The 72,089-nt window shown below is 41.5% G+C and overlaps 1 protein-coding gene across 1 annotated transcript; it reads right to left on the reverse strand.

The window, feature by feature from the left end:
- Window positions 1-13,226: 13,226 nt before the first annotated feature.
- On the reverse strand, window positions 13,227-50,190 carry SP3 (Sp3 transcription factor; the record flags this gene model as incomplete). Its single annotated transcript, XM_082001561.1, has 7 exons — window positions 13,227-14,247; window positions 16,530-16,726; window positions 24,815-25,007; window positions 37,358-38,720; window positions 49,046-49,162; window positions 49,341-49,500; window positions 50,117-50,190. The coding sequence occupies 7 exons, from the start codon at window positions 50,188-50,190 to the stop codon at window positions 13,931-13,933; spliced, it is 2,421 nt and encodes an 806-aa protein (XP_081857687.1). The 3' UTR covers window positions 13,227-13,930.
- Between the last annotated feature and the right edge of the window lie 21,899 nt (window positions 50,191-72,089).

Below are 72,089 nucleotides of genomic sequence, written 5' to 3' on the forward strand. Positions count from 1 at the left end.
TTATGAGACTTTCATACGTGTCTTTTTGTCATCCATGTCCGTTCCCAGACACTGTGGTTTATACTGATAATCAGATACAGCACACAGAATGCGTACTTATTCTTCAGCTCCATCCATGGTTCCCACCTATTAGGGGGAGAGTAAATAAGTTCATGCTGCCATTAATTCTTCAAGAAGATTGCTTTACTTTGGTGCTTTTCAATATACATTTTCACATCCTCAGGCACTGCGTGTGGCCAGCCATCGTAACTGTTTCAGTTGGAAAGAACATCAAGTAGAATCTGTCAATAACTCAAACGCAGGGAAATAATTGAGGTTCTAAAATGTGAATCTGGGAGATGCTGGGGGGAGAATACTTACACTTCTGAAAGAAACCTCTCAGCTACAAGAGGTTTACAATGACTGTACAGAGACCAAGATAACATGGTAGCATACATTTAAACCCCTGCTCGCATTCCAGCTGTTCATATATGAAGAGTCCATTTATATTCTGTATGTTCTGTCTGTTTTGTGACAAGACACACACAGTTCATATTACAAAGTCATTAGCTGATATACCTTATTGCAGGACTAATGTACTCTGTCAAATTCCTACCCAGTGAAGCACTTGGCACTGAGAGTAAAATATCCATGAGTGATAACATTGATTTGCACCTTACTGGTGGTATTTACATATGGTAAGCCAGCTGTTAAAAGGAGAAATCTGATTCAGTGTTCTCTATAAAGACATAAGAGAGTTTGAGAAACAGCCTCAGTTATTAGGAACAACAAGGTTTTGGTGATCATCAAACATATGAACAAGAGGCTAAAGCACACCCGGGCCTACATCTGAACTTTCATGTAGCTGAGGGTCCTTATCAATGCAGGAAAAAAGATTGGAATAGCATTTTTTACTGTAGAGAAATAGACCAACAAATTAAATTCATCCCAATTTTTAAGGTTTTACTTGTATACAGTGACATGTATCTACATACTCAATCTTTAAAAATAGTCTTTAAATTATGTATTACTTCTAAGGGCATCAGGAACTGTACAGCATGGAAAGTAATTAGAGCATTGCAAATCCACAGAAAGTACTTCAACAGATAGATGTAGAAAAACAGGGATAAGATGGATTACTCTAACGCATGCAGGAATTGGTTCAGAGATGTTTCAAAATTTTGCAGTTGAATTCTGATAGAAACAATGAGCACATATGGGAAATCCTGTGCAAACCATACAAAAAATCCTGTGAATGAGGACTTACCTTCTCTACTGAGCTCATATCCAGAGGCTTTTCCTTACCCCTAAGGAAGCTAATCAATGAGATATGGAATCTAATTTGGATATTTATTCCTAGATCAAGTATAAACTATTCCTTGGTTCATTTTACTTTTTGTAATTTGAGGGGTTTAGATCCTGCCTCTTAAGCTTTCTTCTCTTTCTACAGTCGGAGTCTATTTGAAACTTTTCATTATGATCTGAGTACATTGTGAAAGAAGAGAGCCGGTAGGGTCTACCAACCTAGAATACAACTGACTGTCAAAACAGTGAAGATGGCAGTCACATGGGTTTTGGTATATGCTTCATTTAAAGATGCTAAAATTATATGTCTGAAAAGTGGTAATTTGAGAAGAAATATTGATTTTAACCCTGAGTTACAAATCTCTCCAATTTATTTTTCTATTTTTAGGAAGATTTATAGGGGAAGCTGAAAACACAAATTTCCTGCTCAGACAACTTCTTTTCATGGAAATTGGTATGCTAGTAAAATAGCCTTCAATTGCCACGCTCTTAAAATGGCTGCAGAAAGTACAAGGTATGGGGACACAGGTCAAGAGGTATAACTCTGTCTGTCTTCTCTTTACCATTTTGAACAACTGGTGCCCTTACTATAAGCTAGGTTTATGGTTGTGATTATATCCTTCTAATATACTGTACAACAATGAAGCTTAACAGAGATGCTTTAGCAAGCTCTTGCAAAGCAATATATCAACTTCCAAAAGCAAAAGCTGACCAGTCTTTAAAATCATAGTGATTGCTATGCAAGTTGCTAAGTAAGGTGTTTAGAAGTATTTGAGTGACCTGATTTCTGGGCTAGCTGGCATTTTTCTGAAGACATTTTCTAATTTTTTTCTTACTCAGATGGCTTCAAATGGTGATTTGGGCAGCTGGAACCTGGGGGCATATTTGCTTCATTACATACGTTATTTTGTCAGCTGGAGCTGATTTTTTGCTAATATACAGATGGACACAGAAAACCTTCAAAGACCTTACAAATATATTTTGTTTTAAATGTAAATACCATCCTGGTATCATTAATAGCCAAGCTAGCTTGTTTCTCTTAGCATTCTATGCTTTATATGCCAATAATTTTAGGGCTTTATTTTGCCTGATATAAATTTTCATTAAGCCTGAGGAGGGCTCTTTCTGTCTTTTCCTGACTGATTCAGGTTTAATTGGCCTCTAAGGATAGTAAGCTGCTTGCGGGTTCTTTCAGAATCTGTGTTCCTCTGCTTCTTTGCCAAATATTTTTTTTATTTCATCTAGCAATTTGTTTCTATCAGCTTCTTCTCCCTATTTTCCTTGTCAGAGACAAAGCTGCTACATTTTTTCTCTCATTACATTTTATAAGCATTCCCCCCCCATCAGCATTCTCAGAAGAAATACTGTTTTTCAGGTAGCACCACCTTTTCTTTCAAAGTCTATTATGAGATGTCCTAAAAAAAGGATTAGTCAGAAGATTTTTGCTATTTGTCTCCACCCCAGTCTAACTGAATCTCCATATAATGGATGTGTGGGCTGACCATGCCATTTAACCTCTTTGCAGCAAGGCGAAACCAAGTGTAAGGAAGTCGGAACATAATTGAATCTAAGATAGAGACGGTGGGGGAAAAAAAAGAAACCCAAAAAACCCTCTTACATAAGGAATTCAAATTTATACAGAAAAAGTACTTTCCTTTCAACTTTATTTCTCTTTCTTAATAACGATATAGAATTCTTGGAGCTTTTTTTCCTTCTTTCTATCAGGGAAGAGTAGAATTCTTATACAATTTCCTTTAAACTGAATTAAGAATTTTGCTATCATTGTGAGGATTCCTGATTTTTCATTCTCTTCTGTGTGGGTACAGAAGCCTCCATTTCAGCAATATATTATCTCCATAAGCAGTACTGAATCTATTATTTGCTTGCTATACCTCTAATTGTGCTTTCAGGGTTTCAGAAATTCTGCAACAGTAATTAGCAGATTTAGAAGCTGGTAGCTCACAGTTTACTTTTTGGGGCTGCCTTTGTAGCCAGTACTCCTATGTTCCTCTATGCAGCTTTATTTATTTAACAAACTTCCAATCATAAAGTTTGAGGCAGTCAAAGCCATTTCTCTTTCATAGATGATCACAACATCCAAATTAATGGCTGTTTCATACGGCTGAGTACTTGGAGAGTCAAGTTTAGTCTGAGATGGATTCTGATCTCTCCCAGGTGATATATAGGTTTTCAGTAGTGTAAACTACAAATTTTGAGCCATGACATTCTCAAATATGCTCTCATATTCATGTCATATTCTGACGTTCAAGAGTCTTTAAAAATGGAAGAGACAACTATTCCAGAATTGGGTGAAGTTCTGGATAATAACAGCAGAAATTGTATCAAGAGGAGTCTAGAAAAAGTCAGTAAGTTAACGTACAACATTTTTTATGTCTAAGAACTAAAAATTTCACAGAAAGGCTAAAAATGTATACATTGTACTTTCCATAACAGGGAGAGAGGACAGAGGAAAGACTCAGGAGGGATAAAAAGAATGGAAGAGAAATAATAGGGAGGGAATAGAGAAGTAAAATGTTAAGACAGAGAGATAACTGACAGAAGCAGCCTGCTTCTGACACAAATGTGGCAGATGCTTCCCATTAAAGCAGCTGTCTCAAATTAACACCTTGAATGAAATTCTGCATCCACTGAACATCAAGGGGCACAAGACTCCATCACAATCTTTGAGATAAAACCAAATAACTGGATAGATGTTTATGACTGCCATTAGAATGCTTTTGGTAGTCTTTCTTGAAATGAAAACAATGAGAGAGAAGCAGCATGGAAGTACATAGTTAAACAGTTTCGTGCAAGTATTTGTGCTTACCTGGCTGAAGAGAAGCAGGAAAGCATGTTCTCCTAGCTCAGATGCTTGCTTGTAATGATTCTTGGACTCTTTCACTACCTTTGTCTTCCTCAGAACGTGCAAAAATTTCATGCTCCAAGAAATAATAATCTAAGATAACAAGCAATGATATTTCTTTGCCTTAATAAGTTTATGTATACAAAGGATATATATCAATGGATACAAGATCTCTTTTAGAAACAGTGAGGCCCCACAGCACCCGATAAGCAACAAATACTGTACCTGTATTTCAGCCTGGTTTTGAAGTCTTGGGATCGCAGGACCACATTTCACTTGTCTGCTATGAACAAATCTGCACACACAAAACTGACAGATCACAAACTGTGCTGCCAAACATAGAAAGTGAACAAGAAAAATTGTAGAAAACTTTTGGCCTCTGTGGTCTTTTCCAACTATTGCTACTTCAAGTGTTCCTTAGGTTAAGCACAGGTTAAAATATACTCAAAGATAAATGAAATTTTAAATTTCAGGGATCACTAATACGTACTGAACAGTGCACTTGAAAAACAAATCACATTTTGCATGCGCACACCAGTCTTTAAATGTTCAGGTTGTAAACTGCTTATATTTGATATGTCAAATGGGAGGGGGGTGGTTTTTTTTTTTAACTTACATAATTTGTTGTTGTTGTTGTTGTTGTAAACTTTTACAGCTGTTTACATGCTCTGGTACTGAAATCTGCAATCTTTTTACTGTACCTGGTGCTGAATTTCAAAACTAGCCTGTTTCAAAGTATGAAAAAATTCATGAATATTGGGAGAAAATTTACTCAAAACAATAAAAGTGTTTCACTTGACTAATTTTTTGTAGCGTAACACCGAACCGAGCTTTACTGTGGCAATCCCTCACTTTTATCATAAAAGTAGATGTGAGCCTTACCAAAACAAAAGTATAAAACTTGTATGTAAGCAATAAATTATTTATTAATTTGTATATTTAATTACATTTTAAAATAAAAGAGGGGTTTTTTCCTAATTGTATAGGCTTTGCTGTATGAAATTATATCTGTAGGATAACGCAATCTTGCATGGATTTTAAAACCTATGCGATGACTGGACAAGAGACATTCACAAACAGCTCTTTTACCTTATTTAACATTCACAGATGTAAAGGTCCACTGCAGTGACATCAGGCCACAGTTCGCTCTTTGCCCCATTTTATGTGTTCTACGTTCAAGAGCAGGGTCCTCAGTTTGTTTTTTCACATTGTCTCTCTCATAAGCAGGACAGAACAAGGTTTTGACCGTTTCTATCCCAAAGCTTTCTACCTCCCACAAATAAACAGACGGGAAACATCTGTTGCTCTTGCTCAAAGAGGCAGGAGGAGCAAAGGGGCTTCTAAGAAATTTGGAGAGCTGCGGAAGAGGTGTGTGTTAAGTGGGGCTGAAAACGAAGGCAGTGAGAGGATTAACGCTGGGAGGTGACAGTTCACCTCCCTCACTCTGCTCCTCAAGTCAGAGCTCATCCACAATTGCTCTGTATTCCCTTTCACTAGTGTTTGGTATCGTACACATACTGAGAGGGGAAACTGTAAAATATGCCAGATCCTCCATTCCTCCCACATTTGAAATATTTCTCACAGCTATTCCTTCCTTTGAGGACTGTTAAGATGTCCAGGAAAGCTAGAAAACACCTCCTGCTCCAAATCTCAGATGAGCAAATACGTAATGGACATATAAAAAAGCTAATTAGCACAACTGAAAACGGTACTATTTTAATTCTTCAGGTAAATACTGATGGGGGGGTCTTTTTTTTTTTAAGGAAGTGTAAGAGAAGTCCCAAAATGACATTAAGTGTTGATATAATTTTAAAAGGTGTGTTATTTACAGAAGAATTGAATAGCTCTTTGGAAGCATTTCAAGCTGCTTAATAATTATGTATTTGGGACACATTTAGTAAAAACATCTACAAATGTACATGGAAAAATTACGACTGAGTCCTGTTAACTCAGACAGCAGCTTTGGCACAAATAACCCCAAATGGAATTACGGATTTAAGTCAAGAACATAAGGCACTGGCCTGCGTATGACACCCCCTCACAGCTGCAGGGACCCTCCTTACTTCTCGCTAGCATGGCAGCACATTGACCAAATGTCACTTAAAAACGAAACCCAGCGCTGACCAAATGTCGCTTAAAAATGAAGCCCAACGCCACATGCTCGCACCCTCGGCCCACACCCCCTGCTCGCCCTTTCCCTCCTCAGCCCCACACGCCCCTTGTGCTGCCTGGTAATGGCGGGGGGGGGAGCTGGGGCCTGTAGTGCTCGCCTTACCGCTAGGCCACCGATCCCCTGCTGCAGGCAGGACCCGGGCCAGCCCTTTGGACTGGTCTCCAAAATAAATAATGTTACTTGAATTGTGCTCTCTGCGTGTGCACACCTGCGGGCAACAGAGTCGCGGCCGGGGAGTCGCAGGGCTGCCTGTCGATCCCTGGCTCCTCCGCCCGGCACGAGTGTCTCCGCGGGGCCTGGGTCTACGCCAGCCTCACGGGCCGGCTGCAGCCTTCTTATACGGCACGAGAGCGGCGTAGACCAGCTCTAACCACAGCAGGCAAACAGAATAACCGTTTGTTCAGACAGTAAATAAAGCCAACATGCGACGGAGCTGGGGAGGCACAGAGGCAACGAAGCTTGATTTTGCCACAGGACCAAGCCCCACTCTCATATTTAATTTCCAATCCAGCTCCTAAACCACGGTACCCCTGTGTTTAAAACGAAAGGATAGCATTCAGCCAGGATGCCGCTCAAGCAGCAGTTCAATCTTTAATGCATCTGTCTACGTTTCTCCATCGCAAATCGCCTTCAATAGTGCATATTGCCAGATACCAACTTCAGCAGCCCTCAAGCAATAAAGCCTACCCAGGGCAAACCTCAGCCTAGCAGGTGCTCTCTTGCTGGGTTTAGGGCACCTGCTGACCTGGGAGGGGAATTGCGACAGGAAAAAGAGATGCACAAAGCAGTAACGGAACCAAAAGGCAGCAGGGACTACTATGAAAGCATCATGAATGCTGGAAAGCTTTATGCAGCACTCAAATTTTGCCCTCCAGCCCCTTTTCCTCACTTTGTTGCATCTCGTCTGATTCATCTACAGCTGCATTCATACCTGTCTGGAACCTGGACCCCAGAAGTTTTTATGGGGGACACACCAGGGATTAGGACCCATAAATTGCATCAACTCTTACTGTTACGTGTCTCCACAGCCTTCTACAGCCCTGCTCCAAGTCACTTGTCCAACCCGTCTGCTCCTACCTCTTTCCCACCATCCTCACTTCGTTCTCTCATTCACAAATCTTCCTACCAGCCCGTAAGCTGTGCCACAAGAGCACTTTTTTTATTAACTACTTGTTCAGTGTCTGGTACTAACAAGCTGCTTGTTACGAGCTCATTCACCTCAGCTCTTCTTACCCATTCCCCAGTGCTGCCATACAGCACTTTACCTGCTCCGTCCACACTTGAACATTAAATGTTTCTTTATGTAAAGCTGTAGCAGAGGTGCCAACAGGGATCCAAGGCTTGCACAGTAAGGGACACAGCTGTGCTCAGATTAGCTTGTGCTCAGCACCTCTGAAACAGGCAAAAGAGTGTGACCAGAAATAGGCAGGAGCTCAGAGAAGTGGAAGGCTGGTGGAAGGTCCCAGAGTAGGTCACAGCCAAGCTAACAATACAAGACTTGTCTTCTGACCTTTCAGGAGCCATCATTTTCACCAATAAACCTTCCAGCAGTACCATCTGTAGTACTAGACCCAGACTCTAGTGCCAGGGAAAAGAATAGCTCACAGAAGTAAAAAAAAGTGTCTCTAAATCCCACAGTGAGTGGAAGCAATAAAGTATTTTTATATTCTGTATACGTATATTTTGTATACTTACTGTTAATGACTCTTGCAGTGACCTGGACAGAGAGGATAGAAAACAGGAATCAATTTAACCAGTAAATGTAGATCAGTCCCATCAGAAAAATCATGATGGTGTCTTTTCTTAACACGGCAGCAATGGTTGCTTGCAACATAATGGGGTAAACTCTTAATTCTCCTAAGTGTTTGTCTGTCAAATCAAAACAACCTGATAGAGAAAAAAAAAAAAACCCAGTCAGGAAGCATCTGTGATGAAGTAGCCATTTGCGGCTTTTCTGCAAAAATTATAAAATTATGAATAAAATTCTGTGAATACCTTGCATAGGGGAATAAGTTCTATAGAAACAGAAGAGAGAACTTAAGAACATGGGTGGGTGGGTGGCCCAGCATATGTGAAAGTCAGGGACTACTTCGGATAACATAAGGTTTCAGTGGTATTTTGTCCATGCCTGGAACACAGCTCAACCATCACTCTGATGGTTCTTTTCCTCTCAGGGGCCAAGAGGTCCTTACTTGAAAGACCTTTCTGGAGAAAGGTGTGTTGCCTTATATGATGCCACTTATCAACTAATCATTGGTGTTTGAAAATTACTTGCTATGGTGATCTAGCAGCCTATCATCCTTGCAAAGGTATTGCTTTTCAAGTAGTTTTGTGATGCAAATACATTTTCAGATACATAGAGAAGTAAACCTTGTTCCATCTGTAGGCATGCCACTGGCATGCCCAAGACTCGAGCTTTCAGAGGGAACAGGAAAGCTGTGCACAAACAGCAAACAGTTCCAAGTCTTGCTTTGGAACATTTTCCTGGTGGTGTCCATCTCATGTTGAGTTCAAAATCCATGCAATTGGGCTTTTTTGATGAAAGAGAAAGCAGAGCAGAGGAGGGAATGTTATTTCCTTGCAGATAATTCTCAGAGCATTCTTCTGCCAAGTCAGCAATGATAGGGCTTGAGAAGGTGTACCAACTTGTCTGGACCGGGTCAGACAGGATGTGTCAGGTCAGTGTCAGGATGTGAAAGTGAGCTCTGGAGTAACATAGAGACTCTGGTTTGAGTCAGAAATGGCTTTTCTTTTCTAACTTTCAAGGTTAAAGAAGGAAATATATGTAGAACGCCTCATATAAGATGTTTCCTTCTGGTACTATCTTTCAGAAACTGAAGCACAGAACAACCTGATGCAAACCACCAGTATGCCACTACTGTGGAAAAAGGATACAATTCCTGTTTAGTAGAAACACTAAGGGTAGCAGAGAGTCTTTCTCTGCTGGGTGATCAGAGAAGAGCTGTGTATTATTGCTTTGCAGACTTTGCTTTATGTTTTCCCTAATTTCAAAACATGCAAACCTTGAACTTTCTTTATATGGGCAATTTTAGGTCCCAATGACAACCAAACTGTGGGATTTACTATACATAGTTTGTAGTTAGCTATGACTGTCAGAGATAGCAGAGACATACCACTGAAGTGAAGGATAGGTTTTCACTGGCAGGAACATTTCTGGCTTCTGTGTGAAAATGAAGAGTCTTCAAATAGCATATTACCTCCCCATACACACGTATACAGAAAAATGTATGTAAATCTTATATACAATACAGTACATCATATATTGTGTACCTAAAAATTAAGTTATGTACACATTTTATAAATAGTTATTTTCCAAGCACAAAGGCTGAGACACTTTGCAAAAAAGGCATGCGGCACAATTCTAAGCAAAGGCACAGTTTGAATCTTTGGACTGCTGCAAAACCCCAAAATTACACTCAAGAGCTTTTTACTTTTACCTCCTTTTTTTTTTTTTTTTTTTTTTTTTTTGTTGGCTGTGGCCTCTTGGATATCTCAGGAATTGCAAAGGACTGACATATCTGGACGAGACCACTGTTTCACTGCCAGGAAGAAGTGTGGTCACAGGTTCTTGTGATAAATTACTGATCCCGTTTGGATCAATACTGCACCTACACATCTAAGATTCTAGTAGATGTCCTACAGACATAGGAAAGATGTACCAGAATACACTGAAGTAGTAATGAATGTAAATTCTGGAGCATCAAATGAAGGTGGTCTTTTTATAGAAAATATCATCTGCCAGACAAGATCTGAATTGCTCATCAGCTGCTGCTGCCCTCTCCTACAGTGCATGCTCTGCACTTCTGGTGGTAATGGTGGTAGTAAAAAGCTGGAGGAAAGACAGCCAGCTGCTCATTAGTTCTTAACTTAAAGGGACTAAGAACCACTTGACAGGTGACTATTAGCTCCATTCCTTCACTCCCTGACACCCAAAACCAACTTGTTACAGAACATATCAGAGCTTTCCCAAAGCCGTTGGGAAGGCTTATCTTACAGATTCCAGCATTTCAAAACACCTCAAACCAAAGCCTGATATTTCTTGTTCAGACAAGCTGAAAGAAGAGCTCTGTGAAGTCCCTTCCCAGAGTGAAATATGAATCTTCAAACCAGAAATCCCGCTCCTCACAAGTCTTTCAATGATTATATCATTCACCTTAGTCATATTGCCCCTTGACCTGGTAAGTAGCAATGATTAAAAACTCTTGTTCTCTGCACGAATCAGTAGTTGGTTGTAACTTGCAAGGATCAAACCATTAGTTCATTCAGGAATGAGCCCAAGAATACTTAGATTATAGCAAGTGTATGTATAGGCCTTGTACTTACGGAAAATAAGTACTCTGACTGTTGAAATTGATAACATGAGCTGCTCTTAAGCTCATGCTCTCTTGCAGAACCAGTTTTAAGGTCCTCTTAAGTAGTGATTACATCAGACTCCAACAGATACAAACCATCCAAGGATCTAAAGGCTACCGTACCAAGAAATCATACAAGCGAGGAACCTTGACATGAAAATAAATATGGAAAATCCTACAAACTGTACCAATAAGAAGCAGGAAGCACACCAAGCAACCATCATCAGGAACTCAAGAACTGATTCACAGATAAAAGCCTTCTACAGAGTGCACAATTTTGTCTTGGTATCATGAGTTGCTGGAGTCTCCACGAAAGCAACCCATGAGGTAGCAACAATCTTAGCTATAGCAAAGATCTTATACTTGAGCTCATGAACTTTTGCCCTGGGGTGAGCAGAGATCTTCCAACAATCGCTATCACGCAACATGTGAATACATGCAGCAGTGTTCTCAAATAACACAGACACTATGGCTGTGAGCCATTAGGCTCTTCGGCCGCAGGCTTTCCATCAGACTTTTTCCCTGCATGTTTCCAGAGTTACTTTCTTGCAAAACTTCTGCCTCCTGAAGCTTCTTAAAAACAAAATATCCTTTTAAAAATGCGCTGACTAAATGTTAATTAAAGTAACCACTTGATGGTTACTCAGTAACCACTGAGCATTAAAGTTCTGAGAAATAAAGCAATCTCATCTTCAGCAATGAGGCATCAAAACCCACAGCACCAAAACACCTGCATCCACAGATGCACATCAGTTAAAGTGTCATTCCACAAAACTTTTGAAAAGCAGTTTGATTAAGAAAGTAGCCCTCTTCTCTCCCTCTTAAAATAATGCCCTACTATTGCTACAAACGGCTAGAAAGATGAGAAACAGAACCTAAGTATTAGAAATGGAAGTAATTTATACTAACATGCTCTGTGACCTAATACAGCTTTTGGAAACCAAGCCCATTCACCTCTCTAAAGGAGGTGGATTCAGAGTATGTTAAAATATTGACAACATCCATGGAACATTGCAAGTCTAAGCAGAACTGTCTTCTCTCCCAAGCTGTTGCTCTTGTGACTTCCCAACCAATCTGTCTCTTTATTAATTAGAAGATTAAGCTGATAATGAATTAACTCCTTTTTCTCTGTACCTGTCAATTCCTGTTGCTCTGAATCTGAAAAGATTTCCATTATTATTTTTTTCCATTAAACTGCAAATGCAGAAGATCTTCCCTTCATGACTTTTCCCAGTTCTCTCTTTTCTAGGCTGAGCTCTATCTAGTTTATCCTAAATTATCCTGGTCTGTCCTCTGACCGCTTCATACTCCAAGACTTGAGACTTCACAAATAAGAGCTTTCCACTTTCATTATAGCATCATATACAGCCATCACTCTTTAATCTCACAGTTCTCACTGGCCTTTCTTACTCCATCTAAAACATCCCTTTTAGCCAGAGTTCCCTATCAAGACTGTCTGTATTGTGGCATAGAATGCCCGGGGACTTAAATGCAACTTTATTTTCATATTCTATAGGATAGGGCCTATGTTTCCTTCGTGCCCTACTCAACGTAAGGTCAAAAAAGTTACCACTACACCAACACAGTATATAGCACATGCATGTCTGTGCACATACAGATGGGGGTTTCTTTGAGAGCAAGGAGGTGGTGTATTACCATCTCCTTGCCTGTAAGGAAAGGAAAAAACATTTCTACTTTCCATCATCTAGCACAAAATAATAAAACATCTCAGGCTATCAAGATGTATTATGAAACCACACCTTGTTAGTTAACAAGAAGTACAGTAAACTCAAGTCAAAAGAAAAAAAAATAGTGTTTTATTAACTACCACACTGTTATAATACACTTTAAACGTACAATAAGGTAGCCTTTAAATTTGAGGTGGTTTTAAGAATAACAAATGAACAGATTTCCAAATGTTTGTAAATAGGTGAACTGCAGTAATTATTGTTGTACATTTTTTGAAAATGGTATAGCACTTACAGACTGGCTATATAACTTCATTTTGTACATTTTTCTATAATTGAAAATATAAACAGTAATTAAAAATAAAAAGAAAATTCAGCATAATAAAAAACATATATGTTTATCAGTTAAATGTACTGGATACATACAATTTTTAAGGGAAGAAGCAAAAAAGGAAAGATGGCTGATATTTAAATGCAGATTGACTAACCAAAAACTAAACAACAAACAAATAAAAACCTCATAAAACCCCTAGCTCACTATGACTATATCCATATGTTTGGGAGTACTGTCAATATGGAAGTGATTTTTCTGTTGCATTTGCATATGTTATATTTTACTGGTAATTTACATGATGGCTTTTAAGGCCCTGGCAGACAGATGTTTTTTGGAAAAAGATTTGATAAAAATCACTGCTGAGACGCAATACACCTTATTTTTGGTCCTCCAATGTTCAAAAGAAGGGATATACTTCACTATAACATTTGCCTTACCACCCAAATGCCTCAACCTATACACATTTTTTTTTAACATTTTAAGCTTTTTAAACATTGGTTATATTGCCCACCTTGGTTATTGAAAGAATATTAACAAGACATCATTTTGGCAAATTAAATCTTAAACATGGCTTTTCAATAGGATTTAAAAGGTGACTATCCCTAGAGTTCCATGTTAAAATGTAGTTTTCAAAATCTTACAAGAGTAATGCTTAAAATATTGTACATAGTTAACCTAATTAAAATAATTAGCTTCAAAATGACAAGTTGATGAGCTAAGTAAAGCCTACACTATGTAACATTTGCTTGGAAACTTGATTTGTCAGTTATGCATAATAAAAATTCCAGTCATCAAGAAAATTACAAAATTTCTTTATCATAACATGATTTCTTTTCACCCATCAACTTCTTTTATCTTACAATAGATAAATACCAACATGTTCTCATTTTTTTTACACTAAACCACACAGGATTGATGCATTTGGTTAGACTACCATTTCCATCGTTAAATTCTTTTTTTTTTTTTTAATATAACTTGGTAAAATTTCATCTCTTCTAGATTCCAAAAGTACCTACAAAACCCATGCAATTTTACCATTTTAATATACTATGGAATATCATACAAAGTAAGGCATTTCAGTGTCATGTATAACCAAGTTACTGTCAATCCAAAAATTTTTGCACATCAATAAAAAGATATCTAAGAACTTAGGAACAATATTCTTCTCACTACTGTATAAAAATAACCACAATTAATAGGTATCTTGTGTAATATTTACTCCATTGTCTCGTTTCCCGAAACTGTGACAAGCTGTAAAGGTATTTCAGTGTTGGTAAGAATATCCTGATTGCTGGTGCCAGATGTATTAACAGTTCCTATTCCTGAAACAGAACCTTGTTGAATATTTGCAAGGATAAGCGTTGTTCCTCCTGCAGTAATCAAAGTATCATCAGGTGTTGCTTCTACTGATGCCAGCACTGTACTGCTAGAGTGAATACCTTTTTTATTCTGATGTGTTTTAATGTGTTTGGCAAGGTGGTCACTTCTCATAAAGCGTTTTGAACATTCTGGACAGACAAATTTCTTCTCACCTGTCACAGAAGAAAAGAAGAAAAGAAAAAAAAATGTTTTCAAAAACTTTAAAAATATCACATGTACACCAAAACCTGAGATAACTTACTGCCTTTAAGAGTCAGAATTCTAACAATATCTATACTGAAGAAAAAAGTGATCCAACATGGTAAACTTGCGTGTTAAATTTTCAGGCACCCATAAAATCCTTTAAAAGAATTTATTTATTTTTGTGTCTCACTGAATCTGGGGAGATCTTTCAGGCAAGCTAAAGAATACTGCCATCTCATATCCTCAGGCTACTAAGTTTCACTGCAATTATTACCAATAAATAACTTTTAAAAGGAGAACAAAACCTGCCGAATGATGGACAGAGAAGACCATAGGAGCTCCTGCAGAATCACTCTTGAGACTGACAGACAAGATCATAGGGTCGTTCAGGTTTGAAGGCACCTCTGGAGGTCTCTAGTCTGAACCCTCTCTAAGCAGGGTCAGCTATGAGGTCAGACCTGGTTGCTCAGGAATTTGGTCTTGAAAACCTTTAAGGATGGAGGCTGCAGAAGCTCTCCGGGCAGCCTGTTCCAGTGCTTAGCTGTCCTCACAATGAAAAAGCTTTTACTTATATCTGGTCTGAAGCTCTCCAGTTTCAACTTTGTCTGCTGTCTCTCATCCTCCTACCAATGCACCACTATGAAAAGTCTGTCTTTGCCTTCTTAATGGTAGCCCTGCAGGTACTAAAAGGTTGTTATTAAGCTCCCCCCTGTCCTTACTCTTCTCTTTGTACAGCTGAATAAGCCCAGTCCCTACAGACTCTCCTCATTAGGCAAATGCTCCAGCTTCCTGATCCTCTTGGTCATTCTTTAGAGAACTTCATCATGTTGATCAATGTCTTTCTTACATATATTGGGGGCTGAAAACTAGATGCAATATCCTAGATGCAGTCTAATCAGTGCTGAGAAGGGCACAATCACTTCCCCAGAACTAGTGTCTCTGCTTCTGTTGATACAGCCCCAGCCATCTTTGCTCCTGGCTTTCGCTCATGCTCTTGTTGTCTGTAAAGACTCCCAGACACTTTTCAGCAGAGCTGTTTCCCAACTAGTCAGTGCTTAGCTTGCATTGCTGCAAGGGTTAATTCCATCCCAGGTGCAGCATTTATCCTTGCTGCATTTCATCAGGTTCCTGTCAGCTCGTTCCTTCAGCCTGTCAGCCCGAGTCCCTCTGAAGAGCAGCCTTGCCGTCAAACACATTGACCAGTTGCCCAAGTTTGGCATCATTCGCAAATGTAAGAAGCGTGTGCCCTGTTGCCTCCTCTAGTTCAGTGATAAAGATGTTAAGTCAGGTCAAAGGATAGATCCCTGCAGTTCTCTACTTTTTATTGATATGCAGGTACACTAGGAGCCATTAACCATACCCTGTGATCTGGATCATTCAACTGGCCTCTTTTTTTTAAACCCATCTGGCTATCCAGACAGACAGACCATAACCTCCCAGCTTGTGTTTGAACGTACAACATGTCTAACAAAAGCACCCTGTTAGGTACAAAACATGAAATATTTTTCATAGACTTTGCAAAGACAGTTTTCTAAGCAATGTAAATGCTGATAAGCACATAAATTATTTAACTATTGTCATTAGGTTTTTCAAATAGTCTAATTTTAAAAGGTAAGCATCCTGTAGTTTGAACATTCTAGAATGTAATTATGGGTTCAATTTGTAGGAAAATAGGTAATACAGACAACAGATTTGAAACAAAGTGCTCCTTGAAAAGGTGGAAGATCTAGACTAATTTCTTTTCCCTGTATTAAACAAAAGGAGAAATGTGAACCTGGATTCCCTAATGGGTGGTCTAACCATGAAACTAGAAGATGTAGAATGATGCACTATCACATGCTCTTCCTTAATTTCATGAATGTCATCAAATCTCTTTGACATCTAGCCCTCTATTTTTATTTTTTAAATTGAGAGAAAATTATTAAAATTTTAAGCTGGAACAGCAGTTCTAATCTGATTCAAAGAAATTAAATGCATTGTTGAACCTGAATCAAAGTATTCTGATTGAGTTATATAACATATCAGCTTAAATGTCAGTTCTGAATCAAAAAAGGGATCTGTTTTTCCTCCTCAGACCTACTAAAGAAACCAAAGTGTATACATAGCTCTAAGTATCACCTGATTTTAGAAAAGTCACCCTACATTAAAATTAATCCAACACAAAGATCTGTCCTCCTCTTAAAAGCTATTTATCCAAGCCCTCTCCATGACACTCCTTTAGCTAAATGCACCAGAATCGAAGACTGAAAACCTGTGTGCGTTCTTCGGTGTCGCTGAAGCTCATCACTGCGGGTGAACCTTTTGCCACAGAACATCCAAGTACAAACAAATGGACGCTCGCCAGAATGCCAGCGGAGATGAGCTCTCAAATGTGAAGTTTTCCCATATACTTTGCCACACCCTGGTATGTGACAAATGTGTTGCTTCTTTTTTCCCAAGTTGGAGCCTCTGTGAAGGAGGGGAAAAAAAAAAAAAAAGTTATTCACTCCTAAATACTGATATATATATGTAAGTGGGGTTACATATACCAGCTGATTTGCAAACAAACCTGAGCTGCTTCCCCTTCTTGTTTCAAATACAATCAGAGCCCAGTACACTCCGTTAAGAAGCTGGAACTAAATTCTATAGTGCTATCCTGATTCTGCAACAAACTATTAAATTTCACATGCTGTTGAATTTAATGATAGAAGTGTAATCTTTAGCAAGTATACGAAGTTGGAAATACAGTCATTACAGCAGTTTGTACTACTTTGATGCCGAAGTGCCTGTATTTTAAATTTCTCCCAATTTCAGTTTTTACCATACCAGTAAAATACAGTTTTGGCAAAGAAAACCCAAAATTACTGCAATTGCCAAAACGGAAACTAGAGATTTTTGGCAACTGGGAAGAGAACAGATGGGACTTCTGGCATCTTGGGGAAACCTGAGCAGCAGTTTGGGGCTGGAGGAAGATGCATACTAACCTGAATATTTCCACTAAAAGGAGTGGCTGATCTTGCTGACATTTAAATTAATTCCTTGGTATTTCAGAAAAAAAAAAAAAATTCCATCAAAATGAACATGTAATTCACAGATAGTATAATCCAGACTATAGAGCTTGTTGCCTCTTTAAACATGCTGCCTCACTGAAATGAGGTGATTGATTCATGGAAGTACCTAATACAAAAGCCTAACTTTTTTTTTTTTAATAAAATCACAAGAGAGAGGTAAGAGCCTCTGAAGAACCAGAGAAAGAGATCAGTCTGGCCAGTGCAGGGCATCATGATTGATTTTATCCAATTTAAGTGTTTGCTGCTGCTGAAAGGGGTACTCCACGGAATAGATCTGGCTGACAATGCAGCTGTATGAATGGTAAATGCTGGTACAAGGGAGGAGATCGGAAAATGCAGCCAAGCATCAGGCCACCTTATTCATCAGCAATGTTAACTGAGAACAGCTTAAGTGGATTCTGAAATCACAGTCTTGGGCACTCCATCCTCCATAACTGATTATACAATTTTCAGTTGCCTTCCCAGGGCAATTTTTTCCCTTAAATTGGGTGCTCAACTTCTGCTTAACAGTCCAGTGGATGAAGGATTTACCAAGCAACTACTAGACCTGGATTCTCATCCCTACATTCAGAACAGTTCTGTTTTACATCTAATGAGGGTTCAGGGCAAAATGCATATATACTTTAAGGAGCTAGCACTTGGAGCAAGCATTTCTGAACAGGCACAGAAATTAACTCACTCTAAAAGCTCACAGCATCTAAAGGGAATTCCAACCTAAGCACATACGTACCTAAAGCATTCCGAACAGTCCAGAAAAGTAAGGAGATAAAATCCAATTAAGGCCTAGAAAACGTTTCTAAGAAATCTCAGTAATAGAGCGATCTTCATAGTGCTTCATTAGTCATTTTGTCTCAGAAGGAGAAACTTTTACATACTAATTATTTGTCATGACAATGTAGGTTTTGACTTGAGAACAAATTCAATGACAGTACAAGTAGAGAGTCCAGAAGGCTTTTGGCCCTGTTGTGGTAGAGGTAGACTCATATGAGCCTATGGATATGATAACAGAAGAGATTCTGCTTATCTATCTTTTTTTTTTTTGTTTTATTGCCACCCCTCAATCCTTAGCTTCACAGAAAGTTCACCTGCCTGTTTTATCCAGCTTGTTTATAAATTTCATGCAAAAAATTCTCTGGCATCTGACCTGACATCTTAAGCTCTTCCATCATTATTAGTCTTGGCAAGAATACTTTTGTCTTAATTTTCCTTTTTCAAATGTCCCAAAAGAAAATCACTTCTTTGGACCAGGACAAACATTGCCTTTTTTACATCTCTTACCTCAGCTGAAACCATAGAATAGACTCATAGAATAGTCTGGGTTGGAAGGGACCTTTAAAGGTCATCTTGTTCAACCCCCCCTGCAGCAAGCAGGGACATCTTCAACTGGAGCAGGTTGCTCAGAGCCCCGTCCAACCTGACCTTGAATGCTTCCAGGGATGGGGCATCTACCACCTCTCTGGGCAACCTGTGCCAGGGTTTCACCATCCTCACTGTGAAAAATTTCTTCCTTATATCTACTCTAGATCTACCCTCTTTCAGTTTAAAACCATTACCCCAGGTCCTGCTAAAGAGTCTGTCCCCATTTTTCTTATGAGCCCCCTTTAAGTACTGGAAGGCTGCAATAAGGTCTCCCCAGAGCCTTCTCTTCTCCAGGATGAACAACTCCAACTCTCTCAGCCTTTCTTCATAGAAGAGGTTGTTCCATCCCTCTGATCATTGTTATGGCCCTCCTCTGGACCCGGTCCAATAGGTCTATGTCTTTCCTGTGCTGAGGGCTTCAGAGCTGGACACAGGACTCCCAGTGGGGTCTCACCAGAGCAGAGTAGAGGGGCAGAATCACCTCCCTCGACCTGCTGGCCACGCTGCTTTGGATGCAACCCAGGATATGGTTGACCTTCTAGGCTGCGAGCACACATTGTCTGCTCACGTCCAGCTTTTCATCCACCGGTACCCCCAAGTCCTTGCTCTCTATCCCTTCCTCCCCCAGCCTGTACTGATACTGGGGGTTACTCTGACCCAGGTGCAGGACCCTGCACTTGCCCTTGTTGAACCTCATGAGGTTCACACGGGCCCATTCCTCAAGCTTGCCCAGGTCCCTCTGGATGGCATCGTGTCCCTCAGGCATGTCAACCACACCACTCATCTGCAAACTTGCTGAGGGTGCACTCGATCCCACTGTCTCTGTCATTGATCAAGATGTTAAGCAGTACTGGTCCCAGTACAGACCCCTGAGGGACACCGCTCATCACCAATCTCCATCTGAACATTGAGCTATTGACCTCTGCCCTCAAGATGCAATCATCCAACCAATTCCTCATCCACTCAACAGTCCACCCATGAAATCCATATCTCTCCAATTTAGAGAGAGGATGCTGTGGGGGACCCTATCAAAGGCCTTACAGAAGTCCAGATAGATGACATTTGTAGCTCTTCCCTTGTCCACTGATGTAGTCACTGCATCGTAGAAGGCCACTAGGTTGGTCAGGCAGGATTTGCCCTTGATGAAGCCATGCTGGGTGTCTCGAATCACCTCTCTGCCCTCCATGTGCCTTAGCATAGCTTCTAGGACGAGCTAGCTACCAAAAATATCCATTTTTGGTAATCTTTGCTACATCTAAACTGTCAGGTGCACACTCTTCCATGGCCTTCCCTCAAGCCAAGATTAAAAAGCAAAATTAACTGTAATGTCAGGCATTTAACTTTGTACTATGCCACCTACACAAAAGCTCAAGTTTCAATTGTGAAACAATATTCACAAGTTTTGAACATTCAGCCAATTCCAAAGGCATTTAGCAAAATGTCTTTAGATTGCCCCCTTTCTCTTCTAGTTACTCAGCCTCTGCAGATGGCCAGGCCACCACACAAAACTCACTCTACCTGTAACAATTCCAGTGGCATACATCTATCGGCCCAAACACCCAGCTACCCAGACTCCAAGGAGAAATTTTCTGTATTGTTCCTTTTGCCTTACTGCAACCAGTTCCACAGTTCTCAGGCTCCGTGTCCACCTCCATCTAATGATTCAGTTCTAGACAGCGCTTCTTCAGGTCCTCTTGTTTGGTGGCTCCAGGCACCCAGCAATTGCAGTGCAAGGCAAAGGAACTGGCTCTCCTCCAATATACAGTCTTGGTAACTGAAAGAATTCTCCACAGGATCCTGCTATCCAACGGAATAATTGCCTGTACAATTCCATGTAACCCTAAGAAGTGCTCCGTCTGTGCTTATTATAACAAAATGTATTTCTGCATTTCAGAGTATATTTCTGTGTATAGAACTTTTTTTTTGTATTTGGTCTTTCATTCTCACCCCTCTAAATATACTATAGTTTTCCCCTCCACAATAATCAGTACGAATATTTCATAACTTTGCATGATACAGTACACAAATGTGACACAAATGACATGAAATCACATCAAAATTCCCTTTGAATAATTTTAAGATTCCTAAGTTAATCATTTGAAGTTGCTTAATAGCACCTTTAGTCTAGACTGAAGGAAACCAAGGTTCGACATGGTCAGCTTACTGTGCGGAGGTGGTGTAGCATACGTAATTCTAATCACCTCATCTAATTGGTGACGGAATTCCTTAGTGGGCGCCAAAGTTCAAAGTGAGGGGAAAGTTAGGAATTCACAGAATGAAATCCACAAGACTACTGTGAATAGGTAACTAAGCACATTTATTCTACACAGCTTCATATAGGCATCTGCATGTTTGCTCTAGACTGACTGGATTTGAGACAAATGCTATCTGGACACTTTGCAGCTGTGACAGTCTGGCACTATGCCCTAACACGTCATGCTAAGAGGCCTTTCTTGCTGCACTGGCCAATAACCATCACCACTGAGTAAAAGAATAGTACTCAGGCCTACTTCTTGACTGAACTCTTCAAATCAATTAATATTTAAGTATTTTCATAGTACATTTTAGCTTTATAAAGATGGGAAATGTTTCTCAGTAACCATGCAGAATATAACAGTTTCAGCAGGAGACACCTTCATCCAACTGAGAAACTGGACTTTCAGTCCAGCAGTTACTTCCAGGAGGAACATCACATATTTCAAGGGTAAAATATACACTTATCAATTATTTTAAGAACGTGTATTTTAGAGTTACGTACCTGAAGCGGTACTCAGAAGCACTGTTCCTCTATAGATCCAGACAGTAGTACTAGTAGTTACATCTCAATGTAATTCCAGATGTACTTGAGAGGAGGGTGAAATCTCCAAATGTGACTGACAGGAGGGTGAACTTTCCACCCAATTTCAGACATCCTAACTGGAAGCCTAATAAAGTCTGTTTGGGATCAGAGTCATCCTTTGAGGAACATCTCTCTCCCTTCCCTCCCCCTCCCCCCTTGCTTATCCCCAATTTAATATATAAGCCTGAGGCTATAAGGCTATATAAATTTACACATCTAATACACCATCCTCTTCCTTAATACACCATCCTCTTCCTTTCCTACCTTCCCCCTCCTGCCAAATAAGGTAAAGATAATAGTTGCTTCCTACTTCATAAGACTGGTACAAATAGAAATCCTTTGAAGACTGTAATGTAGCGTAATTCTGTATCGACAGTCAAAAACACACCAACAAAAGCCAACAACAAAAACCAGAAAGAACTCCCCTTTGCATACAGAAAACAGAAAAGACAAGAAATGCCAAAACTAAGGCTACATAAAAGATGAAATTATGATGAAGTCTGCATATGTGAAGCCATGTACTAACTTTTCCTACCCCTTTCAGTGCACAGGAGGGATAGTATTCATTGAGTGAAATGCTATTCAGCTTTTTCATACTGATTTAATGCGCTTTTCTTGTCCTACTATTTACATATTATTTAAGTACTATCTTAAATACAGAATTATTCAACTCCCCAGTGCTTTTTTTCCTTATTATGGGCACTCACAACACTCAGTGTCTAAGCAATTCACAAACATTAATGAATTTATCATCTTGCAACACTCCTGTGTAGTGAACTAGAACTAGTACAATCATTTCATACATCCAAATATAAGACAGAAAGAGATTAAGGCCAAAATTGTCAAACACCCACCAGTTTGAGGTGTCAAGTTCAATATAGCAGAAGCGTATTTTCTTAGACTACTGTAGATGTTCACAATTCAGCTCAATCGACTTCTTTACAGGAATGAACTCGGTACTTCTGCAGTGGAAAAGGTGGGGTGGATAGACAAACACCTCCAAAACTTCAAAACCCTGTTGCTGCAGTCCCATATCTCATTCCCTAAAAGCCTCCCAACTTCTGCAAGAAGTGAAGCAGGTGCCAATAATTACACGGCCCTGATACACTCCCTGTGCATCATCCATCCCATCCCCTGAATGGCACTGGGGTCGTATGAAAAAAAATAGCATGCACTCATATAACTAGAAACCAAATGATAACGCATGTGCACAGGGATTAAATTAAAGTTGCCCAGGATATCTTAACTTCAGCATTTGCCAACTTCCAAGTTTTCAATTTTGCAACCTTCACATCATTTTAAGAATTGTGAATGCTATCTGAAGAAATTCTAAAAGCAAATGTCCTATTATCTGAAACTCCACGAGTCATCAGCAGACTTGAAAGATAAATCAATACTCAGAATTACAGCACTAGAGATAAAGAAGTAACTGTAGCAGCTATGGAACATGATCAACATGTGTCAGAGGGAGAAGGAAAATACTCCTCCAAGTGCACTTACTCCTTTTTGATAAACGCTGAAGGCATTCTACATTCCAGTGGGAAAGTTGCTCTAGCAACTGTAGGCACTTTCACTCTTTTTCTGTGTCCCCACCATTGTCTCCTTCATTACCCTGTTTCTATTCCAGTGCTAATTCTTCTTGCATCCTGACTTCCTGTCCTACTTTTCCCACTTACTTTGTACATTTGATGCGTCCAGTCCTTCCTTTACAGCAGATTTTGGATTCTCCCCTATCTAAACTCTGTCCTAGCTCTTACCTCAATTCAATCCCAAATTCCCATATCTGAGTTTCAGTCAGACACCCTTCTCCAGACTTCATCAAAACCATCTCTCAAAAAGATTCTCTCTTTGGGCTTCGACTTCAGAATTTGATGTCATAGCAACTCCACTGAGGAGGAAGAGAATTTTAAAGTAAAGATGTCTCTAAACTAAAGCCACTGTAGTTTGGAATAGAGCGCAAGGAAGATGGAACGTGTGACATCTCTGTTTCCTAAGCATACAGCCAGAGCAAATCACATTTTCAGAGTTTTCTCCCAGACTGAAGCAAATCTCAACCCAGCAGGGTGTACTTTGGGCAGATCTTCATGGCAGAGCCAAGATTCACCAAGAGCTAAGGAATGTCTGTGCCAGGTTTCAGTGAACTACACACAGGAATTTAACAAGAGGAAGCTGACGGACAAAGATGCTCTATAACCTTAACTGCAGATATTACCACTGGCTTAGTTTGTGATGTAAATGTATTAAAGTGTTTTTGTCTTAAATTCTTAATATTTACTTGGCATGGCTGCCTAAGATATTATCACTCTGTGCTTGCAAAGAAGGAATCTAGAATACATAGCAAAAACCCACAGGAGTCTTGACAATAGACATAGTCAGTGCTATTAGATCTCTTCGAGCCATAGAACACTCAGTAATTTACACTATAGTTCTCATGTAAATAAGAGTTCCATTTTAGAGAAGAAGCTACTATCAAAATGGACAAATTTTAGTGCACTGAAAAGAAGTCCCTGCACAATTATATCAAGCACAAATACATCAAAATATTTTCACTTGTAAAAGGCAGTCTATTATCCCCACTTCCTCTCTTATATTCATAATCAAGATGTTTAAAAGGAAGTGTTTTGGAATAGAATAAAATCTTTATAATAACAAAAAGTTGAAGAATACTTTAATGAGATCTAGAATAATAAAATAGCAGCCCTAAAGTTTTATATGAATTGGAACTTAGTACTTCTTTGTTAGCCAAATCTCCACTAACTTTGACTGAAAACAATCAGTCAATGCAAAATTTGGTATTTAAGAGTTATTATACAAACCTTGTTTTTCTTAGGAAACCAGTGAATAAGAAAACCAGGATAACTGTATTTTTATAACACTCTAAAGCAATCAAACTGTGGAAAAAAATGCTCAATCAGTGAGGAAATGCAGGAACACAGGATTTAATCAAGTCCTTGACATATGATAGGAAGCCAATCACAGATGTGCATATTCCAAAATATTTTATTTTCATATTATTTAGGGCAATGTTCTATCCCCCTCACTTGTACTAGGCAGCATCTAACTCCAGATTTTTTCCAATTATCTCAATGGAGTAACTCAGAGAGGATAGAATAATCTGCCCGTCCATGTGCAAAGCCAGAAATAAAAGGTGGCAGTCCTTTATTGTATAAGCTCTTTTGCATAAGCTTCTAGTTTTTTCTCACGGCAGAGAACTGTAGGCTCCTTTTTTCCTCACTCAATATTTGTTTTCATCATTACATGCCTTACATGACACTGAACGTTACATACCTTCCACCACCTTCTTTGCAGTTGGGACATGTGCAAGCTACTCGTCGCAGTCTTTTTCCCTCTTGATGCGGTTGGTCCCCTTCCTCATCTACCACCTGTACTCTCAAATGTGTTAGATCATTGGTATTCAGTGTAGAATCACCACTGAGCTGCCACTCTTCTGGATCAGGCTCCTCTTCTTTAATCCTAATATCTGAGGAAAAGAACAAACACAGATCCATAAGTAGCCCATTAAACAGAGAGAAGGAAACCATAATGATCAAATCTTTCTACTGTTGAGAGCACCATGTCAGTCAAAAGTCAACATCCTTTAGTGCATACTGACAGTGCTTCTGTGCCCTTGTAACCTGTAACGTATTTTAAAAGTTTATCTTACTATACATTTCAAAGTTGAAGACAAGCTATAACTAAGTATTAAAGTTAAATTTGAACTGTTCTTGGTAGGGAATGCTGTCACCAGGAGGATTTTGCTTGCTTGAAACTTGGGAAAAACTGAGGAACAAGAGGTTGGACAGAGGCTGAAAAAAATGTAAATGTATGTTTAAAATGATTCTGTGCAGCCATTTATGTTTCCACAGGATTTCTCAATTAGTGTGACATGTAGTAGAAACAGTCTTTCTCAATGATCTTCAGAAGTTTTCAGTATGCACAGTGATAAATAAAGTAATACCAGAAATCAATTAAAGAAAAGGTTTTGACCTAAGACCAAGATATCCAAGGAAAAAAAAAAATTAATGCTTTTGTTCCATTTTCCCCTTCTCCCCTCAAATTTATGCCTCTTCCACTATACATAGAGAAGAAAACATTTACAAAAGAATGCTATTCAGCATTAGAGAGAGGTAAGCAACACATGAATGATTTTAATGTTTTGATGAGATAGTAGTCAAAATAAGTCTTTGCAGTTTCATGGATGCAAAAAAGCCTCTTAAGTTACCCTCACAGGAGGGACATTTGCAAGTATGTGTACCCTCTCCCTACAGAGCATTAATCTAATCCAAGAACTAACTACAGCACCATAGTACACTGTGACACAACAACTATTTTAACAAATTTACATTTTAATATGAACATATTTCCCCTCAGACACTATTCTAGATTCCCAATGAGCTGAAAGTCTGTAAGTCTGGATTTCAAAAAAAGACAGTTTCTATACATCATTTTAGAAAGCTGAACCCCAGCCTCTTTCTTCCACAGAGTATTTTACTTTGTATTTTTTTTCAGTGAAAATGATTAGCCACTAGCACAAACTAATAAGCAAACCATCAAGTTTTTTATTTTAGTTTTTTTCTTTTGTTGAAGCTTCAAATTAAAAGCTGTGTGTCTTTCTGGATGCATTTAAGAGACTGCTTTGTCTGCAGAACAAACTCAGTTATCATGTAGATTTGTATCCTTAACTCAAACCTCACTCAAACACTGAAATCTTAACTGAGCACTGTAGCCACTCTAAATTCTTTTTGAGTCAGTGCATCAGCCATCATCTGTATAATGAAGACAAAGCTTCACAGATTGCATGATAAAATATGAGAAAAACGGTGCTGGATCAGATCATAAACAGCATCCCATCCCAGCAGAGATCAGGAAAGAAATTAATGATAAAACATGTAAAAAGTAATAGTTACCTGGTCTACCTTCCAAGTCATCTCCAGCATTCATCCGTTTAGAGACAAAGGATGTAGCTACACACAAAAATTTGCTTGGTGCTAATAAAGTCTCAGTACAGTCTTTCCCAACAACCACAGTTTGCCTTCCCTTTACTTGCACATGTATAACCATTTGTGGGACTGTGCCGTAAACTACATCACTGATGCAAGTAAAGTTAAAATAATTCTCTAGAAAACCACTGCACTGGGAAGAGAATTCCAGCTCAGAAACAGGAAAGTCTAGAATATTTATCTGGTTTGGCTGCAAAAGTCAATGCTAGAAATTAAGTTTGCATGAATATGACAGGCTCTGAGCTGTGGGAATCCAGGAGCTAGCACACTCACTTTTGCTGACTCTTTATGCATGTGGAAACATCCAGCAGAACTACTGTGGTAAGCTTGTCCAAAGTCACCTGCACACTGAGCTTCACTGTTACCATAAGAAGCTCACAATTTCAGACAGCAACATAACAACTACCTTTCATGTGAGGACCTAGAAAATCTCTGTGGTGACTTCTAGTCTCCTGCATTAGCCACCAAAATAAGTAATTTTCTGACACTCACCTACAAAATTATTTTATGCAATATTTTGTATACACATGTTATATACAAAATTCATTTTACATAAGCAAAAAAAGCCTGATTTATGCAACTGGGCACATAATAGGAATTTAAATACAGCAAAGTGGCAATGCTGCCACCACAGGCCAATTCAAGCCTCCAAGCAGCTCTTTAGGACTGGATATGCTACACATCATACTCAAAAGTCTTTCACCAATCAAATGTTCCACAAAACGCACATTGTATAAATTCTGGGTTTATTTAAAACAAGAATTAAAGTAACATTAATAAAATAAAACACTGTATTAAGATAATTTCATTATGATCTTACTAACATTAGACACTGGCATGTAGTCAGTTTGTAAAGTCAGTGGCTGAATCCAGTTAGCACTGCATACACATACTTCAAAAGAGATATCAGCAAGTCCTAGCAAAGATGCATGGATCAAATTAGGGTATGGATCTATGCTCCCAAGACCCAACTCCACTACTGCAGTCAAACAGTCCATATAACATAGGATTTCTGCTGCTATACTGACACCCCAAAGTCACACTCTAATAACAGAGATACACCTACCAACAGAAACATGTCCAGAATGTCTATTACTGCACGGTAGTATCCATAGCTTTCTACCTTCAACTCATGCTATGTTTGTTCCATTTCACAAACCTTCATCATGAGTTCGTTCCACTTTTTTCATCAGTATCTCTCTATGCCCAGTCCCTCCCAACCACCATCATTACTGCAGCAGCACAAAGGCTTATAAGAGTTTTATAACGGTGGAGCATAATTGAGAAAATTATTTGGACAAAAAAAAGAGGGATAGACAAAAAAATCCTAAGAGTTGAGGATACTGGAAAAAATAACAATTTGCATAGACATACAATAGTTTACAGTATTATTTTAAAAAAAGCAAAACTGAAATGAAGTCAAAGTAGTGCTGTGTTCGTAATTTTGTGTTATGCTTCCTGGTTATCTTGGTAAGGCAGAAAGTGTAGCTACCGCTTTAGGTATTTTTCTGAAGGACCATCTTCTACTCCAGGCACACAGAAAAGTACAGTGTAAACTGGCAATTTACAGACAGGACTTTAAGATAGGTATTACCTAATTATGTAGATGATAAATTAAATAAAATTAGAAGAACTATCAAAAGATGAAGAATTTATCTAGCCTCTCCAGGATGTAGTATATCAGAGAGTGGATTTTATCAAACCCCATAGTGAATGTGATTGCCTTAACAAGGTCCTTAGAGCCAATGAGGCTGTTGCCCTCCAAGTAGGTTTCACATTACTGCAAGAAATGAGGGAAAACTCCATCATTGTTTTTAGGGGCAGGGGTGTGTGTGTGTGCCACTGTAATTTAGACAGCATTAAGAACATGAAGGAGTAGAAGGGACAAACCATGAAGAAGAGCAAAAGGTAAGAGTCTTCTCCAACACAATGGAACTGGTGATTATGCAAATTCATATAGATAGCAACAACAACTCCCCATTTCTCCCTTAGGTGTTCCTCTGGATGTGCTCTGTTTTAATTCAGTCTCAACTGACAGAATACTAGGTTTTACACATAGTCTGCAAGAAGTTGGGCCTAAAAAGACTTTACATGATCCCTAAAGTCATGACAAGCTGATGCAAACATTGGTAAATATGAGGCAACTTTTGTTTTCTAGCAGTTAAACAAAGGTCAAATGAAGGTCACATTTTCTTTACTACTATTTTATTTACATGCTTTCGAATTTCTATATGCCCTTACTTCTTAATTAAGTTCAAGACCTACTACTAGGTATGTACGAAGGGGAAATTCAGACAAAGATACTGTTTCAAACTGCCTACCGATTCTGAAAACAATATATTCTGTTCAAGTTGTTCTTGGTAATTAGTGAGCTAGATTTGTTTTAGGTTTTCTTTCCTCTAAAGGTTGGAAAGTGGGATCTTGGTGTAAAATTTTGTTCCAAAGTTAGTTATTTCATAGTCACAGAAAGCCCAGAGCTGGCTACAATCTGGAGCAAGTTCAAGTGTATTTGGCAAATAAAAACGCTAAGAAATTTGTTTAAAGCGCTTCAGAGAAGAGTAACTGAACTGACATGATGAAACTGCAGATGTAAATGCAGCTTAAACTACTCTTGAGTACATTTCAGCTATATTGTGGAGAGAATTACTACTGTCCACAGCTACGGCCAGGTCATTTACGTACTTCACCATGTATCAGGTGAATGCAGCAGTTAAGTTTCATGTTCTATCTTGGTCTGTTTCAACTAGGATTTTAAGAAAAAGCCGTCTTCTTTATCTATGAGAAAAGTTGTTAGTTTACCCAACAGCCATAGAAACAGGGATAAACTGAGAAGGGAGGAGGATGCAGTGCAAAAATGCTTCATTTGAGGACTATGCCACCACTTCAATTTTTTTATGTATCTGCCTCTGCAGAATGTCACATAAAGGCACTCCCAGCATTACCTGTAACTGTCTCCAAACTGTGAGCTTCTAGTTTAGCTGCTTTTCCTAGATGCTGAAAGCCACACTGACTTTTTACTCAGGTAAGCTTTAGAAGTTCCTGATCTGAAAAGCAGAAATATGGTCTTTCAACTGAAAAAAGATTTACAGCAGCACTGCACATACCTTCAAACCAATTTCCTCACGGCATCACAAATTTACTGTCTGCAGTTTCAATGTTTTGGAATCAAGTCATGACTATTCATTTATTTTTCCAAATAGATGCTTCTCTTCCCACCCCTCCCAAGAAAACAGATGTGAATTCCCATCTCCTTTCCACCTTCTCTTGTTAATTTGGTTTTCAGTTTTCTCTACAGTGCAATCCACATTCCCTCAGTATCTTGACTCATCGTGCCTTAATCTCTGGATGTGAGGAAGCTTTATTAAAGATGTTCAAATTTCTTAGACACTATCCTTGATCATTCCCATCTAAACGAAACTTCAACTAAACTATCTAAATTAAACTCTCCCTACTACTTGGCCAGCTGCGCAAGTCTTTCAGACAGGAAACGCAACAAGGTTAATAATTTCTACTCTGATTTTCCCCCCGCAATTTAAGCATGAATTTAGGCATTTTTATTATGTAATAAATTAAAGGAAACAGAAGATACACTACAGAATGTCATCTTGAAATACCTGTGAACGTCAACTCAGAAGAAAGACTGTCATCCCGTTTCAATAGCTCTAAATCAGATTTTAAGTTTCTAAGGAAAACAACTGTTGTGTACAAGTCTAACAGCAGGACCCCACAGTGCTGAATATTTAGGCAGTACCAGCAAAATTATTAAAAATAGAGCTATAGATTTTTTCTTGCAAGAAATGCCACATACTGTATTTCCAAGTGATCCTATGCATTATTCTAAACTGATTATTTAAAAATTTGAATCATGAAAATACTTCAGCCAGTGCTACCACAACACATATTATGCATCAAAGAACAGTTACTTACCCTACAGTAACTGCAGTTCTTTGAGATGTGTTGTCTACAGATTCTCAAGATTTTTGATTCTTACGGGCAGTCGTGCCTGCTGCAGCATACCCTTATTTTTCCCTTTTTTTTTTTCCATAGATGAAAATATAAGAAGGGATAACTAGAAAAAGGGGGAAGAGTTGATCATGCTTAATATCAAAGAAGCCAGGAACTGCAGAAACAGGTAAGGAAAGCAGGAGGACACAGAGAATTCTGTGATCAGCAGGCTTAAGTATTCCTAGATAAAAAAGTATTAGACTGCTGGTAGGGTCAAACAGAATTGTCAGCAGTAATTCAGGAAGGCAGAACTGTTCAGTAAGTATTTCTGTTCTGTATTTAGGTAAAACCAAATAATGGTCCTATCACTAGATGAGAATGAAAAGCTTCCCGCTGAAAGTAAGTCAGGAAGATGTAAACAGCTACTGAAATAAACCCTTAATAAATCAACAGATTAGGATAATTTTCATAGAACAATTTTAAAAGAAGGCTGAAGAGCTCTCTGCAGTTTTAATGCCGCAAGCCTTGGACTATGTGAATGCTCCAGCGGGTTAGAAAAAAGCTAGTGCTGTGATAATACTGAAAAAGGGGTAAACGAAGACTCAAAGAAGTAGAGAAAGAATTAAATGCCACTCAAAATGGGATTATGGGAACAATTACATTCAAAAGTAATTTTTTTTTTAATCAGTGATGACACCATTGTTGATACAATATACTTGAGAGTTCTGCACAGCAAGTGACTTATTAGGATACAGTAAAACACTGTGATTAAGAAAAATAAAGTACAAAACATACATGGAATACATGGATTAAAAACTGGCATGAAGTTTAAATGCAGACTGAGAACTGTAATTTCTGTATGAAAAATAATGAGGACATGTCACTGACAATGTCTATTTTTCCCCCTTTTGTCCTTAAAAATTACTAACTTTTGAAAAAATGTGTCTTCTATAAGCAGTGAAAGACAACTCATCTACAACCCAGTCTTATCTTCAAGAGGGCAATCAAAACTAGGATCCTGGTGAGCATTCCTGGCATTATGAAAAGACTGCCGTTGTCCTTGGTAGAAACTCCTTTTGCTTTTTATGAGCCAGATGCACTGACAAGTTAACTTGAGAGATCAGAACCAAAGCATGCAATCCTGCCAGGAGGTTCAAAAGGCAAGAAAACTGCAGAGAACCTGAAACAATGGACCTAAAGTACTGAGACTGCAAAAAGACAGAAGATGAGTTTCCAGCCTTCTTTTTGAGTTGAAGCAGTACTAGAAATAAAATCCCTTGCCTCTTTCACCTCATGGATACTCGCCATACATCCCCACAGGTGGAAGAGAGTTTTCCTTTTGCTTCAGGGTTATCTTGTAAAAAGGGTATTTGAAAAACGAAAAAAGAATTAGCACCTGAAACTGGGTAGTATATTCTGCAGTGAACATCCTGAGGATACCTGAGCCTAGGATGACTCAGGCTAACCTCCTTAACCTTAAGGATCTAAGTTGCATCACCAGACACTCAGCATACCTGACAGAATATTCACTTAAGAGTAACATGCATACAACAAAGTTTCACCTCACCACCATGGGCTGCAAGAAAATGAATTAGACTCTAAGCTGTTTTGGAAGACAGAGCAGAAAAGTACATGAAGTACAGACAGAGAGGAAGGATGGGACAATTCAATCTTTTCAAGAATTTGAAGAAAAAATGCAAATCTATTCCACAGCAGTAGATACTGCATTAAAGAAATAATCAGCCTAAAGTTATGCAAACTTTCTTACACCTGAAGTGAGATATTTACTATATGCTGTTATAAGCAAGATTGTGAGACACATACAAGCGTGATTGTCTAATTTTGCCACAATTTATTAATTTCCTTTAAAAATTATGAGAAAATAAGGAACATAATTTAAGCATGTTGAAAGCAAACTATTTACACAAGACTGGTACATAAATAGCTCTAATTCCTGCACTAACAAATTTGTCAGAGTTCCCAATTTAATTTTTCATATAAAAAATAAAGCAGCGGTGGAACTGTTTTTAACCATTTTGATTTTACAACATGCAAACTAAATGCCTCAAATGTAAATGGTAGAGCCCAAAACAGATGTTGTCAGATGAAAATATTTACTTAACATTATTGCTTCAGTTTGTTTCACGCATTCCAAAAGATGTTTTTTAATAATCAGATTCAATTTCATAATAACACCATGACCTTCTCTCAAAAGCTTGGTATAAAGAATGCCTTGGAAGTAAAAACTGCATTAACTGAAGCTAAAATTAATAAGGTTAACAATTGGAACTTAAAAAGAAAGAGGAAAAAACTAAGTTGTGTAATACTGAAAACCAGCCAAAACTTACTACAGATTTCTAGATGCCAGAAAAAAACTATGCTTGAAGTAGCATTCTGCACTACTTCACCAGAAGCATTAAAACACTGAAACAACCATCCCTGCAAGTAAAACTGTAAATACTCAATTTTTAATTTTGTTTGTTTGGGGGCTTAGACTGTTTTACCTAACAGATGTTAGACCAAAGTCTCACAAGACACCAGAAGATGAAAAGCAAGTTGTCACTTGGGCAACTATTTACCTTGAAAATTGTCTGCCAATTTTTTGGCCAAATTTAGAATAGCTAAATTACTTCAGCACGATAAAGACTTCAGGTTCTGGCAGGAATGGAATGAAGTCCCCACCACAAATAGCCAACTACTCCCACTCTCTATCAACTGGTATAAGTTGATCAACAAGCATGACTGTAGTAAGTAAGCTTCAGTGGCAGCAGGCAGATGAGTCTTTAAGTAGCTGTGTATACTGCAGAGGAGGAGCTGGGAAGAAAGATGTAGAAATGAAGACCTCAGTTTTGCAGTGGCACTTTGAGTCAACTCTTGAAAGGAATCCCTTTGACTTCATTGCCACTGTAGACCAACCTGGAAAACTGTTTGTGTGTAGTTTTTTTTATTTTTAACTAAATTAATCTTCCAGTAGCACAATCCCTTCTCAAGCCAATGCTACTTTCTTTCAATTCACTCGCTAGTTTCTTCAGATGCTACTGGAATAGTCAAAAGAAATATAAAAAAAAAACGCATCCAGCATCTGACAAGAAGTTAAGCAACCTAGATAACACCTGGTAAAACTGCCTTTTTTGAGGATATATAACCAATCCAAAACTGTGACACAGTACATTAATAAATTAGCTGAGACACTATTACAATTAGATTTTGATTAACACTGTTAAATCTTCTTTGTCTGGACGACGGCTTTAGGGGAAAAAAAAAATCCAGTAGAAATTCTTTAAAATTGACAAAACTTCCAGGATCAGAAACATGAAAACCAAGTTGGTACATTTCACTACCCTGTATATTTCCAAAAGGAAAGTTACTTCATATGAAATGTTTGAAGAAGAAATCTCTAAATAAAAATAAAAATTAGAAATCTGCTAATAAAAATAAATACCTCTCTTGAACAGGTAAGTTGCTAAAGAGTAATGTGACTGTGCCTGTAATGGCTTTTTGTTACACACAATGCACTATTTTATTAAAAACTGCCAACAAAAGGAGTAGACTACTAGGGAGCTCTCTCAGGTTTAACTTCCTCTCAAGACCAGACCAAAGCCAGAACATAGATGAGAAAGATAGCTCTTTGCCAGTGTTTAACACATAGATACTATTTAATATGGCTTTTTGTTTTGAAAAGCAATGCTGAAGAAGTTTCAGCGATGACTAACTAATACCCTTCCCTTCTCCACTGCAAGACAACACTAAGCACAATGAGGAGGAATATGAGCTCTAATAAACATTCTAAGATAAAATAAGCTTAGCCAAGACTTTTCAGAACAAACTCAGTGCAATGGAAGTCCCTGCATACGTATGCCTGTTAAAGCGGACATTTTGGTAGAAGCATAATTACTGGACATTTTTCAAAGACAACTGGATATTTACTGGACAAAGCTATTAGCTTTGTTTTAGGGCTGTGATGACTTTCCATTAGGTAAAGAAAATGTAGGACCTAAAGACATTTTTTCCTCTCACACACTCATGAGAACAGCAAGGATGTCTTCTGCTGCTTACCCAGGAAGCGAGGTTTGGAAGAACACCTCTCACACAATGGTCTGTAGCTACCAAAACCTAAAACCTAACCCTCAGTTTTCACAGCTACACCGCTAACAGAGCAATCTATGTTATCTAGACGTCAGATAATTACCAACCAACTCTGACTCAAGACTAGGAATATGTTACTTTTATTTTTGCCTTGGGTAGAAAGTTTTGCTAAATGAAAACAGAAAATACAGCCCAACTGTATTTGTTATGGAAGGAAGTGCACTATCCCTGCTGGGGGGAGAAAATACAAGGAATCTCTTCTTATCTTGCTTCAAAACTTGTTGGTAATTTGCAGGAGAGAGGAATCAGGTAGCCTCTCACCCTTTAGCTTTAACTTCTCTCATTCTGCTGTCCCTTCCGCATACCTTCCTCTTTCAGTTAAAAACTAAATGGTTTCTCCTCATTTGCATATCAGAAGAGCAATATATTTTTGACCGCAAAAAAAATTTTTGTAATTTCACTATTTGCTTCTAATTGCATATTTATTCTTCAACCTGAAGAAAGGGTGCCATATCACATTGTAAGGGGTTATAAATAAGACAGGGAAGAACATCACTGAAAAAGGTTGTCAGACAACTTCAATACAGACGAAATACAAGATGCATATAGAAAAGACACTGAAGATCAATCAAGACAGTTCGGTCTGGTTCTGTTAGTTAGAAGCAGTTTCACATTGATCATTCGAAAAGTGAGTTTCTTGTAACAAAGGAGGGGCCAATTAAATTCTCCCCAAATTTAGGGGATGGCAGTTTTAACACTTTCCAGTCCATTTACTGTTCCTAGACAGGTAGGAAAAATGTCTCTATAAATCTCCACCCTATCTTTAATATAACCAGGTGTTTATAGCTATTCACTTCAGGCAATAGTTTCTGCTCTTCATCTACTACTTCTGCCTATTTAACTGCCTATTTAATCAGATTTGATATATCCCATTTACTCTCTTCCCTTCCCATGTGAAATTCCTCACAGGAAAATACAGTTAAGGAATGCTTGATGGAACTCCCTTGCATTTTATTTGAACCATTAAAACACTCTCAAGGACCATCAACAGACAAACTAATACACATAGCAGGCTCAACTTCTTTTTCATGTGTCTTTTCTTGTGGTTCCTCTCTCCTTTTCCTTTCTATCTTTCTTCTCAGGTTTCTGATATGTTACTCCACAAGCAATAACATTAGCTACATGATCCCATACCAAATATAAATCTCAGAAATAAAGAAGTTCTCATCCTCCCTGTATTTCATATTAGCCACAGGGCCCTTTTTCCAAGAGTTAGATTCTGATATCTGAGTTTAGCTATATTATCAAGCACAGTACATGCTTTTTGTTACTGATGTCTATACCCACTGTCCTCATAGGTAACAATGTGTGATGGAGACAAACCAAGACTTTTTGTGGTCACTGAAAATAGAAAATTTAAGAACCAAGATTACCCAGCAGAGCAAATGCTGTGAGCAGCACACTCATCTGTTTGGTGCTGTTGCCTATAAGCCCATGAAGAGCAGTCTTATCTAGGTCTGGGTAATTTCACATTGGTAAGTCTGCAATATAGAAGTCATTTCAAAAAAAAAAAAAAAAAACCCTAGAAAAACATAAATTCAAATTTTATATTCCAAAGGGAAAGCAAGCTTCCTGACATAGAATATACCAATATCAATAACTATATAATATTATAATGAGTAGGCTTTTGAAAAAAGCCCAATTGACCAGCTCTTCTAAGCATTTTTCACTTAACATTGCATTATTCTCACATGCTTAAATAGGCATACAAAACTTTTAAGTTTTACTTAAACGTTTATGCTTCTGTATCTTAATGAACCAGATCCTTGGATCACATGATTATAGAAAAAAAACAATTCCCATTTCTGCAACTACTGTGCAATAGTTCCCTCCCAAATTACCTCTACTACTCACTCTGTCCCTCATAATTGGCCTAGGTACATCCCCACAATGATGAGATCAAATGCCTTCTGGTACTGTAAAAGGTCTTGAACTTCAATCATCCCTTATTCTTTCTTTTAGATAGCTACACCTTGAAATTTTTTATTTTTTCCTCATATTAAGAAACACCTATTTGAAGAAAATTGCCTGTCTTCTCTGCTCACAGAGATAAAACACAACGTAAAATTTATGATTGTACATTCTGAAACATAATGCAAATAAGTAGTACTGGAAATTCACATACATTCTTAAGCACAACCTCCATTTTGATATTTACATGCCTGTTTCACTTCTGCTTACATGAGTTTTGTGCATCATAGTTACACTGATATTAAATCAGTAGGAAATGAATGTAAAAAAACCATGGATCAATAACAGCACCTTAGGGGGTCTGAAAATATTCAGGGGAAAAAAAAAAAATGTATCAACGGATATATTCGGATTTTCCATGAAAATATCAACTATTCAGGACTGAGAAGAATGGGGTATGCTAGTGACACTGCTGCCTTAGAAGCATGGTAGTTGGTAGTCAGATTCCCCCTCTACAATTTAGTATGCAGACCTTCTGCATGGTAAGACTTACAAGCACCGATAAACATTGTATCAGAAGTGCTGTTAAATAATATGACCAGTTGGAAGATACAGGAGCTTATACTAAAAGAAGTGAGGTGGGACTACGTTCTACCATTACAGTGGTTTCTAACGGAACAGTAGTTTCAAATAAAATCTATCAGCGCTATGTTTATCCTACTGTATTTTGTAGGCTTCCACAGCAAGACAATGTTACAATTATCACCATTCAAACCAATCACATGCAATAATAAAAAACAATTTTCTGCAAAAAGAGTAAAATAAATACCTGCAGGACTGCCAGCATTTTCTCCTTGATGCAGCTGAATACCAGCAGAATCTATAGAGTTTACTGTAACTGTCTGTAGATTTGGCAATTGAGCAGTGCTTAGACTAACTGGAGTTGACGTCAACGCCCCACCTGCTGCAACTTGACCAAGAGTGAGAGTCTGCACAGGGGTTAGAGTTATTTGTTGACCAGGTGCATTCTGAATTTGCAAGTTCTGCAAGTTCTGAACTCCTTGCACTTGAAATGTCTGCCAGGTTATCTGCCCAGAAGGGGTCACTGTTTGTGCCTGAATTAAAAAAGTTCCAGGATTCAGCTGCAGTTGAAGATTTTGAAGAGCCTGTTGAGATATACTTTGACTCGCTTGAACACCGTGGATTGTCTGTTGCGCAATACCTTGTACAATCTGGGCTTGACTGGTTGGCTGCTGAGACTCTTGAAGTTGTATGTGTTGTACAATTGGCTGTGCTGTGGAGACCTGAATATTCTGAGCCTGCGTGTCATCAGAGACTGATGTCTGGATGTAATTTCCCTGAAGATCAGAACTGTGAACTTGACCACTAGTTGTGGTCAAGTTGTTTGCATTTTGTTCCAATATACTTGAACTGTCTATGGTAACGGGCAATTGTGATGAAGATGATGTTGGCACAAATAAGTCATTATCAGTGGCGGTTTCTGTAATTTCAGGAGAAACTTGCTCACCAGTCCTTTCAGAAGTATCTGAACTATCCATGGCCTGTCCAGTATTTATCAAGTGCCCATCTGCATTAATGCCTGCTGTCATGGTTTGAGAACCACTGCCAAGTCCCAAAGAATCTAGATCAACACTATTGATGGGTACAAAAGTAATATTTCCTGGCAGTCCAAGAGGGACGTTAGCAACTACTTGTGCTTGGCCAGGAAAAGACGAACCACCGATTGCAACTCCCTGAACCTGGACTTGACCAGACTGTGATAAGATATTCTGAATATTAGCTGAAGGTGTTCCAGAGGCAATGATGGTTTGATTAGAGCCAGGAATGATCTGAATTTGACCAGTTTCTTGATTTATACTGCTATTATCAGAAGAGGCTGCAAAGCCAAGTTGAACCTGCTGACCATCCGCTGTCTGGATCTGGGGTATTACTTGGTATTGTACGTTAGACACTGTACCATTCGACGAATCTGATCCTGGTGCAACAGAAAAGATTTGTTGATTTTGCAAACTCTGAATAGGAAGGACATACTGGCCACTTGAAGTTACTGTGGCAGCACCTGGAATCTGTACTATATTACCAGCTTCATCCTTTATAGTGGCGGGAGCTGCAGACAAGACCTCCCATCTATTTGGAGTTCCTGTTAATTGCACAGAAGCCAAATCCCCTGTCTGAATGAAAAAAAAAGACAAGACAAAATTAAAACAAGAGACATACAGACTATATGCTAGAACAGTCATGCAATTCAACACTAGAGATTGATACACTACTGGAAAACATGCAGTGTGGCCCATATGAACAACAGCAACTGGATTAGAACTATGAAGTACAGATTTTGTAAGTTGAGCTAATGCCTAAGTCAGGGTAACCAACCTGTGCTCCATGAGCTGCATGTGGCTCGCGAGCAGGTCAAATACAGCTCCTGTGCCATGGCTACGTCAGGTGACCAGCAGCAGGGTTATTCTGGTGTGGGGGCTGCTGAGTAATCCAAATCCCTGGCTGTGGGAAGAAGGGAGCTGGCAGGGGCTGCTGGAGCTGGGACTCAGCTATGCTCTTTACCTAGCCTGGCACCTATTGCACAGAAGTGGAGGAACTGCTGTGAAGCCAATGCCACCTGTATCTCCTGGAGCTCCACTGCCTTTTGACTGTGTTACATACAGTATGGATGTGCATGTTGTGACTCTCAGCAGTGCGGAAAGTGTTAAGAGATGACTTAGTCACATGGTTGGAAAGACTGGATAGCCTCAGTTTAAGTTACGCATAATACAGTCCTAGTATTTATAAGCTTGTATGAGTTACTGTTTCACTAGGGAGGAAGGCCTCTACACTAATGACTTTTACACTGAAATCACAGTTGGATTAGTCATATATATCCACGGGGGGGGGGGGGGGGAGGGGAGTGTAGGGGAGTCTATCTTCATTAAGTTGGAACAATAGAAAAGGTCAATGTTTCAGAATAGACCCCTGGATGGTTAAAGATTAAAGAACCTAAGGACTATGTAGTATGTAGTATGCTTTTGTTTCTTATTCAGTAAAGAAAAGGCAAATTGCACTTACCTTTCTTTACCAAAGCAAGCTTTTTCAGAATAGAGTATTAAGAATTAGATTTAATATCCTGCAATGCTTAGCACAGATTTGTGTAGTCAACCAACTTGGTATTGTAAATAACCATCCATCTAAAAAAGATGTAGTTAAGTTTCTCCTCATCTGTTTTACGGCACTACAGTAAACCAATGGAAAAACTTAATATTGAGCAACAAGTAGCTTGCCTTACAACTTATTCAGCACTGTGAAACAAATTTGTCTCTTTAGCAGAGTCCACAGGACATAGAGAAGCTCTAGTTTGTCCTTCTGCACTGATCCTGTGATCACTCCTGGTAGGTAAGTTACTGGAGCGTATCGCAACTTCCTTCTGATGCTGTGCTCTAACTTCCTTTAGAGTAAAACCCAGATATGCAAAATACAGCACACAGCTTATTCTTCTCTAACATTGCACTGAGACTTGGCCAGCCTGAATGAACCCTGCAGCATGCATCCGAGTGAATTTAGTCCACAGTGTAGGCTGGGACTTTGCTAGTTTCACTTTCTTATCCTATTTTGAGCTGTACGCTAAAATGTTTACATGTACAAGAAAAATTTAATTCTGAGTACATATCAAAAATATCGTTTTACTGTGCTTCTTTTCCAATAAGGAAACACACATCTTGGTTCTAAAATCCTCTTGAGAGCTTACAAATAATAACTGCACATAGAAAAAGAATGCTACCTTTCTTCTGCTCTCAAAGATATATGTATATATAATCTTTCAGGTAGTTTAATAGTAAATAGATACTGCATCACCAGAACAAAACTAATTTTATGGCCTTAAAGCTTCAAGGATCAGAAAGAGAAAAAGGAGTAATGGTAATTCCATCTTATTATTTTCTTCTCCTCTTATACTGATTAGCTTTTCATTTAAAGAACATATTTAAATCCTTTAGTCTTTTAATCTTATAATTTATGAGATTGGAAAAATTATGCAATATTCCATATCACACCATCTTACCTAGAAAAAGGCAAAAAATTCCACTTTCCGCTGCTACCACATTAGCTTTATACTCGTGTTTAATATTGCTTACACACAGGTACCAGCTGCTGAAATACTCCTAAGAAAGTTCATAACTACTCAATTCACTAGTATATAAATACTTACTAACTGAAGGTTTTATAAAGTATCAAAAAACCCACAAAAGTCGTAGGTAAACATCAGTCAAAAAATACCAAACATAAAATAAATGTATAATATAATGTGCTGATAGTATCTGTTAGAACAAGAGAGAAAGAAAAAGTAATGGGAACCATTACAAGTCTGATAAAATTTCTCACTGATGTAAGACTATGTACAAGCAAATGTTGAATGTTTAGGCTATAACTGGACTGACCTAATACACAATAATATATCTGTGTCTAATTATATATTATACATATGAGTATCCTCCACAGAAATAATTCAAAGGGAACCTGCCTCCTTCGTGATATGGAAATGACCTATTTTAGTCTTCTCCTCCCCAACCATATGTTGATTTCCATATTGCCATTCAATTGCCTTTGCCTTTTCATGTTGGGCACTCGTCCTTCCTCACCTTTTCATGATCTAGTGAAATCTTCCCTCAAATCCTGCTCTCTAAGGGTTTTAGCTCAACAGAGCCACTCTTATAGTACATGCACTTGTCAGTCCATGGAGAAGGTCAGGGCAGCCATGCACGCCGATATGAAGCTATTGCTACACATAGTACATTAAATGCCTGTTATTCACATGTTGCTCTTACAGCTGGCTATATCAGACACTACCAGATGAATCATGAGGAGGGAGGGGCAAAAAGAGGGTGAGGCTTTCAAGAAGCTATCTGGCAGCTATCAGAATTACTAGTATGAAAGCATAAAAAAAGCCCTGCATGGTAAAGAGTGTTTGAGGATGATCTCTAACCTCAACCAGTCATCAACCTGTCATAACAAGCTTGACTGTTATACCCTTTCTCAAAGTTTGATGAACTAGTAGGACATTTCTTGGACTCCTTTTCCTACTAAAAAAGAGTAGTAACCTTTCACTGCATCCTCAAGCAATTAAGCATTGTTGTAATAACTCAAAATTCTACCACTCATGTATGAGCTGCAACATCTACAGCCCAGTCGCTTACTGATCTTTACACCACGGTCCTAATAGACCAGAGTTTGTTTGCTGCCTCTTAGCCACCCATGAAAAACACTTAGAGGCTATAGATAAAGCAATAGTTCTTTTCCTTATCAACTGATAACTCAGGCAGCAGTTATTTGGAAGCTGCAACCTTTAAGAGAAGGTTGCAATCCAAAGGCTCTGTGTCAAGAGGAAGGGACGAAGATCTGAGAAAAGTTCAGCTTTAGCACTACTCAGCCAAGGAGGAGAGAACAGGAAGCAAGAGGGAGTTCACTGGAAGCAGTATCAGGAAACAGGAGAAAGAGACAGGAACAGAGCAAAGAGAGTAGCTGGCACAAGGCACGGGAAGAATTAAAATCAAATGATACGTCCACCTGAAGAAAGGTCAAGTACCACCAAAGAGTGGAAGCAACAACTGCTGTTCAGCTTGTCTTTTGATCCTTTAACAAGCCTTGAATAATTTCCATCAGGTAAAATAAAAAGATCTCTCTGAGCCAAAATTCTCATCCCTGAAGAATGAGGGGTTGTGATAAATAAAAATCTAGTTAATTGTCATGCTCAATTTGTTTAGAGAAAATTAAAACAACATTAAGTCAAATGTGGAAGGAGACAAGAGAAACACATACAGAAGATAAAATACCTTTAAAAAGTAATCTAAACCCTGTTCATGGATGGGACTTGGGTTGAAAAAAATAAAACAGTAAAACTGGAAAGGGCAGAAACATCCCTGTAAGAACTGGTGTATGTTGTAGGCACCTGCATTTCAATATGTCAAATGTGATCAACTGGACAGATGCCATTAGCCTTCAGTATTTTATTGCTCTAAAGAATTACCAAACGTTTATCTGTGCCAGTCTATTGTGGACTGCTTTTTGCTGCACTTTTCAGAAAGTCACTTTTGCCCCATTCAAGTCCTGAAGCAAAAGCATCAGCAAAACGAGCAGAAGTGGACCGATAATGAGTCACGAGCTCCTAAACATTTAAAAATCACATACCTAATGAGCAAGATTGGCCACTGCCTCATCCAAATTGTTGTTTTATGAAAGAGTTAGGGCTGTAATGCATGACTTTAATACCATGTGTTTACCAAGCTACAGTAAACTATCTGTGCATTCTTAGGTCATTACAAATGTAAGATAAAATGCACTTGCTCCAACTCTTTCATTAAGGTATGAGCTAATACATTCTATCTTGTATTTGCCATAGGTTAAAAACATGTTCAACACCAGTCACTGTGGTTCAGCTGACACAAAGCTGCTTGTTAAGGCAAATTAATTTTGTTGCCTGTTTCAGACCTCTACCAATGAAGCCACTCAATTCAAAGAAATAGATTCGCTCAAATCAAATGTTTCGAGAATCAAAGAATGTTTCAGGGAAAAAGTATTATCTGGAGCTGCTTAAAATGTTATTTTAAAAGACAATTCCACTCTGGTGAAACATATTTAACTTTTAATTGTGTCTCACTTAAGGAACGTCTATATCTTTTTGCTTGAGATGGACAACTGGACTCAAAACTTTATAGCTTGTTTTTAATCAGCAGAAGTTCAGAACCTGTCTAAATTAAGACATCCCTGACATTAGTAGAAACAAGAAAGCTGCAGTATTAAGGAATGAGACATGGCAACAAGGAGGCATTTTTAACCAGACTATAGGTAACTTCATTTGTTTATTAACTATTAATCTATATATGTGTATTAATCTCTATATAACTGCATGCCAAACTAGAATTTTCTGCAGAAGTTTGTGTGAAATGCTTCATTTTCCTCATGCTTTCAACTCTGGTGCTGAAGGCTCTACCAAATCATCAAGAAGGGCAAGAAAGAGCACCTGGGGCCTCAACTTAATATTTGGGAAGGCAATGGAGCAAACAATTTGGGGGGGGGGGGGTGGAAATAACCTTCAAATAACCTTGAAGACAGAAAAAAAAAAGGTGATTAGAAGCAGTCGGCCTAGACTTAGGAAGGGGAAATGGTGCTTAATTATCTAGCCTGACAACCTTCTATGATGAGGTGACTAGTTTGGTAGATGGGGTTAGGCAGGGAATATTATTTATCACTACTGTGTTCAGGCTTTTGACTCTGTCTCCCATAACATAAGAATTTAATTTTTTTTACCATAACAGTGATCAAACACTGGAACAGATTGCCCAGAGAGGTTGTGGAGTCTCAATCCTTGGAGATATTAAAAACCCACGGGACACTGTCCTGAGCTATCTGCTCTGTTGACCCTCCTTTGAGCAAGAGGCTTGGACCAGACAATCTCCAGAGATCCTTACCAGCCTCAACTGTTCCATGAAATCTTACACTTCTTATTAATGTTTAAACATCAGAGAGAGAACTTTTTTTTTTATGCTGTCTTTAAATATGGAAATGTTTACAAACATATATTTTCTTACTTCCTCTAAAACCATAAAGAGAAATAAAACAATTTTTTAGAAGATCCTTAAAGCACCTGTAAAAGAACTTCTACACTTGGTTCTGATCCAACACTAGGAAGACATTATTGGAATGCAAAAAATCAAAGAACATTTTAAAAGATGAGCTTCTGGACAGCAGCAGGGGAAACATAGGCACTACATTCTACTACATTCTGAAATTTCTCTGTTTTGCAAAATTATAAAACAGAGAGAGGCAAGACAATCCCATACAGACTTTTCCATGGTGGCTGAACACATTCTAGTGCATCTGTTCATGTCCAGAAACTTAGCATCAAGAAGTTACATTATCACCCATAAAGGAGAAAACGGATGTCAGAATAACTTTGAGCTTCCTCAAAACCATCACATAGGCCAGAGAGCTAAGAAGTATGGGTAACTCTGACACATGGCATTATCCCTATTTTTGCCTTGTGGAAAACGTGAAATTTAAAATGCCTTCATATTTCTCTATCCTATCAGCACTGTAACTATTCCCACCTAAACTGAAGCCAAGCTACTTGCATCTCAAATGGTTAAAGTAATGTTGAGAGGCATAAACAAACTGGATTCCAGATTTTCATTAAGTTCTGTGAAGCACTGATACTCAGTTCTAGTGTTCAAGATATGCCAAATCAGTCTTATAACACTCCAACCTTTATTTGTAAAAGATATAAACGCTTTGTCTACAGCGGAGAAACAATACTCATCTTCCCCACCTTGCTAATTATAAACATCTCCAAATGTTTTCCACATATTCTTGGCAAGCAGCAATACAAATAAATAATTCCCTCCAGCTTTTTTTTTTTTTTCTTTAAAGGCTAAAGAATCAGTGCAGACCGCAGCACACTAGATGCAACTGCATACCACAACTGGGGCAGTCATCTCAGTCAGCTCCCACTCTTTGGCAGCTGTCAGAGCCAACAGCTTTGTCAACCAGCCTGCCACTTTTCTCAATTTACCTGCCTTCCAGTCCTACCACCCCACACGCCCATCAGTCTTGCACTGTACCCTCACCTATCCCATCCATGCCCAGCACAACCATAAGAATGGCCCTTGGGAGCATGATAGTTCAAGAGTGGCTTTAGCTTTGTGTTGCAATGAAGTGAGAGAACATAAACAACCGGTTACCATCTCAACTTTGTATCTTCTTAAACAATCAGCTGATCATGCGACAACCATACAACTGACCATCAAGATCTTGTCGGACTTAAATTTTAGAATCTGTTTCCTCTTTTGTTTTCTCCCCTATGCACTGCTCTGCCACCTTCTGCTTTCCTTCTTTTCACCTAATGCTAAAATTTTTGCAGATGTTTAAAGTGGAATGAAACTAGAGTATTTGTAACTAAATGAAAAAGAATCCTAAATATGAAAGTCTAAAGTAGAATTATTAGTCAACGATAAAGAGTGAAAAAGGAAGACACAAACTAAAACTTCTCTCACTTCAAATTCCCAAGAGAGGGAAAGACATCCAGAGAGGTCAAAACATATAAGCTGTCATTCTAGGTCAGGCAGTAGCGCATACCATCCCAACAAGGCTTTCATACGTACCAGCAGGCAGCAATATTCAAGGGGAAATTTCCATGGCAAGCTTTTGAACCAACCATGGATGCGGCAGTAGGGCAACTGAGGAAAAGTTTCTCAGGTACGCAAGCCACAGACTCGAGCCATCTATGTTAAAACCAAGTAACAGCAGGCAAAACACAAAGCACTTGGATGACTGTAGGCAGAATAAATCGTGGTGTCAAAGCCTAAGCTGAAAGACTGCAATCTCCATCAACACACAAAGATGAGATCAGCAGTAATGCCTGCTAGTATTTTGTCATCCAAAAGTAAATATAGCTCTAACCAGAATCCTGCACCGAGCTGAAAACCCTGTAAACTAGAGACAGCCTGCCCAGTTCATTGATGGGATGGAAGGGAGAAGAGGGTTGAGTTTAGTTCTGTCAACTGTCATCTTCACTTGCTTTCCATACCAAGTAGTACCAGGTTCATTAGTCTTTTTATTTCCACACTAATCCTTTCAGTGGCATAAAAGTGGCATCCACTCAAACAGCAGGCTCGGATTCAGATACCAACATAGAATCATAAAGCAATTTCAGTTGGAAAGGACCTCTGAAGGTCATCTAGTCCAAGCCCTGGGCTCAAAGGAGGGCCAACTAGATTGCAGCAAACACAATCACATTTGCTCCAGCTCTTCCCCAAATCCCAGACATGCAATATTCCCTGCATTCCTATGGGAATTTTGTTGTTGCTGTTGCTTTTAAATCATATTCCTGATCTCTTGGGGAGCAGCTGCAGCATACCATTTCAGCCAGGAAAGCAGTGTGCAATAACTGGCTGGCCTAGCATACTGGCTCCAGCCCTGCCAGTTCCTAGCAAGCGAATGTCAGGAAAGCATTAACAAAATAACCCCCAAAACACAGCACCACTATCCTTATACATGCAAGCTCTTCAAATGCTTCTAAAAGGAAATGCCTAGTTTAACTTCTACTACTCATTTATATGGCTTGAGAGTTCTACCAGACGTACAGCAGCCAGAGTTGCAGTCCACATACAGAAGATACTGGCAAAGGACTGCCTCCCCATCGCTACATTAGGCACCATCACTCATACGCAAACATCAAACTGACTCATATATAATCCTGGGAAAGGGATGGCCATCACAGACCCCAGGAAGACAGTATGTCAGTGTCCATTCATATAGATTTCATCTTCCATATGAGTTATAAGGTATCTAATATTTCAGCCTTTTAGCTCCTCCCTTCTTCTCCCACCCCCCTCAATAAGATACACTCAGGGGACCAGGATGGGGCGGGGGGGGGGGGAAGAGAGGAGCGAATCTTTATTGCACTAAATCCCTTTTGGCATTCTGTTTTTCACAACAGATATATTTCAGGGACTTCAGTCCCTCCTCTCCCTTTATTAAGGTCAACTTTATTAACTCCAGTGTCTACTGCAGCTACTGTAGGTATCTCTTCCAATTTATATATTTAGTTTCCACCCAAAATATTCTGAATCATTCAAGAGCTATGTTGTAGGAGTGTAAAAATTACCAGAATGCTATAAACTAACTCACAGCAGCTATGTAGGAGGGGCCTATCTGCATGTATGAAAAGTAGTGAGTGAGTTTATATTCATACTTAGTTTTAACTAAAATTTTGGCTTCTCTTGAATTGCTTCTGCCTTGCCCTGAAAAGCCCCTTATACATAAACATAACAACAGATTAATTTAACAGGAATAAAGAAATACTATTTCAAAACTGCTTTGCCCATTTTGAACTTTCAGTAACCGTTTGATCTGTACTAGCACTCAAGTACTCCATCAGACCCAGCACTGCTCATGCTAAGCGATCAACCCGTCCTCAAGATGCACCATTCCGCCTTTAAAATGAGAACAACCTTAAGGTGGATATAGGAAAGCAAGCTATTGTTTAAGCATCATTCATTATTCAATGTGTATATTTATGCAAGAGACAAATCCAACATTCCTCTTCTCAGCACTCTATGCATCTGGTATTATGAAACAAATTTTAGAGGTATCAGGCACTTACCAGTGTCTAGAAACATTTTACAAGTGTACAGCTTAAGAAAATACAGGTTCAGCAGAAAGGACCTTTGAAAGGGGGTCAGAATCATAATGTATTTTGAAGCTCTGTCATTAGTCTACAACCTGCTGCATGACTTCAAACAACTATTTTGCTGTAGCATGTAAAGTAAGCTGAAATGTACAGATGAAAAGTATTTTTAAGTGTAGCACTAGAGTATTTAGTAAACTTAACACTACCATTAACATTTTGACATTTGTTAAAAGCTTACCAAAGACACTTCATCCACCAGTACAACCCTTTGCAGTATTTTTTCCTATTTGCAGAATCCTAAAAACATACAAGGCTGTTGTACGGCAAGTTTAAAAAACAAGACTTGCTTTAAAAGCAAAAAAGGAGCTTTTTTTTGCTTGTTTTAAAACCCTTTTTGGAAAAACAAAACAAAACAAAAAAACAGAGGTATATGCGATTTCCCAAGGACTAATGCCAAAAAATACCTAATCATGCCGTTTTAAAAGGTATTTTGGAACTCCCCTTTAATATAACAATATTTTTATCTGTCAGTTATTTAGAAATGCCCCTTCTCTTTTAACTTTATAAGCATATGTCAACAAGAGAGTTTAGCTAGAGCAATTAAGGAACATAGGAGTTTCCATTAGGCTTTTGTTATGGAGATGGTTAAACTAGCTTCACTAAGAATCCATTTCTAGTCTGCAAGATCCATCTCATCACACAAGGTCCCAAGGTCATCAACGCTCCTTTCAGAGCCGCCAGTGCATGAGAGATAAGGACAGAAATTCAGTTTGCAATACGAGGGACTGTATGATAACTGCACCTAGAAAAAACAGCGTCGATACAGGAAGCAGCTTTCCACCACCGCGTTCGCCTCTAAACAGCCATTTTACTTCGAACTACATCCTTCCCTACAGCCAGCCTTCATTTTGTGTTCCTGCCGGGGCGCGCCGTTCCAGGCTGACAGCTAAGGAGAGGATACCGGGGTGCGCTCAGGTGGAGGTGAGATGCCTCCCAGCCTCGCCGGGTGCCGAGCGAGCCGCTCCGGTGCCAGGGCCGGGGGAGGGAGATTTCCCGCCTCCCCCCATTTTTGAAAGTAAATGAAGGCGCCGCTCCCAATGGCGGGGGAGGGGGGGAGCCAGGCTCCCTCCTCCTCCCGGGAGCCCGGCTCCTCCTGGAGAGGCAGGGGAGCCCGGGGACCCCTCTCCTGGCAGGTCGGCCCTGCTATCGTCCCTCCCCCCGGGCGGGCAGTGCCGTGTGTCCCGTCCCTCCCCCCGGGCGGGCGGGCTGGCTGGCTGTGCTGTCTCTCCCCCCGGCAGGCCGTGCGAGAGCGGCGGGGCGGGCACTCACCGCTCCGGCAGAGTGAGAGGCAGCGGCGGCGGCGGCGGCCTCATCCTCCTCCGGCGACGGCGGGCCGATCTTGCTGCAGGTGGCCGCCAGCAGAGCGAGCGGTGACGGCTGAGCGTCCTACCCACAATGGGCGGGTTCAGGGAGAGAAAGTGGGTGGCGGTTAGTGCGGGACAGCGACCGGGCTCCTCGCATTCGCGCACACAGGAAGCGGCGGCGGCGGCACCGGCTCCCGCACCCGCTCACAACGTGTCACCCGGGGGAGGGGGGGAAGGGGCCCAGCCGGGCCTGCGCTTACCTGGGGGGCGGCCGCCCCGGCGGAGGCCGAGGCGGCGCCGTTGCCGTGCTGGAGATACTCGCTGTGGCTGCTGCTGTCCACGTCTAAGGCAGCCATTTCCTCTTGTTTCACGGGCTTCTCGGGAGCTGCGGGCACAGCGGGGAGGGGGAGGGGAGAGTCACTGACGGGAGCGATCACCCCCCTCCCTCTCCCTCCCTCCCTCCCTCTCCCCCCCCCTAACCCCAGCGCTCCCCCCGCCCTCCCGCACGGAGCCCTCCTCCTCCTCCTCCTCCTCCTCCCCGTGCTGCTGCCCCTGCCCCTCTTCTCCCTCCTCCCCCTGCTCCTCCTGCTGCTGCTCTCAGTGCCGCTCTCGCCTCGCTCGCACACGGACGCTCCGGGGCCGGAGCGGGGAAGCGCAGGGCCGGAGCAGGAGCAGGGAGCCCCGCGGGGCGGCTCGGTCGGTGCGTACGTACCGGTCATGGTGTGAGTGCGAGCGGCCGGCTGGCTGGCTGGGCGGGAGGCAGGCAGGCAGGCTGGCTGGCTCGCACACAGGCCCTGCTGGCTGGGGCTAGGCGGCTGCCGCCGGGGACATGCTTATTGTGCTCACGGGCTGAAGCGGCGGCGGCGGCCCGAGCCTACTCCGGGGTTTTTTTTCCTATTTTGATTGACGGTGCGGGAAAGCCGAAAGGTGGGGCTTGCAGCGGGAGAGGGGGCCCGGCCGACACCGCCGCCCGCCCGCCCGCCTGCCAGCCCGGAACTCCCGCCTACGCCCGCGCGCGCGCGCTCATTGGCTGCGCCTCGCCGCCGCCGCCGCTCGCACTGGCTGCCCGGCCTGCCAGTCACCCGCCAGGGGCGGGGGGGGGTGCCCCATGCCGAGGCGGCTTCCTGTTTGCTAGCGCTTGTGCGAGGAACAATGAGCGGGACCCGCCGAGAGCCCGCGGCCTGCTCCGGCTCGGGCCCGCGCGGCCCCCGCGCCGCGGGGAGGCGGCCCCGCCGCCGCGCTCCGCCGCCGCCGCGCCGGGGCGATGCGGCCCGCGGGGCCTGGCCGCCCGCCCGCGCCGCAGGGGTCAGCGCAGAGGCACAGCTGCGCGGCGGCGGCGGCGCTGCCCCCCCCGCCCCGTCCCCCCCGCCGCGCAGGCGGTGCGGTGCGCGTGTGCCCGGGAGGCGCCGGGCTGGAGCCGCGCTCGTTTGAAATCTCCCTGGTGGGGGTGTCACTCACGGCTGGCGACAGCCGCGGCTCCGGGGCGACGGCCGAGCTGCGCCCTGCCGGCAGCCGGCGCCGGCGCTGCTACCGCCGCGCTTTGTCCCCGCCGGCGCTAAGATGTCGGCACGCCGTCCCCAGGGAAGCCGGCCAGCCCGGGCAGGCCCTGTCTTGGCGGCGGCCCCGAGCCGCCGGGTGCCGGAGCCCGCAGGGCAGGCCGCTCACTCCGGCGGGACCGGGGATGTGGGTCAGCGCCGGCCTGGGGCCGCCGGCGGCGCGGCCCCGGGAGCCACACCTCAATGGCCGGCCCCGCGGGCCGTTGCATAAGCTTTCTGGCCACCGTGGGCTCGCACCTGGCTGACCCGGGCGGGCTAAGTCGAAGAAGCTCCTTTGCCTCTTCTACAAAATAAAACCCATCGAGGATAAGGCGGCGAGTAAGATTTTAACACGACACGTCCTTCCGACAGGAGTGTCGACGGTAACAACGTGCTCTGCTCTCGGCTAGGGAGCCAAGCCTTAGCACAAACGGAGCACTGATGCCAGCCGGTTTTGTTTTAGTCGTGTTAAGGGGAATTAATAAGATTCCCGTCTGCGTCGGTTTGCTGCTCTGCCCCTCACGTTATGCAACACAAAGGAAGTGGGGAGCTCTCGAGTTGCTAAACTAAGGCAGGAAATATGTTCAAAGCATTATATAAGTATATGATGATACCGGAATGATTATTAGTGGGGCCTGTTTCTCTGTTACACCAAGTAGCTTGTGAAGGGTTCCTGTTAAGGGGAACAACTTCAGCTTGGCCTTTCCTCACGTCCAAATGCACGTGCAGAGTGACAGGACGGTGCCTAGGGTGATTTTGACCTGCAGCTTGTAAACTCCCCTGATGAATGAATTTTTCTTAGTTACCTTTCATGTGATGTTCCAGGGAGTCTGTGAATGAGGCTGAAAAGCACTGGACTGAAGAACTCAAACCTCCTTTCCTGTTAGAATATTTAATGTAATTATCACTGGGAATTACCTAGGATATACAGTGAGCATAGTCTCATATGTATGTCCATACTTGTGCTGAGTATTTGAAGTCACAGGCTACCCAGATAAACCCATGGAGAAGTTAGTAACTAGGAAACCCGGAAATGTGGTCAGGATTTTCCACAGCTTCTCTGAGCAGAGAATAAACAGTGCTTTTTAATCAGTCCAGCACTATGACCTTGCAGTAACTGCCCAGGCTTAGCCTAGAAACTATTACAGAACAGGAAAAAACGCACTGAGAAAATGTGAACTTAGTATCAGGAGGTTATGATAGAAGAAGACTGCAGTATCTTCCCTGTGAGTGGACGATTGCTCTTACTGTGTGATGTGTAAGTCTTATTTTAAGCCCATTTACTGTTGCTGGTATGTTGGGAGTGCCTTCAGGTGACTTTTAATAGTAAGTTGTAAATTAATCCCAAAGCTGTTTTGTCACACTTCATTTTTTCCAGGGTAGCAAAAAAAAACAAACCCCACTTCTGTTTTGAGAATGTCTATATATTTTGTTTACATAACCTCTTGTGATTCTACTTTAGAATCAGTTGTTGGCAAGTTAAATAACATAGCCATAAAAGAGAATTTTTTTGCACTTTGTATTTTTTATTTTAATAACAGAACACTCTGGGAAGCAAATTTGTAACTAAGAACAGAAGTCACATTTATTTTGACATAATATAATAATGTCGGATGCAATTTTTAGCCAGTAAAAGCTAAAATACACAACCTCTGAAAATGACTCACTATATATACATAAGCAAATTTTAGGAGAAAAATGAAAATTCACAATTGCACAATCCACAACACCACTAAAAAAGTCTTCTACAGCTGGTATAAAATCTGCAATTTGTTTTGCAATATCAGAAGTTGTTAGTGAAATGATGATAATCTGTCATCCTGGAACCAGAACTATTAACAGATGACTTTGGACTTCTGGTAACCTAGGAAGTGGTTCATTTAAAGATTGATGTGTAAGAGAAATAATTCCTGTTCATATGCTGGGAAGGTGGGAATGATACTAAAAAACTGTCCCTTGCTAATTAGCAGGATATTGCCAAACATTATCAATGGTGTTTTGCTTTAGGAAGATTATGTTGTCTAGGACTTAAACTAAATAAGAAAGTTAGTCTGTCTTCTACAATTGTATGTGTGTTGAGAGCTCTGTGAGATGCTCTTGATTAGAGTAGTTTACCTGTATGGATCTGATTGCAGGCTTGGGACATAACTGCAATGCTTTAGGACAGAAGGATTTGAAATGTCAATAATGGAACTGGGTTTACATGTTAAAGAGTTTTTCAGTGCAATAGAACTGGGATGTAAATAGGCTTCACAACACTAGTTGTGGACCAACTTTTTCTAGTCAAGTACCTAAAACTGGGGGTCACTACACTGTGATGGTAATGTTAAATTCAGATTAAAAAAAGAAGCAAAACATAATAGAATATTAATAGACTATTAAAAATTAGATAAATTACAAGAAAGTTGCAAAAAAGTGTGTGATTATGAAAAAGAGGTGTAAAGAAGAGACTCAGTCAGAAATGTTAAATGGAAGCTGACTGGTAATAAAAATAAGTTGTGTTTATTTACCACTTCCCAGTGGAGATTAAGAACACATGAGAAGCAAAAAAAAATTGAAGGAACAAAGGAAGTGAGAAAAGACATTATTTGTACCTTTTTGCTGATCAGTATACTAGCAATAATACATTCACTAGAAAAATCCTGGATGTATCGGGGAGATCATTGTATCCATACTGGATGGAAGTTCTGTTAGATGGTGGTCTTCCTGCTGAGTTAGCACTCTGCTGCTATCCCCACAAAGATTGAGCTCCATGCCCAATTAGAAGAGCCATTGTTTCCTCTTTCTTGAGATTACCCACCAGATGTACTGTATCAGTATGTGAGCTGAATAAACTAACCATGACCAGTTTATTATTAAAGAGCCTTGCTTCTTTAAGACCTTGCCTCCTGCTTATAGGCTGCTTGTGGTAAACTGCAGGTCCTGGGATGAATTTTCAATCCATTTGCTGAAAATGGTGTGCTGTAATTTGAGCTATGTAGATACAGAGAAGGCGACACTGATCTATATATCATGAGAATACCTCCACCAGATACCAAAATACAGCTATTTCAGAACTGGGATGCAGCCTTTGTGGTAAGTCGTAGTAGAGTTCAGGAGAGGAAGTGATGCCTACCAGCTTCTGATGAAACTTCAGGGAGGGTTTTGAAAGATCAAATAAGACGCAGACTGGAAAGAACGCTAAAACTAACATCTACCCTGCAGTTTGGTTGCAAGCTCAGTGCTGCATTTGGCCACTGTAACTTCTGTCTCATTGGTTTAAGTCTTGGAGCGCAGTCTCTGTTCAGTACAAGCTCGGAAGGAAGTATACCACCTAACACAACTTCCATCCAGTACAGAGCCGGCTATACATGGAAACGTCTTTTCTGTCTGTATACTCCTTTGAAACTTCTGAGTTATGACATACTATTTCTGTCTTTAGTAGTCCCTTCTGTTGGTGACCCTGCATTTATGTAAAGGAATGTATTAATTAAGGGTCACTGGTATGTGGTCCAGTTCAGTTTTCACATCCGTGTTACCCCATTCCTCTATAAAGTTGTGTTTTTGTCATGCTGAAGCCTAGAATGCAACTGGACAAGACGGGCAGGAATGCGTTCTGCTGTAGTGTGTTCTGTAGTACTGGGAAAACTCAGACTCGGGTGGCTTTAGTTTGAAATACTGCATTTAAAGTGACATTGAAGAATCAGTAGGGATTCAACTCAACAAGCTACTTTAAAAAACACAGCCTTTACTGAAGGGACAACAAACAGAATTATCTGTAAATCTTATGCCTGAAAAAGTAACTAGGACACAAAATCCAACAACTCCTAGGAGCTATCCTTTTGAATTTGAAGTACCTTCTTTTACTTTAGCCATCTGTTTAAAATTTTAGTAGCATCTAGAGGGCCATATGTTTTCGTTTCTAAGTGCCAAACACTTACTTGGTACTACAAAAACCAAGATAATTACAAGGTTCTGAATCAGACATTAAACTTACTAGAATTCAACTTCGTTCTGAATTTCGGCCTCCCTTTCCAATTTGTTGAAGTCTCAGTAAAGAGGAAAAAGAATCTAGCTACTAGTCCTAGACATCACACTCTTAATTTCTGCATCACATATGGGGCCATTTGCTTAAGAATATTGGGACATATCTTTACGTAGGGCCACAGGCAGGACTGACAGGTTGACTTGTGAGGTTTCTTGAGTCAGCACATAGTAGTTGGAGATAGTTGCGTGACTTGAGTCCATCCCCTTAAAAATCAACAGAGAAACGATTCCTTGCCTGGCACAAAATCAGCAAGGAAGAAGCAGTGGCAGGGAAAGGTGTTGGCTGGGGTCATGTCGTCAACCCCCAGAAAGCACCTCCCTATCCTGAGGTGAGTGGCTACGAGAGCACAAATTTTGCAAGGCAGGAGCAAGCTTGAGCAGTAGGTGTGGTTTGACCAGAAGAAGCTGAGCCAACCTAATAGCTCATTGACCTCGCCATAATTTAATCAACTTACACAACCGCCAGGAAACAAACCCTGCAAAAATACTGCTCCCCACATTGCAGGCTAAATTGAGTCTAGCGAGGTACAGTGCGGGACAGGGCTCCATGCGTGGGTGCAGAAGAGGAGAGGTAGGACTCCCTTCAGCAGCAGCAAGTGGATTAATTTAGGGTGCCAAGTTCGCTAGACTGCCCAGGAACTTGCTTTTGGCTATGTTTGTGTAAAGTGCCTGTCAGTAGCCTGGCATTTCTAGCCTCTAGAGGAGTAAAAACAGTACTCAAGAGCATCTGAAATATCAAGGCATTTGTATAGTCTGCTGCACAAGTGCGATGGTATCCATTTGTAACCATATAGAAGACAGATAATATTTATTAAAAGTGAAACTGGATTTTTGAAGAGCAGTTTTTCTGTTTTAAATGGGAAGGCAATTCTAAAAATACTAGTTTCTGCCTGAAACAACTCCATTAAAGAGAGATCAAAGAGAAATCTGTGGTACCTGGATCCAGCTGTGAGCAGGGGAGACATTTGATTCCACTGATCCGCTCATATCCAGTGGAAGCTGTTGATGGGATAAAGAAAGGCATAGCAAACTAATGGATAGCACAGCATTCACAGCAGGAACACGCCAGCTCCAGACACTTTCTGCACTTGGCTGGAGGTCCGAGACACGCAACGTAGCCACAGTAAGAGGAAGAACCTGTGAATAAGTAGCCAACAACCCGGTCTGCGCACAAAGCTAAAGGCTGTGACTCTTCACCAACACAGATGACAGACCTTCAAAGAATGGGGCTAACAAGAAAGTCTGTCCTCCACACATGCCAATGTGTGAGGACAGTCCTCTGGAACATTGTTTCTAGCCTAGTCATTGTATTTGTGAATTTTTTTAAGCAATTAGGGCAAAATAAGTCATGTTCCCTTTTAGTCAGAAATTCTTCCTTGTTTATTACAGCTGCAACTCTCCCTGGGTGATGTATTTCTGTATATTTTTCAAATTGTCAAATTCCATGGGGACATCTAATATTTGACTGGTAAGCAGGGTCTGTCCTTAATAGCATGTTAGAGAAAACTAATTTGCTGGTTTTTCTTTCTCATGTTAAACTATGTGACTAAGACAGGAGAAGAGTTTCAATGTACTTGAAATTAATTGTCCATTAATTGTAATGTCTTGTTTTTAGTTGCGTATACAAATAAATAAAGAGTATATTAGTTACATCTTCTCTGCAAAATCTGGGTGTTTTTTATTCAGTTGACAGCTTATTCCATCTAAGTAAGAACTTTTTTCATTAACAAAATTTGTTTCTTACAAAGAGGAAAAAGAATTCATCTAATCTCTCCCCCGTTTGGAGAGAGGGGCCAGGAAAAAGCAGATAAGTACACAGCTGAAAACTTGCCCTTTAGCAGGTAAATCACTGTAGACAGCTCTTTCATTTCACCTCACTTAAATGAAAAATAACTCTTTTTTCAAGTTTCCTAGAAGTTACTGCCTTTGGGCCCCATCATTATCCTGATTGTTTATGCTTAATTCCTACCCTTCAAGGTCATCACAACAGATACAATTTAATTATAGAAATAATTGGAAAAAAAACATAGATCCTTTAGGTAAGATTAGAAAAATTGTGCAGAGGAAGAAGTCTATAACCATGACTTGCAGATATGACTTACTGCTTAGTAATAGAGCATCTAAGGATCCTTATCCATAGCCTGTCACAAAATTAGAATGGAAAAAAATAAATAGATATACATAGATAAATTAATCTGAAAGGGAAAAAAAAGTGTCTTACTATGTTCTTCTTTTCTAGCATAATTCTGTCTTTCTCCCAGTTTGGCATCTTACTTTTAGTAGTACTGATTGATAGAAAAGTAGGCCATTGTGGAAACAAAAGAGACTGGCAAATTATATACATGCACATATGTTTACTGAAAAATTGAAAACGTAATAGCGGGAGTTACAAATTTTGAATGGGAATATTTTTAGGAATCTCAGTCTGAATTCCCATTCCCAAAGTAAGAGCAAGCAGGACTCTGTGGCTCCCTCTGAGAGAAGGAAGTCTGGGGCTACGGGCCAAACAACATCCTATGCTCGCTCTGGCAAGTCTCAAGGTGTTGGTGAGCAGCCCCAGTTCCAGCAGCCTAAAGGCCACGGGGTTAAGGTGGTCTGAACGGTGAAGGATTGAGTGGGTGTCCATTTTGGTATGTAAAGGAATCACAGAATCATTAAGGTTGGAAAAGACCTTTAAGACCATCAAGCCCAACCACAACAGATCCATGAACATGGATATCAGCTCTAAGCTCTTGCATATCTTTGTGTGAGGGAGATTTTTTTGTTTCTTAAAGAAAACCAACCCGCAGTAGTCCTTGACAGCATCTTCAAAAGAGGAGTTGTGGGCAGCGACTTCCAGAAAAGGGCTAGGGGCTACCTATGGCAGGAGGACCTTCCTTCCCCAGGAGGTCTCTGGTACAGGAACAACCTGACCTCGCAGTGGTTCTCAGCGTTTTGTTTTAGCTGGCACTAGGGGACTGCACGCAGCTGTAGCGTGGCTGGCTTGGATGCCCGTGAGGTGCCTGATCCACTCTCACTCCCCTGTGAGCAACCCCAGTTGTTGAACAGAGTTCTGGCATGTCCACAGTGGCATATAAAGCCTTTGTGGTTTTTCCTACAAGCGTAATTTCATTAAAGTAGACATAAGCATTGAGAGCAACAGAACAAATTAGGTTTGTGCCTTTCTACTTGTGAACTTTGAAAGAAGAGGTGGAACGTTCTAGGGTTCATTTCAGGGTTTTCTGTCTCTACGTCGCAGAGAAGTGAGAATTTAAAATTTGGGCAAGACCATGGTAACAGATAGATACGTTCACCTTACCTTTCTGCAATACTACAGACAAGTGGAATCGCATCGCAGATACCAAGGAAGAGAAAGCTGAGTGAGATTTGAAATTCCAGTTCTGGTCATAGAAAAAACTTTTCAGGGAAACAAAAGATAGAAATTAAAATTTATCTAAGAAATGCCTCAATAAAAGAATCATCAATCTATTTCAGCTTAAGTCTGAAAGAGGCCCATTTGAGGCTTGAAAATGACAATAATCAACACACTGACGTAACATATCAATAGACATTTTTTAACTGCTAATCAACCTCTGGCTTCTATAGACATTTCTAAAAAATGTACATCTTCGTTGCCTTTTTTGCAGCTCACTAGCAATCACATAGTTCACGCTACTTCTCACTGCGGTGCAGATCGCTCTTGGTCCTTTTGACCTGTTTGCATTTAAGGATTACTGCACAACCTTCCCAATCTAATGGGACTTGCCAATGTCTGCACTTGCTGCAGGTGTCCTTCCTACTTCTAAAAATTAATTAACAAAAGTTAATTATTTTTTAATGTATTGTTTCTCTCTCTTGTGTCAATTAATACCTGAATTATTGAAGTGGATCATTGCTATTAGTTTGTTTTCACAAAGTTGGAAAACTCAGAAACTCCACTATCATCTTAATTACTTACAAATGAAGGGTAAAATGCCTTCCTTTCCATGGCAAAACTCCAAACGATGTGATGGAGACAGGATCTCAACGGCAAGCCCGTGTTCCCTACGCATGCCTCCAGTCTCAGCAGGACCACGCGGGCCGTGGAGGCGAAGCACGCGTGCCGCGCATGAGCACGAGTATGCAGTGCCAGGACAAGGATCCCATGACATAATTTACTTTACAATACAATAGTAGTGCTGGATTTTCAGCAACACGTTATGTTTCAAGAGAGTGGTAATTGAATATTCTGTCTGCTGCATAGAGGAAAAAAAAAAATCAGTTCATCCTCCTTTTCCTCTCCCAAAGAAAAAGCATTACAATACTTTTTTTCCTAGCCTGGATTCCTACAGAAATTAAAAGGGTTTTGAGATCATTATCTCTTCATATGTATAATAAATCTCTGTGTGTATGCGCATGTGTGCGCACATACGTGCATGTACATACTTGCACATTGCGCAAGAGAAAGAGAGCGAACAAGAACAAACAGTAGCTAATCTTAACCACATCTGACAGAGCAATAAAAGGCTAAAAATGTTACATTCCTATACATTGCAGGAAAACAGGCTGCTAAGTGGAAGAAGAGAGACCCACTGCAGCTTGAGTTAAACCCTTATTAAACACCAAGAAAGCTGCAAAGATGAAAGACATTATGAATACCCACCCCCAGGAAAAGCTGCAGTGGGAGCTTCCAGCTATGCAGACCAAGGAGAATCCAAACAAGATCGCCCAAGGGAAACCAGGCCCCATCAGATCCACAGCTCATGGGACTACTGGTTTGTGCTGGATTTCTATTCCACTGCTGTCTGGCTCTGAAGATGACGTACTCAATTTTTGCCCTTTGACCCTGTGGAAGATTTTTTTTTTTTTTTTCCTCCACACAGATTTCTCAAACCTGGTGAGCTGAAACCCAAGATGAAAGGAAGGACCAGAATGTGTTCTCAAAGACCCCATGATATTCTCACCAGAGCCTCAGTGATCCACATGCAGCACAGTAGACAAAGAGAAAACAGCATCTTCAGGTCCTCGAACCCTGAACACTGGAAAAAAACTTCATGCCCTGGCAGCCAGGACTTTGCTCTTGTTCGAGTTGGCAAGAGCCAGTGCTGTTGGAAAGCCTTTCATCCCACTTTCTAACCTGTCACCACTGATGTCCAGTTCTGAGAAGTTTGGTGAGGGGTACACATCGTAGGCCTATCGACTTCCCTGATTTTTCTGGAATAGAGGTGTGGTATCCATGCAGAAGACACAGCTGGAGGAAGGAGTAAGCCAGGCTTCTGGGCACTTGCTGGTGTGGTGCAGGGCCGTCGGCTCTGCTGGTCTGCGGGAGACCAGCGTGGCAGTGCCACGCGTCTTTGGCACCTTGCTTGGATGCCGAAGGAAGACTGGAAGCGAGAGAGGGTCCCAACCGGGTGCTGCATAACGTACTAATAAACACACCGCTGTCAGGACACTTACCCACTACAGTGCTTGTCTGGGTCACATTTCCTCCCCGTTCATGGCCGGGGCACGTTTGACAAAGTTTGTTGACTTCACCCCAGAGTTGCATGTTCATCACCTGTCAGTCACACATCTGGGGACAAACTGGTACTCCCACAAACACTTGCAGTCCCCTCTGGATGACTGCCTGCCTCTTTATGTCCTGGTCACAGTAACTCATCTTTCATCTGTACCTCTCTTCCGCACTGTACACTTCAGACCCTCTTTTGCTAGGCACGTTCACGTCTAAAAATATCATCCAGGAACTTTTTATTCTTCTTCTTCATGTTGTGTAGCAAGGGAACTTGGCTCTCGAGCTCACCAATCTTGCTCGTAGATGCTGAGGCAATCAATGCACCGAGGCTGCCTTGGATGCCTGTAGCCATATCTAGCAGCGCTCTGATTCACAGTCCTTCATGCCCCACACAAAGGAAGGAGAGATAATGAAAGAACTCAGCAGCCAAATCCTGCTATTCCCCTCTTCTTCCCAAAAAGGTTAACTCCACGAAAAACAGAAGTGCCCATTCTTGCCACAGAGTGACAAAGGGATGTGTGTGGCATTATTATTCTTGCTGCTACACATGTGTGAGGTTAGTCTGAGGTATTTTTAATGACTTTTTTTTTTTTTTAATCCTTTGTTGCTAAGAGAATAATAATGACCTGGCACAGTAATAAGAATCTCCAAGGTTTGGAGCAATAAAATCAAGTTAGTTGTCTAAACTAGCTACATTTTGCAATTTTATGGGAAAATAAATATACATTCTCTTCAGTACATTATACTTGTCAGTCCCTGTTTTTCCTGCAATAGCCTAAAATAAATTAGACAAGTAGCCTCCTTTTTGTGCTCTGTCATTCATTACTTATGGGTATAGAGAGGAAGTTAGAACAGCATGTTTGTCGAATAAGTAAATATTTAACAAATTGACTTTCATTTTAACAGTATGAGGGAACAGTATCATAAAACCTTAGAAATTTGGCAGTACTCTTATCTTTTTTTATGTGAGACTCAAGTTAGTCATTGAAGCCATTTTATTTCCTGGATGAATAATTCCTGTAGTAGGACAATTCAACATAAACATCTGCAATAAAACAGGTCAATTAAATCTGCAAGTTATATTCTACGCCAGAGGGAGAAAAAGCTGCCTTATTCTTATTTACTGTTCCCTAAGGAGCTAAAACCCCAGGGCAGTACGACTGCATGGAATAGAAGGTAAACATGTGTTTGATTTTGGAGTTTCTGGGACCCAGACACTCACAGATCTGTAATTCATAGTAATGCTCCTAGTTGGAAGGGCTGTAGTCAGAAAATCTTTCCTTATTCCCATGGCTTTCAGGCAATGAAAAAGGCAGGCTGGGAAGCAGGTTTCTAAGGCCACAGAAGAAAAAAAAAAAAAAAAAAAAAAATTTAGGGGTTTCCAAAAGATCTGTGAAACTTTCTAACCTGCCTCTGGGCTTTCCATGGGGAGAGGAAACTTACTTGTAAAAGTCAGCATAACAAGCCCCGATCTGGCTTCTGTGAAAAGTGTGAGTTAGATATTACTTCTGTCACATAGAAATCAGTAAGAATTAAAGTATGTTAATGATTTCCCATGGGGTCAGAGAGCCAGCCACCCATGCATCAAAAACGAGTGGTAGCCAACAAAGCAGTAAGCTAATGCTCCTTTCTCCCATTTTCTCATCGGTTTGTTTACCATTAGTCCACGTTTGATATGCAGGGCATCAGTATGATGATTACAAGCAGAGAAGAGAGTTCACAGAGAACATAACCTGCTGTATCCTGAGCAAAAAGGCTTCAGCCTGCCCAGTATCTCTTATTTAATTCAACTCCCTTTTCCAGTCTGTACCAGACCATTTGGGATGTATTAACAGAGTCTGAGAACTCCCGACTAGTGACTATGTGAAGTATTTTCATAGCTGCAGCTAATCTACAAAGACAAATATTTTTTGTTTACACTGCAAGAAACAAAATATACTTATCTCCTGATATAAAACGTTTGCTCTTTGTTGGATACCAACACTGTTCAACTCCAAAACTGTTTGAAATTCTGGCTTGTTGCTTATCTAATTCAGCGGTCCCCATTATAGAAATCAGAGAACTCCCTACGACACTGCTTTACCTCTCTGTCTGAGGACTCGGTCCACTGAGGATGTTCTCTTCATAAAATCTGTTACTTATGGAAGAGATTATCCCCATCTCGCAGACACGAACGAGATGTGCAAGTGTATCGAGAGCCTTGCCAGAGGTCACAGCAGAACCAGAATTAAACTCCCAGTTTTTGGATCCCAATCCATCCTCCCTTTCACCATCTTTCCACCTCAAAGAAGAAAAGTGGAACAACATTCTTCCTTGTCCTCTGTTTTGAGTAAAAGCCTCATTATTCGGCTGCTGCTCCATTCTGTTCTTTGGAAAATGTCTTTCCTTCCTGTTGTAGGTTTTCCATATACACATGCCTTCACAATTATATATATACAATTGCCTTCACAGTCGCAAACACCAGTTAACATCCTGGGAAGCAGCAGGCCAGGCTGTGCCTGAACCACACATCTGTAGTTGCGCAGAAGGAAACCGACTCGAGGTGTTAACGGTGGGAGCGGCTCTGGATTTGTCGACAGCTCCGTGTCCTCTTGGGCGCTTCGGTGTCCATCCGGGGAATGCTGCAGTGCCCGCGCAAAGGCTGCCACGCTCTCCGGTTTGGACCATTTCATGCACGCTTGTGCGTAGGAAGCGAATCATTACAGCCCCGGGGCATTACAGCCAGCTTGAGCTTTTCGGCCTGGATGTTAATAGGAGCCATTCCCAAGAGTTTGTTAATTAGTGCTATTGCCAAGATACTGGCTGGAGATTATTTAGATCTGGTTTTTCACTTTTTTTTTTTTTTTGAAGGTTGTGCTGTACTTAAAAAAAAATACCCAAAACCAATTTTTCCAAGTCCACCTGCGCAGTATTAGTAACTGCTCCCTCGTGGGACAGGGCTCCTCTCTCAATCATCTCCGTACGGTTTTCAAGCCTTGCCACCCACCCACCCAAGTTGTTAATTCTCTCTGACATTTCCTTGTGTCTTTCTTCCAGAGAAGAAAGGGGCCATTGAAGAACGTCATGCACAGCCTCAAGCAGTTCCCGAATTGATCCCTCAAGGCTCAGGCTGGTGAGAGGGCAGCACAGCTCAGAGGCAGAGCCCGGCAGAATTTGTGGAGGAACCTTTGAGCCAGCAGCATGCTGCTTGAAAAGCCTTTCTCCTTCAGACACGTTCGTGCCTCGAACCATTACCAAATATAGAATGTATTCTTTAAAAGATACTACTTTCCCCGCATGAGGTATCTAAAACTGTTGGAAAAAGCAAAGCTGAAAAATACAATGTATGATACCCGTTGCCACGTATGAGACGTGATTAAATCAAAATGCCCCCACGGCCTGACCCGGTGGCCATACAAACCTTCACTTCGCTCACCCAGGCAGGCCCGCAGGGTACAGCCGGACTCCTGGGGGGCACAGGGGTCTTCCCGCGCGCCCACGGCCACGGGCTGGGCTCCTCGCGGGCCACTGGCTACATGACAGTCTACACCGTCTTGCCCCAGAAGCCCAGAACAAGCCCGGAGCGACACATTTGTGTTTACATTTGAAGTGAAATCATAATAGCGAAAAACAGTCCGCAGGGTTTACATGACATACCCTTCCATCAGGACAGGTAGTTCCCGGGAAAAGGTTAAGGATGAACGGGAGAAGGATGAAGTCCTTCCTCCTGCTGCTTTTTAATCCCCTTCTTGCTGTGTAAGTTTTCCTTTCTCCGTTCCAGGAAGCAGGCTAGCGTTTTAGTGGCAGTTCTTGTTCTAAAAAACATTGTCTTTTCTTTCACACAAAGAAGAAGAAAACATTTCTGATTCAGTGCTTACAGCGGGTAGCTGTTTGAGTCCCCAGAATTGTCAGAAAAGGAGGGATAACTCTCCCTCCCTTTGCCTGTTTTCCACTTTCACCCAGTCTCTGGCCTACTGACCTCGTGGCTGATCTCGTGTCTCTGTTTTCTCACACACCTTGCGAGATTGCTCGCTCGGTCCATCACCTGTGCGTGTGACACACGTTTATTTTCCACAGGCACTTGCTTCCCCGCTGAAGTCCCGAGCGAGCTCTGTTAATGCAGGTTCCCGAAGCCCCAGTCGCCCACCTTGTGCGCCAGCCCTGCTTGGGCTTCTCTCTTCAGGTGCGTCCTCGACGCCCTTCCCTACTCTGCCAGTAGGGATACAGCTTCCCCTTCTTCTAGCTCGTCTTCCAGTTGTGCGGAGCCTCCTCCAGGAGAGGAGTCCAGTGTTTTGGGCTGATCCGGGCTTCACGGGGCGGGGGGAGGTTGGTCCCAAATCCTTCAGGGCTGGCAGTCCCAGCTGGGCTCCTTTGCTCCTTCCCACCAGCGCTGCCCTGAATCCCGTGAAAGCACGACATTGACACATCGACCAAGAAACAGTCGCCCTTGAGCAAATACCCTCTGCTGTTGCAACACAAGAAGTGAAAAGCAAGATCGCAAATGCGGCTGCAGTAAGGTATTCTGCATTTTGGTGCACATTTGCTTGGACATTCGGAGATCTCAGCTCATCTCAACAGCCCTCTGACTTGCAGACAACATTTGCCTTGGTGTTTGTTTCCCTCACGTGTAAAGACTAACCATATATAAGCCACTACTCAGGCCAAAACTGAAGGCTACACAAGCAAATGGACTGTTCATCTCCTGTGTAATGTTTAACCGCAGCGGGAATCAAGCCCTAAGAAAATGGTAGCCGGTCACTGGGAGTAGCACACTTAGAAATAGGAGAGTGATAACAAGAAGCCATTTATACCAGAAACGCCCGTGCTCTGCGTTGTGTGCATCCGTTGCGAAACAGCACTTAAACGCTGCAGCAGTAGGAGGTTATGCTGCTTGGCTGAACGAAGCTAAAAAACGGAGGGGAGGAGGGAAAGCAACGTGTCAGGGCTCCTCGGGTCAGAGCCCCGACAGCCTGCCCGCTCCCTCGCTCTGCCTGAGCACCTGAACATTATCACGCTTGCGCTTCTGAGACACGAGTACGAACACAGCCCTTCGATGCTGGCCGGCCGATCGCTTCTGCCATCCAGCGTTTTGCGTGTTCATCTTTGTATCCTTGTGTTACATGGCCGATAAATACAATCGGATGTTAAGGAAGCAGGAAGACCCAGCGTTGTTCCACACTGACGCTGTGCTCCCAGAAGGTAAATCGAGTTAAGGCAACTCTTAACCCCCTACAGGAACTGACAAAACCCCCCACATACTCCTAGTTTACATCTTTGATCCACAAGCCTTACACGTGGAGCACAGCATGTCTCCCACGGAATTTCGCTAAATTCGCTAAATGTTCCCCTCATGCCACCAGCGAGACCCCGGGAGGTGCAGTGTGCGTCTGTTACGGCTGCAGCCAACAGCTGGGGTCAAGAAAATCGGAGACAGAAGAGGCATCAAAACTGTTTTCTGACTCATCACAAAATGCAAGAAGGGGAAAAAAAAGAAGATCTTTAAAATCCTCTCAAGTTGTTTTAATATTAAACATTAAAAGTTATACGGATGTGATGATACTTACAAGTTGCTCCCAAATAAACAAGAACTTTGCAAGCAGCAGTTAGAACACTACACGGTTTGTAGTAACATTATTTAAAAAACCCAAATATTTACAGTCTTCCCTTCTAACTCAGGGCTGTGCCAAAATGCAAAAAAATAATTCTGGTAACAAGGCGGCTTACAGACAGAATGGTCTTGCAACGTTTCCCAAGCTGCGAGTAGCAAAAAGGCATTGGGGACCTGCTTGTTCACATACACCATTTGAGCAGCAAACATCAGATTTAAATATCAGGTCTCACCACAGGAGAGATGCTCTACAGCTCCTGCTGGTCACCTGGCAGCAGGCGTCTCCCAGTTTGGTCTCAAAGAACTTAGAAGAAGCAAATGAAACAACATATCGCACTATCTAGACTCTTATTAATGAACTGGTTCCAGCTGATGACTGTTTCTAGCTGCTGTAAGTTGGAAGTCTCTGAGCATGAACGGATTACTCATCTTCTCAACTACAGGAGGTGCAAAGAAAACCGGTGTCTACTCAAAGGTCAGAGCGGACTTAATGCTGAACGCAGTGCTAACAGATGAGCAGAAGGTATAATCCATGTATTTCACTGTTACAGTCAGACCAAGTTTGGGATTCTGAGGGAAGCCTACACAAGTCTCTCCTTTTCAACACAGGTATCTCCTAAATGAGCTGTGTCTTCAGGTGTTGCTTTCATAACCTTTCTTTTCGTAAAAGAAAGCATCCCATTCTGTTCAAGCCCGGTTGAGCAGGCACTGGCAGGACTAGCGGAGTCATATCCAACTGGCCTTGCCGGGAAGGGGACCTCAACGGGGCTGTGCCATAGCCAGCATCTCGGTAAGCCAGACCAACAGCAGATCAGCCTGTGATATCTTATGGTTTCTTATATCCCACCTCAAAGTTCTTGCTTCACTTTCCTGACCTACAATATCTTCTTTCTGTTCCCTTCATCCCAAGCTACGCTTGGTATTTACAGAAGTTTTACTTCTCTTTTCTTCAGCTTTGTTTATTCTGTTTTCTTGTTGTTTTCAGCATTTCCACCCAAAGCTACATGCTTTGTTCTCTCCTTTCAACACGCACATTTGGAACAAGCAGCACAGCTGCGTGAGCTCTGTACTTGTCCCTGCGCAACCAAGGAGAAGAGGGGCATTGAGTAGAAAGAAGAAAAAGCAATGGGGAGAGAGGTTGACTTCCTTGCAGCCACTGTGCTGCCTCTGAGCAAGGCTAGTCTTCCCACAGGAGCCTAGAGCCACCAACCCACTTCATACCAAAAGTCACGACTTTAGCAACCCGAATGTCCAAAGCTTTGCCTCCTCCTGCCTGACATTCAGATAGTCGAGGGCATGTGGGAAAGAACTCGCCCATTAAAATAGCACCTTCAGCGGATCTTTCCTGGACCCGCTGAAATGCCAAGCAGCTGCAGCGTTTCCAACAGTTCAGCACAGAAAATACACGGCTCCCTGGGATAAATCACCTTTGTTTCCAGCTCCTCTTTTTCTGAGGTCCAATGAGTCCCGGTGGCCTCGGCGTTGCACCCAGCCCAAAGGAAGAAGCACCCAGAGCAGTTCCAGCTGGCTGTCTCCTACTGTGCCATTGCATCGGGACCTGCGGGGAAAGCTCCCATGTAAGGTCCCAGTTCTTCCACCGTGCTGGTGTGGGGGAAGCAGGTTGCTGCCTGTGCTCCTCAAAAACCTCAGGGACGTCAATGCACCTTGTGAGCTCTTGTGTACACCTACCTTGATATGATTATGGGGTTGTGGACTTCAGGGGAAAAACAGACCAGTTCCTCCCTTGTACCCCTTTCAGTCAAAGTAGTCTTAGAAATTCATTTTAATAACAGCGAGCAATTTTTAAGTGGCTGGCATCTTTCAAATACTGAGTGATATCATGTATTCAGAGAGTCACAGCAAGGTTTTTGTCTTGAAAAAGCTTAATTTCCTGAAGCACATATCAAAATCCCACCCTATGAATCCCTTCTGTGCAACAGAGCTCTCCGTGTTAAAATCCTGCACAAGCATATTTCCTCCCCACTCCCTCAGGTACCATTCTTTCTATGTACACTACAATAACAACTGCGTCTTTACTAAGGTTGAACACAATAACCAGGTCTTTGTAGGGGATAATTAACAGCCAGCAGTGAATCTTGGCGTTTATTCAATGGGGTATGAACGAATTATGAAAATTCTTTTTTGCTGGAGAGTTAACGGGATATTGTTACGTTTACATATGCTTTGCCTCTTGCATGATAGCATATTTATGGTGTTCATAGTTTAAAGTCAGAAATACGTACACAGATATTACGCGTTTTCGTTCAGGCAGTTATGCCTCAACACGTTTGCCTCTCTTTCTGTCATTAACAAAATCCCCACTCCATCTGCATCTAATCCAAATTCCTCATGTCCATTCTGAGCAGGATGAGTAGACCTGAGCCCCTCCAGCTGTTCCTAGAGATGCGAAGGTTTGTTTCTGGAATTAAATTTCCACAGCCTTACGTAAACTATCTAGATTAGTGCCCTCACACAGGATACTTCACAGAGGACTTGGAGGCAAATACAATGACGTTACACAATTCTGAAATACATGGAGCCCCTAAATTTGTGTGTGGTTTTCATTTCGTAATAGAAAACTGTCACGTTGGTCTTTACTATTGAATAGCTAAGTGCCTGTGAAAAGCAGCCACTCCCATTTGCGGTAGCGTGTATATCCGTGTCTGTATCTATATGGGTACGTATACACATTTTATATGTAAAATACAGAAATATCTCTCAACTCTAAGACTAAAAACCAATTGTGGCATAATGTAAATAAGAACATGGTCTTTCTAAAGTAGAAATACTAAAGACCGTTGGTGAAAAGGCAAAAGGAAGAAAAAATGTTCAGATACATTAAAAAAAATACTAAATAAACCAAAGTTTTATTGGGACTGTTCCCAAAGCCCGGTTTCAGTTCTCATCCAAGCTACCGGGAGATAACTGAGAGAAGAGGGGACTCGGGCTGAGGAAATGCGCACTTTCGCTGCCGACTCATAAAACACCGTTTCCCGACTATTTTGCAGCCCGAGAAACGCTGATGTTCCAGAAGCTACCAGGGAAAGTGCCCAGCTCTTACCTGGCTGCGCGTCGCAGGCGCGCTCCTGCGTCGCCAGGGCACGTCGCGGCGCAGCTGCTGCGGTGCAATAGCCAGGTCGGGATGCGGTGAGCTTTGTCGCTGCTTGGTTTTGGATCGCTAAGAGCGGCACAAAAACTTGGGAACGCTGCCAGAAAGGAGAGCCCTTTTGATCCGACCTTGGGCCCGTGACATGGCTGGGAAAGCAATAACGCGATGGCTGGCACGCCAGCGAATGTGCCCGGGAGCCCGGGCCGGTGTAGGAGTCCCAGCTGTGAGTGAGTTAGTTTCGGGGAGTTTCCCATTGCCGGCCAGCGGCTGCTGGAGCTGGAAACGTGGCCGCACATGGGCACGTCTCACCAGCCCTCCTGGCAAGGGGCTTCACACCATTTCCATAATCGTTTCTGAATAGGTGTGGTTTTTTCTTCTCCCCTGCAACCTAAAGATGCCCTTTCCGTCCAGCGAGTCGTTCACACTGAAGGTTTGTTCCCAGAATGGCAATCTTGAGAGAGGACGGGGAATAAAAACATTGCAGCCCTCGGCTGCAGCGCAGCAGCCCTCAAAGGTGACCTCCAAAGGCAGCTCGTGAGCCTCTGACCTCCCCTGCCCTTTTATCATATTTTAGAGGAGTCTTGAATATTTTTTTCTTTGAAAACTAGCAGGGATAGATGAGAAGTTCTGCACGATGTTTTGTTTATGTGTTTGTTTTCCTTTGGAAATGTCAGTCCTGTCTCTCCCGGGAGGGGTTCTGGCTAACTGGGCAACTAATGAAACAATAACATTGCCTGAGACGAGGGAGTGGAAGTCTAGAGGGGAAAATGCTTTTTTTAATTTATTTTTTGTTTTTAGCCTGACTGCTTAGCATTCCTTCTTCCTAGTTAACGTCTATTGGAGTTCAGTCATCAGCTGACATTTTGGAGAATCAAGCTTTCTGTAAAACATCCAAGAGCCCCACTCCTCCTAGCAAAGCCGCTGTACTAAACGCACAGCTGCCAGCCTACGGAATGGCGTTTCAGGCAAGACCAACATCTAGTACTGTGCACATTCAAGGGATTAAACAAAGCAAGAAAAGGAGATTCGTCTTCTAAGTATCTGTCCGGTGCCTTTTTAACCATCATGCAAAAGAAAACAGTAAAAAGAAAATAAGAATCGCTCTGTAAATCATCTGCGGACAGCAGACATGATGAGTTAGAGATACATAGTTCATTTGCAGAGATTTCTTCTATGCGTCGTAAAACACGTGCTCTGTAGTCCTTCGCCAACACGTCCCGCACCGTGCTATAAATGAATGCGTAACATTTTGAACCACCGGTCAGAAGGCCACTCAACAAGTACCGCACTCGAGGTTATTCCTTGCAAAGATGAGTTAAAAATGAGTCTGCTGCTGCACAGCTGCAAAAAGAGCCACTCTCTGCTTGGGAGGGGTTTCTGACATTAAATGAGGTTCACTGGGTGACGATGGAGATGCGCATCATGGATTTGTAACCGCGGGGAAGCAAAGCATCCCTTCTGCCCCAGACAAAATCTGAAGCCCTTTGCCGGCGTCCTCCCCGGCCCCGGCAGCCTCAGCGTGGTGACAAATGCAAACATGGATTACTACGCTAAACACGTCGGGCTAAGTCAATAGTTTAATAACCACTATTAGGGCTTTTCCAAATCCATTTAACAACTGTAAATTATTCCAAAATAAAATAGCCTCAGCCAATCAGCTGTGTAGTCACCGAGCCACAACCATGTGCTTATTTCTCAATTAAGCAAATCTCCACACCCTGGTTGGCTTTAGCTGCTTTTGTGGTTTTGTACGTTGCAAGATCTGCTGTATAAATCCCTGTCCCCTGCCCAAGAGCCTCAGCTGGCTGTTCCAGACACCAGGTACTGCAGCTTCGCCCTTGCTGGTGGCGATGCTGGGATGAACCACTCCGCTCCGCTCGTCTCCTGCCATCCCCTCCATGTCCCAAAACCCGTGCTTGCGAGTGCGAGGAGAAGGGTGGCTCACCGGCGGGTGCCATCCCCTGGCGCCCTGGGAGCGAGCCGGGACAGCTGCCCTCACCCTTCGGAGCAGCATCCGAACTCCCGCTGGGCTCCAGGCTGGCTGGGTCCTGGGCGCTTCACCAGCACCAGGGAGGCCAGCCGGCAGCGGCAGCGCTGGCACCAGCGGGGAGGTGATGGGGCAGGGGACCGCGGCAAGGCAGCACCCGTAACGAGCCCGTGGCACTGCTCCGTCCTTTAAAGCCGGAGACTTTACAGTAGCCAATCAGCCTGTCGGGGGGAGCGGGGAGAGCCCGTCAGGCACAGCAGGAATAATAGGGAGCTCCTAATTAATTTGATAATAACCCTATCTTGTACTAACACACTCCACACGCAAAAATGGGTAAAAAGTGCCAATTAGCAGCGGAAGCGAAGGGAAGCGCGTGACAGAGATTCAGGGAACTGCGCGGCCACGGTCGGAGGGCACGCGGGTGTGCCGGCCCTCAGTGGCACCGCACCTCCGCGGGCGCTGGGCGACCTGCTTGCGTCTTCTGTCATATTTATTTTTCTCGCCACTCATCCGACCCATGGGGAGGTGTGGGGCAAAGAGGGCAGAGCCTCCTCGAGCCGCCCTGCCCGCTTGCGCCGCCGCTGGGGTCGGCCCGAAGAGCCACCTGCAAAGCTCGCAGAGACCGTGGACCCCGCAGGGACCCCGGAGCTGCCCCTTGCCCCCCGCAGCACTTGTCACGAGCTGCTGCTAGTCCGCAGATCAGATTTAGGATTTAATTTCTAAATACCGATGTTGGCCTGCCACTAGCATTTAAGATAGAATAAAAAAAAAAAAAAAAGCTATTAGTCAGTGTCAAGCTGTTTTGTATTTTCACTCCTGAATTTTCTGAAAACTCGCAGCATTCTGTATTACAGCCTAATCCCAGGGCCAAAATTGGCAAATAATTCAGTATATTTTTCAGAAAATAGGCAACGCTGATCTAATTATATGTTGTTAAATTTTTACCAAGTACCTGGTACTCACCACTTTTAAAGCTCCCATAAAGCATGCAGCTATAATGAGCTCCAGCTTGCTTTCTGAGCAAATATGAAAAAGGAGGGGTTTTTTATTAATATTTGTGAACACGGACAGAAGTCCGTGCTCTGTGGATGCTGTTGGCATCGCTGGGCCAGACGGGCGGTGTTTTACTTATTTCCTGATTTGTGCCTTGCGAAGTAGAGGGCACGTGCGGGAATTTGTGTGTTCCAGCCGCTTGCTTTCAGGCACAGGATAAAGATGTTTGGGATGAAGCGGGTGCCCCAAAGACGATGGTGCCCCACCTCCCGGGGTCACCAGCCCCTGGGGACATCCGCCAG

The sequence above is a fragment of the Phaethon aethereus genome (assembly GCF_964289735.1).
Source record: "Phaethon aethereus genome assembly, chromosome: 6".
NCBI lineage: Eukaryota > Metazoa > Chordata > Aves > Phaethontiformes > Phaethontidae > Phaethon > Phaethon aethereus.